General features: G+C 46.3%; 2 protein-coding genes across 13 annotated transcripts; one reads left to right on the top strand and one right to left on the bottom strand.

Moving 5' to 3' along the window:
* Nucleotides 1-4,960: 4,960 nt before the first annotated feature.
* On the top strand, nt 4,961-46,385 carry NPRL3 (NPR3 like, GATOR1 complex subunit). 9 transcript variants are annotated; one of them, XM_041462320.1, is made up of 14 exons: nt 4,963-5,158; nt 6,419-6,488; nt 11,365-11,403; nt 14,777-14,906; nt 18,065-18,139; nt 20,208-20,361; nt 21,184-21,265; nt 27,371-27,508; nt 28,220-28,376; nt 30,261-30,367; nt 31,553-31,682; nt 39,304-39,493; nt 40,629-40,821; nt 45,680-46,385. In XM_041462320.1, the coding sequence occupies exons 1-14, from the start codon at nt 5,041-5,043 to the stop codon at nt 45,843-45,845; spliced, it is 1,749 nt and encodes a 582-aa protein (XP_041318254.1). In that variant the 5' UTR covers nt 4,963-5,040; the 3' UTR covers nt 45,846-46,385. The 9 variants fall into 9 exon arrangements, with proteins under 9 accessions (XP_041318257.1, XP_041318254.1, XP_041318255.1 ...); XM_041462321.1 differs by lacking the exon at nt 11,365-11,403 and having other exon boundaries at nt 4,964-5,158; XM_041462324.1 differs by lacking the exon at nt 6,419-6,488 and having other exon boundaries at nt 5,035-5,158.
* Nucleotides 46,386-47,950: 1,565 nt separating this feature from the next.
* Nucleotides 47,951-61,545, bottom strand: MPG (N-methylpurine DNA glycosylase). 4 transcript variants are annotated; one of them, XM_041462330.1, is made up of 6 exons: nt 61,457-61,545; nt 61,032-61,134; nt 57,407-57,557; nt 56,588-56,813; nt 53,396-53,600; nt 47,951-48,471 (listed from the first exon to the last, which is right to left on the bottom strand). In XM_041462330.1, the coding sequence occupies exons 4-6, from the start codon at nt 56,807-56,809 to the stop codon at nt 48,077-48,079; spliced, it is 822 nt and encodes a 273-aa protein (XP_041318264.1). In that variant the 5' UTR covers nt 56,810-56,813; nt 57,407-57,557; nt 61,032-61,134; nt 61,457-61,545; the 3' UTR covers nt 47,951-48,076. The 4 variants fall into 4 exon arrangements, with proteins under 4 accessions (XP_041318264.1, XP_041318265.1, XP_041318266.1 ...); XM_041462331.1 differs by having other exon boundaries at nt 57,407-57,554; XM_041462332.1 differs by lacking the exon at nt 61,032-61,134 and having other exon boundaries at nt 57,407-57,554; nt 61,457-61,525.
* Between the last annotated feature and the right edge of the window lie 215 nt (nt 61,546-61,760).

The raw sequence follows: 61,760 nt of genomic DNA, 5'->3' as shown, positions 1-61,760 counted from the left end.
ATACCCTACTGGAGATGGTTGCTGGAGAACCTCTGGCAGTAAATATCCTGCCAGCACGTAAAGCAGAGGTAAATCTCTTTGCCACGCTGATAAACTCCAGCAGCCTCAGACATCAGACACTGCTGAGAGCTGGCAGCTGTGCAAAGAGCACTGGCTGGTACAGTCAGAGGGGTCAGATAACGTTCTCTGCCCAAGCAGCCCTGCACACTTGTGTGGAGAAGGTTGGTGTGTCTCAGCCAGAGATGTGTCTGCATTTGACAGCACTACCCTCTGCCACAGAGGGTGTTCGCCAGCCATGGTCATCCTGCTGAAGGGAAAGCCCTTCTAGGGATAATGATCCCTGGGTAGTGCATGGACTGGGGCACCTGTGCCAAAGCACAGGTGTCACACAGGAGCGTGCACTGGAGCCCCTCAGGAGCCACGGGGAGCTGTGCTGTGCTGCTGGAAAGGTGTGAGGTGGCACCTGTGTGTGTGTGTGTATGGCAGGGATCTCTTCTGTGCTGTCACATGGGCATAGGTCTCTCCTCTCTGGATAGCCTCCATAGCCTGGAGGAGTTGATCCATGTGCTACAAAGAGACACCACTCTCCTGGGGCTGTGCCTCTGCCACTGCATCCTGGGCTCAGGTGGGAATGAACCAGCGGTAGGGTCAGAACAAGGGATGGGCTCAGACAGCAACTTCTGTATCCTCTGGTGCCCCCACTTTGCTGGGGCAAGTGGCACTTGCAGAAGGACTCTGACCCACCCCTTGTACTCTGCACTGGGCTCTAATTTAAGCTTCTCTGAATGCCATCTGTCACAAATTAGAATAAACCTTGGGCTTTCCCAAAAGGCAGGCACAAAGCACTTGGGGCCTCTGAGTCTGCAAGGCTGGCTGCATTTGGGGATCTTGAATTATCATTCCCTTCATGGAGGCCAACAACTCCTCTGGGATTTAATTTCAGATTGTGTTCAGTGCCACAGCTCCTCCTCAGTCCTTCTGACCATGGGCTGGGTAATTCACTCACTTTAAGAGGGAATATAAAAGTGGACTCATCTGAGACACAATGAGGACAACTGTTTTACCACAGGGAATATTATCAGAGGACTCTTTGTGTATCTTCCCTTTGATAGTGCCATACACATCCCCTGAAAACCCAGAGCTCACTCTGGCTACACAGGTGCACAGCAGTGCAGTCTCCAGGTCAAAGTGCCACTGACAGCACAGGCAGAGCCAGGCAAGGACAGCATGGTATTCCGTTTATACAACTTCAATGCATGGCAGTACCAAGAGAGGCTGTATTCATCATCCCTTGCTACACACATTTCCAAAACCTGCAGTCTTCCCATAGAAAATTTACTTTGAAAATATAGATGCTGTTGTGAAATATCCATTTACATAATGTTTTTGTCTCCTCCCCAAAGTGCTGCCTCTTATATGTTACATGGCAGTGCTCCAAGCTCTCCTCAGTGAGAGCGCTTTTAATCAGGGGTTACTCAACCAAGCTGTGACCCAGATAAACACAGGGATAAGGCACAAAGCATCAGGACTCCTTCCTATTCTGTGTAACCTGGGAATTGCTCCTCTGTTTGGATTAAGGTTTGTGTGCACACAGAGTGATGTCTGCACAGGAGGATTCATCATCACTGAAATCATTATGGAATTTGAATTATTTTTCTGAGAGTTATTCCTGCACTATCTCAAGTGCCAGAGCAGCCAAAATGAGACAGTGGTTTGTTAGAAGGACTCATTGCTCACTCAGGATCAGGGCTGTGCTGGGGATTGCTGTGGGAACAAGCCTGGTGGGAGAAATCTGCTCCTCAACACAACGTGACATGGAAAATGACCCAGCTTTGCATGAACCTCTCAGCCAAATTCCTCATTCCAGTGCTCCAGCTACCAGCTGCTCCAGCTATGGGGTCCTGGCCTCAGGAGTGCAAAGAACTGGACAACATGATTGCTGCTGTTCCTCTGTCACAGGGCCACTAGTGAAGACATGTCCTCTGGGAAACCCCACCAAACCTGCCTTCCTCTCTTGCTGCTGCTTCTCATGATGATCCACAGCTCCACTGCAGAATGTCAACCTTTGGGCAGGTCATGAATCTTTGTCAGGAAATCACCAAAGGGGATTAAAAAAAAATAAATTAATGTAGGTCTTTTTAAATCCAAAATCTGTTCCAAAAGCCAGTTACCAGAGTTTCTAATTTTAAACAGCAGAAGCAAGCAACAGACTTATTAGCTAATTGTAAAAGTGGGATTCTAATTTCCAACAGCCCTGATTGTAAATCCAATTGAATGGCATCACTGTGAGATCAGGGATAACTTTCCCCATGGGCCTGTATTATCCACAGGAATTGCCTTCCCCTCAAGGAGAATGCTGTGGATAAGCGGGGGGACATATATCTGCTCTAACTCTGAAATATTTGAGGCATATTACATTTTGAAAGTCTGGAAAGTGGAGCCTAAATCCTGGCTTTACTCTTTAATTTCCTACCAGGGCTTGAAGAACTTGCAATCATTGCTTTAAATGACAAGGCGAACTACAAGTAAATGTCTAAGAGCTGGAAATGACAGATAGGCCTACAATTTATTATTTGAGAAAGTGAAATTATATTTTGAAGCAGACACACTGAAATTTTAACATGACAGCCCAGTGCTGGTGTACAAGGAGTGCTCTGCTGTGATAACACGACTGGTCTTTAATCACCCCAGGACAACTCTCTCCCCTCAGCATTGCCTTCTCTTGCTCAATTGTTATCGCTGGCCTTGTGCAGAATGGCCCTGCAGATTATACCCTGCTGGGCTGCTCACCTCCCTCTTCAGCCACCCATCTCTGTCCTGTGTCCCTGGGGCGACTGCAGAGCAAAACCCAGAGTGGGGATATCTCAGAGTGTCCGAGCATCTAAGTAATGCAATGAAACACAGAAGAATTTGCATAAAACCCCAGGGCATCCTCACATATAATTGCTGATAACTTCTGATTTTGGTTAAACACAAAAACAAAAAAAAATGAAGGCACCAAGACTGCTGCCAGGGGAGTAATGTCACCCTTCCTAATGCAGAGGCAGGAGTAAAAGCAGAGGAGCCATGAGGCAGGGTGTATCAGAGCTGTGAACATGAGCAACAAGCCCAAGCCAGCCTTTCCATGAGCACGGGGAGCCCACAGGTCTGACTTCCACCGCTGCCCCCCTGCAGGCACCCTGGTGTCGTTAAGGTTGGAAAAGCCCTCTGCAACCATTCATCTGCAATATTGACACACTGGATTTGGCAGCTCTGATGGAGGCAATCTACTGCCAGACAGTGGAAGAATGGAGAGGGACTGGAAGGGAAAACAGAGGGATTCTCCACCTGCAAATCCACCCTCAGTGGCACCCAGACTGGCACAGGGAGGGTGGAGATGAACACTCAGCTCCTGCATCCCATCTTTTCTCTGTGGCAAACCCAGGAGACATCATCAGTTCCTCTCCCATTAGGGAAAAAGCATTCATGGCCTCATTCTAACCCACAACAAATTACCTTTGTTCTCCCAATTAATTTACCCTTCTACTAAGTGTGCAGCACATGTGCAATTAGCTCCAGAAAGGCAGAAATGTTATTTCAAAAAGCTGTTTTAAATGTCCCAAAGAGGCATTGCAGCAGGCTTTAGCCAGTGTTCCTTTATTTCCACTCCCACTCTAATTACCAATGAGCCTCCTTATTTAACACTGTCTTATGGAGCTCTTCTTTTCTTCCCAGTTGCTACTAGAAAGTCGCTGATGTGGAAAAAAAAAAAAAAAAAAAAAGAGGGAAAGTGTCACGAGAAGAGTCATGGCAGAGTGAGTGCACTTTGAAAAATCCCTATTCACACACACTCTCCAAGGTGTTAGGTTAAACCAGCACTGTCAAACCACCACTAAACCATGTCCCAAAGTGCCACACCCACGTGTTCTTTGAAGACTTCCAGGGGCTGTGATTCCACCATTGCCCTGGGCAGTGCCAGTGCATGCCCACTCTGCCATGAGGATGATAACCCGGGGGGCTCTGGGCATGGGGGACATGATGAGCCCTCACTGCTTTTTGTTACCAGCTCTCAGGAAAGTTCTGGAGTTAATGACTGAACCGTGTGAAAGCCCACAAATGACCCAAAGTGGCCAAATAACAGCATTGTGTGGTCCAGGATCCAGCAGCCCCTGTGGAGGGATCTGGGGCTGGGGCCACCATGCACTGTCTGGGTACGGGGCTGAACTGGGGGTGCTGGGCCATGCTGGGGCCACTGGGCTGAGCTGGAAGGTGCTGGCTGCAGGCATGTGAAGCACTGGAATAAACTGGGAGTGTGTGGAACAGGGAGTGGTGTCCATGGCACACTGGGATGGTTGAGACAAAGTGTCAGGTGCTGGCCTGAGCTGGGGGCACTGGGCTGTACTGGGAACAGGGCTGTGTGTGAATTGGTGCTCTGAGCTGGGGGCACTGGGCTGTACCGGGAACAGGGCTGTGTGTGAATTGGTGCTCTGAGCTGGGGGCACTGGGCTGTACCGGGAACAGGGCTGTGTGTGAATTGGTGCTCTGAGCTGGGGGCACTGGGCTGTACTGGGAACAGGGCTGTGTGTGAGGTGCTGTCATAACTGGGGATGTGGCTGCGGGTATGAACCTGCAGAGGTGCTGGTATGAACTGGGAGCAACTGGGCTGTACTGGGAACGAGCTGTGTGGCCGTGAGATGCTGGTCAGAAGTGAGGGTACTTGCCTGTATTGGGGATGGGGCTGTGTGTGATGTGCTGGTCGGAACTGGGAATACTGGGCTGTACTGGGAACGGGCCATGGACCTATGAGATGCTGGTCAGAACTGGGGGCGTTGGGCAGCACTGGCCACGGGCCGTGAGGCGCAGGGCCCGGGCACAGGCGGGCCCCGGGCACAGGCGGGCCCCGGACAGGCGGCCCCGGTACAGGCGGGCCCCGGGCACAGGCCGGCACAGGCGGCCGCGGCCGCGCTGTCCCGCCGGTGCCGGTAGCGGCGGCCGCACCGTGCGCCGGCGGAAGCGGAAGGCGCAGCGGCCGGGCCCTTCCTGCGGGAAGCCCGAGCCGGCATGGGCGAGAGCACCAGCCCCATCAGCGTGATCCTGGTGAGCTCGGGCAGCCGCGGCAACAAGCTGCTGTTCCGCTTCCCGTTCCAGCGCGGCGCCGAGCACCCCGCCGCGCAGGACAGTAAGTGCCGACGCCGGGAGCTGCGGCTGCCCCGCGCCCCCAGCAGCCTCCGCCGGGGCCTGGCATCCTCCCGTGGGGGGCTGGTACCACACACGGACCCCTCACACCCCCCATGGGGGCCCGGAACCCCCTCTCACATCCTTCACTTTGTCCATGGGGGCCTGGCACCTCTCACCTGGCACTCTGCACCCCTCACACTGTCTGTGGGTACCTGTCATCCCCCACAGACCTCTCACACTGTCTGTGGGTACCTGTCATCCCCCACACACCCCTCATACCCTCTGTGGGTACCTGGCTCCCCTGACTCCCCCTGTCCATGAGGACCTGGCACCCCTCACAGCTCCCCATGGGACTCTGCACCTCTCAGCCCTTGCCCTGCAATGCCCTCACTCCCCCCAGGTGCCCTGGGACCCCTCTCATCCATCAGTTGAACCATATTAGTGCCAGGTGTCACTATCCACCTGGTACCTTACCTCTGTCCCCAGGACAGGTGAATTCCATGGGTTTTGGGAGCTGCAGGGGAAGCAGGAGGCAGGAGGACAAGAAAAGCACTGATTTGGAAGTGATTCAGTAAACACTCTAAGCTTTAACCAGTAATGGATAGGAATTACAAAATTTTAGTCTGTGGCCTTGAATTAGTGTGCTGGAAGAGGTTTAGTTTCTGCTGGAAAACAGGAGCATGGGACTGTTCAGGTGCTGGCACCTCCTTGAGGCATGCGATTTGGGACAGTGCCTGTGGCTGGACTGGACCAGTATCAGTGCAGGGCCTAAAGGTGCTGCGGGGTGATGGAGCTGTGTGATCTGGGTTGTGTGCTAGTGGCTGTGTGTCGGGAGAAGTTTAACTCCTCTGCTTAGGTTGTGAGTCAGTTTATGAAGAGAGATTCATCTCTAATTCCCTTTCCACTTTTATAGGCGAAATATGAAAAGTTGTTTATTTTGCTGTTTCCCTGCCATCCCCCCTCCTGCTTTTTGTTGATAAAGAATTTCCCTTCCTATGACTGTGGGAGCATTGTAATTGTCCCAAAACCTGAGCAATAAGGAGGGAAATTGCATTGGTCAGACTTTTACTTTTCACTCTTGAACTGCAAACTGTTACCTGAGTCAGTTTCTGTGAGTGTTTCACTTCCTCCTCTTCATCCCCTGAAGGATAAAAATTTTCTCCTATTTTTTTAATGTTCTTCTGAGTGAGAATAGAAAAACATACAAACACCCATTAAACAGATTGTTCCTGGGTAAATTTATCTTTGTTCTTTGCTTCAGACAAACCAAGGAGTCGATATGCTGTGAATGGCTCTGGTGACACCACAGAAGATCAAGATGGGGACTCCAGGTAGGAGGGAAAACATTTCTTCTGCCTGAGAGTTTGAAATGGAGGAGAGACAGCCTCCTGCTCTCTTGCCTCCTAGTCCCTAGGCACATTCTCTTGGACTCTGTAGAAGACAACCTGGCAAAAAATGCTTTAATATCAAGTTATGAGCAACTTAGTGCTTAGTAAAGAGGCCTGTCTCACCAGGGAATGCTGCTGAATCTGTTGTTTCCTGGGCAAGGTCAGCTATTCTATGCTCATTAGAAAGGCAGTATTACCCTTTCAAAACTAGGAGTATTAATCTTCTGGAAAAATCCCACTTTTCTTTACCTGCCTACTCCTAACTGGATATATTTTTCGGTTGCCTCAACTTCTTCCTAGCTCATGTAATGGCCTATTGGAATTGCTGTGCACTAATGAATAACTAATTTTTTTTCTCCAGACAGAGCTGCTGTTGTGTCAGTGGAGTGACACAGTGGCTCAAAAGGAAACTGAGACTTCAAGAGAGTTTTTTAAGTACAGGAAATCAGAGGGTAACAAATGCACTGAAAATAGGCAGTGTGGTGTTCAGCATGTGTGTATGTGTGAATGGACCCTCTAATTAGTTTTGTTGAACATTTGAAATCTGCTGCATAATTCTAAATTTATCACTACTAGATAGGAGAGAAATCTGGGAGAGAAAAAGTTTGTCTGTTGGCCCATAATTCACTTGCAGATCTTTTTTCTGATATGTATTTTAATCTCCAATATTAATAAAAAAGAGGTAGCTGCTGCTCTTCTCTTTTATAAGAGTACTAAGGAAGTAATCATCACTTTGTAAATGTAAGATTGTTGTTGACTTTATGACAGAGAATGGTTTAGCTGAAATTAAAATCACCCACATGACTGTAAACATCATCAGTTAATTTTGTTTTCCAGGACTGGGATCTTATGAAAACACATGTTGCTTGCGGTAATTTGTATCTCCTGCCTCTTCTGATGCCTTTGAAACCTTCAAACACAACCTTTGGTTGTGTGTCCAGTGAGTGCAGTATGGACAGGGCACAGCTGCAGGGGGAGCAAAGCATTTGTGTGTTTGGGAACTGGTGACTGGCTTTTCAGGCTGGGCTGTGGATGGCAGGAGAGCCCAGGGTTTTGTTGGTGGCTGTTCAAACCCCTGGCTCTAGAATTTCCCTAGGTAGGTTAAGAAGGTGTTGGAATGATACCAGCTTCTGTCTGACACTGATTCTTATTGCCTCTGCTGTTTAGGCAGGTTGGACAAAGCACTTAATGTGTGGCTGTGTTTACTGTGTGTTGCCTGTGTTGCTAAATTAGTGTGAGACAATATGTGGTTACTGCAGTGATGTAGGAAAAGCTTTTATCATTTCAAATGATGGTCAGGTGAGAAAACTGCTGGTGTTTTCCAGAAACAGATTTTTAAAATGAATGTTCTGGCATATAACCCTCACTAAACAAATATTTATATTGCTGCATTGTAGTGATGTCCAGAACAGTGAGCATGAAAGTTCATGCTTAATCTCCTGGTCAGGTATTTCTTTCTAATAAAATATTTTTTTCAGATCTGTCTGTATCTCCCATGCATATAAAAAGGGAAATAGAAGAGCAGCAGCATTTCTGTTGCTCTGAAAGTTTATTTCTTCTAGATGCTCGATATTGGAGTCTAGCACACTGCTGGTTCTGCTTATATGGCTGGGCATCTTCTTTCTGAAATTCAAAGGCCCTTTCAAAATTGTGTTTGTTTCCAGTTTGATTACAGAAAGCTTTTTCCCAGCAGCAGTGTAATCAACGCTTTTAAGTCCCCTGCATCCCACACAACTGATGTAGCAGTTAAATGTGTCCTCTTCAGTGGTACCTGCTAGTAGAAGAACGTGCTGATGCATTTATGTACTGAGTGCTGTTAATTTAAATTAGACAAGAGGAGCTTTTTTGGCAAAGTTTGTATTTTTCACTGACTGATGAGGTGGAAAAAATATGCAAGTTTTAAGTACACAGATGCTTCTTCCAGCAGAAGACAAAAAGGCATCTTCAAAACTGTGCAATGGATTGGTCCAACTTTGATTTGTAACAGGCAATTTTAGGAGTAACAGAGGTTGGTGCCTTGGAATAGAAGAGATTCCAAGGGGAGAGGGAAGGCAGAAAAGTGCAGATCCCCTGGAGGGAGGGAGGGAGATGCACCTGCTTTGTAAGCTGGGAAAGGAAAGAAGTTTTACTTTCATATGCCATGAAACCAACATCATCATTGATTTTTTTCCTCACCAACATTATGAATTTTTGCTTCAGTTTGTGTGTTTCCATTGAAGATCAGGTTGTAGAGACCAGGAATGGGGCAACTGGTATTGTGAGAGCCATTCCTTCAGTGGCAGCTCCAGCCCTGTAAGATCTTTCTTCTGCAGTGCAGCAGTTCCCTTCCTGGGAGAGAGTTCATCAGCATGAAGTCCACTCTGTTTTCTGGTGGTGATAATTTTCTGCCTGAAATTGTCCACAATAAAAGTAATTTATGAGGTGGTTTTGTATTATTTTTGGAAGACTTCATCAAGGAAGAGTTGGAAAAAGTTCCTTTCAATCCCTGCATGTCAGGAACACCCATGGTTGTTTTTAGTGGCACGAAGCAAGGCTGTGGAGTGGGCAGACTGCTAGGTTGAGTTGGTGGTGTATGGCAAGTTTGATAATGTTGTAGGGTTGGGGTTTTCCCACTGTGTGCTCAGTATAAAGGCTATTTCAGATTTATCTTGTAGCTGCAATAGTTCCTAAGAGGGTTGAAGTCATCCTTTTTTATACTGGATGGCTGTCTTTAATTTATTAGTAATCTAGCACCAGTTGTGTCCTAGGTAAGATTTACTGTTGATTTTTCCCCATAGTTATTGGAACCCAGATCAATTACTTTGGAACTGACCTTTCCTAGAGTAGTTGAGGTGCATGTATTTCTTAATGCTCTCAGGAGGGACAAAATTAGATCAGTTTGGGTGCCTTAACTCCATTTCCATGTAGTATATTGGTATAGATAATTGGATTTCTTTTAGCCTCAAGGCTCAATTTCCTGATCATTGTTATGCTTTTTGGTTTTTTTATAGACAATGGCAGCCTATTCATGATAATCCTTCCTCCAGGTTACTGGGGTGTGTTTGCTTGTATTAATTTCTGCTTCATGGAGCTGTGTTTGGGTCTTCAGAATACATATTTTATTTCCTGCTGAAAGCAGGTTGAGCAGCAAAAGTGTTTGAGGTGTGTTGATGGTGGCCATGCAACAAAAAGGTATTCAGAAGACTGTCACTGTCAAAACAAATTGCTTGTCAAGTGTCTCTCTTTGTTGGCTTCTTCTCAGCCTTTCATCATTTGCACTTTTCAAAAACATCCTTCAGTTTTTGAGTGTTTTACCAGGAATACACCCCCTCCCAATGTTTATGGAGATGCCTGCCAGTCTTCGTTCTTTCCCCTGAAAAAATATGAGGCAATTACTCCTCTGAAGCCATAAAATAATGCTATGTTAAATTGGTTTGAAATAGGTTTTTTTTTGTGGTTTTTCTGAAGGTGGTATAGCCAGCAAGCAAATATTCTAATGAGGAGGCACGTATAGTAACATATGTTACAGCAGACTTTGCATTTTTAGTAGCAGAGCTAACTGAAGGAGTTTTAGCAAATTTAGCAAACACTTCTGTTATAAAACCCCAAGTTACTGACAAACAAGGGTTTGAATGTCCCTTTCTAACAAACAGTAGCTCTCCTGTGATAACATTTGTTTCCTCTGTCCCTCTTTCACTGGACTCCAGTGTTCTTCCTTGTATTTGTTCTGAAAAGCTTCCTTTCTGTAAGCCTGTGCTTTTCCATTCATCCACCCATTCCTTGAAACACCCTTCCTGTAATGTCACCCCATTGTGTAGTTTGTCATTTAGGCTCTCTAGGTTCTCTTTTCGTCGTCACTGACAGAAATCTGCTGTTTTGTATTAGGTAATTGTTGGAGGTTTTCAGTTTGCCTCCCCTTTCTCATGTGGGTTAGTAGAAAGCTTTTATCAGATTCATTTTTCAGTACATTTATGAAGTTGTTTCAGGAAAGAAGTCCTTTTTTAATCTTAACTGGGGGGAAAAGTGGCAGTTGGATGTTAAAATGGAAACAGGTGTATCTGATGTAAAAGAGAGTACAGGTGCTAACTCAGTCCTGCTCTGTACACCTGTTGTAAAGAAGGGTTTAGGATTCTTTGCCTTGAAAGCTTTTTCAGTCTCCTATTCCTAAGTTGTGCATATTGCCTGGGCACAGAGAGGGGCAGAGAAGGATTTCAGTGTGCTGTGAGTCTGGCCAGCCTTGTGCCTGCTGTGAGGATCCCTGCAGGAGCAGTGGTGGCTGTGTGTGCCAGGCCCTTCACAGAATCCTGCAACAAACACTTGGCATCCTCTTTTCCTAAGTCTTGTGGGTATGGAAGCACTAGAACCAGCTGGGAAGAGCTGTGGGTTGTTTGGGGCTGCATGGGAGGTTCTTTGGTGGAAATGATAGCAACAGTCTAGGGAAGAAACTGAGGTTTAGAATCTGTCTAAATCAGGCTGCAACCTCTTCTGTTTCTCTTAAGGTAAGCATGAATTAAAAGGTGCCATGGAAATCAGCTCCATAAATGCTGTGTACTGTGGGAAAACACATGGCAGCAGCCACTGCTAGTGCAAGGACTAAATTACCTTAGCCTGTTTTCTCCATGTTGTCAAACAGCCTGCAATATGTCCCTGGAATTCACCTTCCATTAACTTTAGACTCTCCTCAACAGTTATATTTCCTTTACAGGAGTTTAACCCTTAATAGTTCATCCTTGTTTTTAATATTATCTCTTTTTTTTCTCTTTTGTATTTTGTGTACTTGCCTCGTTTATTTTCTTTTGTTGTGTTTTGTTTTGTGTTTATGGCCATGTTCCCATTTCAGAGACCAATGTCCTCTAACTGATGAGCAATTGGTTTCAGGGTAAGACCAAACATTCTAAACAATCACCTTTGTCTAGAATGGCTTTCTTTTCTCACCATCCTTTTAATTGTGCTTTTGTTTCTGGTTTCTGTTTTACACTGAATGATGAGAAAATCATATGCTAAATCACAGTGTCTGTAGGATATGTATTGCTAAAGGTTTGTGCCAGGATAATTACCATGGTCATACTAACATTTCTGTGCTTCCTGTAGGGAATCCAGAATGGGTGTGGCACTGTCCCTTCTGTGAATTGGGAAAAGCTGGGAGGCTCTGGGAATGGAGCAAGTATAGCCTTGGCATTGTAGTTATTCCAACAAGGAGCCCTAAATCAAATTGTTTTCTGAGGGGAAATGGCTTGAAAGTACAGATCAGTGAGTAATCTATTTAATCCCAGGGTAATGATGGAGAGCTCTTTAGAAGACCACGTTTGAACAGCTGTGTTGTTTGCTTGTCCTTGGTGCCCCACTCAGCTGAATGGGATGGTTACAAACAGAGGGAAAAGTGCTTAACTCAGGGCCCCAGAAGGAAAAAAAAAAATATTGCATCCGTAGTCCCTGCTTAACATAAACCTCACCTACATACTCAGATCCTGTTCTGAACTACTTCAAAGAAAAATTCTTAATAAAAACCTTGCTCTGAATTTCTGTGGCATATAAAAAGTTACAATCCATTCTTGGGGGGAAAATGAATTAATGTTTGAATCTTCCCCCCTTCTTTTCAATGTGCTGTTGCTATGTTGTGCTCTGGAGAGGAGTGGTAGAATATTTTGGACAAATCAAAGCTTTTGTTTATTGTATATTCTTTCTGCCTGCTGAATTCCTTAGTACAGAAGAGGTTTGCTTCCCCCTGGAATTCACAATGCTCAGACTAATCTCATAAAAGGAGAAGGGTTACTGCCCAACTGCAAAACCTAATCTGCTTCTAACAAACTCTTGGGCTCTGAGAAGTCAGTGTTTTTAGGTCATCTTAACATACCCCAAAGATGGGAAAATGTGTTTTGAAATAAAGTAAAAGTGTTATTTTCTAAGATGAGGTGACTAATTGAAGTAATGGGAATAACACATGTGCTGTTTCTCAATTTCCCTATTGTCCTGAGGCCTAAGAAATGTCAAAATTATGTAGAGCACTGGGGGTTAAAAAAACGCAGACAGCAAAACTATAAATCCAGGCTGTCAGAGGAGGAGAATGGGGCTGGAGTCCAGGTGACTCTTGGGAGAGCCTGTGGTGATAGGAGGTTCACCTGTGTGGGTATTCTGTCCCTGAGCATGTCCTCTGGCTGCAACTCAGTACTTTCCCAGACACAGAAGACCCTGGTACTGAGAAGATCCTGAGGATTTTCCAAAATGAGCCTTTTTATCTCTTCCTCCCCAAAGAGCCACATGCGAGGTAGGGCAGACAGGGCTGTTGGTATCAAGAGCTCCCCTAGGAAACTGCTGAATTCCTTCCTTTAGCACCACATTTATCTGTTAAAGGATCTGCTGGTGTAATTCCTTGTGGAAGTTATCAGAATGATCAGTTTATCAGCTCCCAGGTATCCTTTGCCAAGGCTGGAGGAGGGAAGGGTAACTAATTTCTTACCAGGAAGCCGACATTTTCTAATTTGCCCTCCTTCTCTCTTCACCCCCCAAAACATATGCTCCTTTTGGATCCATTGCTGTTCCCATCTTCCTGGCTCCATGATGAGCCTATTAATGAGCTGCTGAACAGGGCAAAAAGAGGAGGAGAAGCTCACTGCTGTCACAGTGACTTTTTTTTCTATTTTGAATGTGATCTCCAGGGACTGTCAGTCCAGGTCCTCTTCCAGCACTTTACCCTTTCCTCCCAGACTTCCCAAGTTGTGCAGCCCAGTGGCTGAGGAGCATGGGCTCTGTGGCCCCAGGAATCTCTGGCTAGTCTCTGCTTGCCCTTAGCTTGGAGTTTGGAGCAGAGCAGCCGGGAATTTAGAAGTTTGTACACAGCTGCTCCTTCCATAAACCAAACATAAGCAGTGTGCTGTGGTCAGAGTGACCTGTTTGTACAAGCACCAGGGGCTTTGGCAGTTTGGACCTGTGTGGTCCTTCATCTCCAGTATTTGTAAATAAAAGGAATTCCCCCCTGTCTTCTTGAGTGCATTTGTCTTAATTTCTGTAGTACTCCATGACTCAGAGGGAAACAGGACTAAAGTACATTAATTGCTTCTCTGGGCATGGAGGGCTCACTTGTGGCCAAGAGATAAGGTGAGCACAGCACACACCCGTGCCTGCCCTCCTCTCTGAGTGATACTGGGTTATCTGGGATACCTGCCTGCTCTAGGGGGATGGTCTGGCAGGGACACATATCCCTGGGTGTCAATACACAAAATGAAATAAACATTTTCATTCTTAAAAACCAACTCTCATCAGAAAGTGGTCTGAAATTCATTTGGTCAAGTAGGAGCTTCTGTAAAACAGATGAGGAGAGAACTTGCTAATAACAAGCCTTGCACTGCTCCTATTTTAGAGCAACAAGTTTACTCTAGCAGCTGAGGTCCTCTTCCCTGTGGGTTTGGGCTCCACTGTCCTAGGGAACACCTTGAGGAAAACAAGTGTTGGTAGAGACCAGACCAATGCTACAAGGCCATTGGAGAGAGCAGTTCCTTGTCACATGGGATTTTTAGCTGGTTTTGCAGCAGTGGCTGTGTTTCATGGGGCAGACTCCTTGTGGATACTTGCCCTCCTGTCTCAGAGCTGCTGCCTTGCCCTCACCTATCTAGAGCAATTCAGTAACCCCATGGCTGGGCATTGGGAAGGGCCTGGCCTGTCATGAATGTGGTTTATCAAATGAGAAAGCCCAGGTGAGGCCAGGCAGCTCTTGGAAGATACCAGTGGTCTGCTGAGCACAGGCTGAGATCTGTTAAATGAGGAATGTCACTGATGAAGGACAAGCATTGGCTGTGTTTCTTTTAATTGAATCAGCTCTTTCTTGCCTTCCCCTCTGCCATACTGGGTGGCTTAAAGATCTCTGTTGTGCTTGAGTGACAGGCTGTGTCAATATGTAGTTGCTTAGTAAGTTTATTAACCTGCAGCTCAATCCAGGCAATGGCTAACTCCAGCTCTTTTTATATTTAAGCAAACTGCATCTAATCTTTTCAATGTATTTTGCTGAGCATGTAATTAAATGAGCATGACCCTGCAGTCTTTGTTGTGAACGCTTCCTGTTTTATAATTATGATGATCTGAGGGATGTAATTTAGGGGTCCTTAATTTTACATAATTGGTGGTACTCCAGGTACAGCAATCTAGTCACAATTTACAATGCCTTAAAAACTTTGGAGTTAAATATGTCTGTATTTGGAGGAATATTTTGGGGATGTGCTTTTTGAAAACTGTAATAACTTGTGTTTCTGCTCTTCAAGGTTTTCAGATGTCATCCTGGCAACAATTTTGGCTACCAAGTCAGATATGTGTGGCAAAAAGTTTGAATTGAAGATTGATAATGTTCGCTTTGTTGGCCATCCCACCTTGCTCCAGCATGCCCTCGGGCAGGTAGGTATGAGATCCCCTCTGGGGACCTGCCTTCTTCACAAACTGCCTGCTTTACTGAGGAAACCTGCAATTCAGAATGGGCATGTTGGCTTTTGATCCTGGTTTTACTTGCTGATGCTCCAAGCTGTCTTTACTTACTTCTGGGTCAGTGGAGTGAGTGGCAAACTGAGGGAGCTGTCAGTGATCACTGAAACTCTTCTGGTTACTGTAGAGAAGCAGTGTGAGTAAAGAGAAGTAAAACTGGGCACTCCAACTCAAAAAGCTGTTTCTCACTGTTTTAGTTACTGCAAGTTAGCTTTTAGCACCTCTAATTAGTGTGGCAGTTAAAAAAACACCACCAAAAACCTTCACAAATGCTAAAAGCTGCATCAGCCTTGTTTGGCTTTTAACTTTCCCTGAGGCTGAAGATGATCCACAAGACTTAGATGGAATATGTAGAATGTTGAAAGAGATCTAGAATTTTCTTGTGGACTGTCAGGCTGCTGTTTGCTTTGAGACCTTCCTCCATGGCCTCTGTTTCAGGTGCTTAGAATGAGAGCAGTTTACCTGGGCTATGTAAAAGGCCCTGCTTAAATCCAGGAAAGAATTCACCTGCTTCTGTGTTTCTAATATTCCCTGTCCTGTTCCTTCTTCCTGCTCAGCTGTAGGAATGAACTAAAGGTTTTGGTAATTTCTGAATCCAACACTGATCCCTGACACTGAACTGCTTTGGTCTCATTTTTCATCAAATTTGCTAAGTCATTCCTTTTTTTGGGGGAAAAAGAAGTCTGCTTGCCAATTCTATCCTGCTTTCTAGCTATAATTAGAGGTGGAAACAGCTTGTTGGCTGCATGATATTTAGAGGACCAGACTGCTTTAATCCCAGCAAGGAGCTGGTCTAAAACATGAAAAAATGCTACTTTGGGAACTCAGTTGTGAGTCTGCAGGAAATGTCCTGGAGGATCACCAAGACTCAGTCCTGAAAGGTTAAACTCTCTTGGAAGACAGAATTCAAGTGTGCCCAAGCTGTGCAGATCCATCAGCAGCCCCAGGCAAGGCAAGTGGGGAACGAGGCCCAGGGTCTGTATTGGGACCCCAGCCAGGAGCAGAAGGGGACAGGACAAGGGTGGGATGTGCCTAAGCAAGGGTCTGTCCAGGAGACAGGCACAGATCCAAGGTCTATCCTGGACACAGGCACAGCTCCAGGCCCTGGGCTGAGCTTAAACGGGGCTCCCAGGTCATGGACTCTGGAGGGGGGTTGTGTGTGTGGGAACAGGTCATGGCCAGGGCCATTAAGACCTTTTGGTGCCCTCAAGGCTCTGACAGCAGTGGCCTGTTCTCCCTCAGATCATTTTTCTTTCTTATATTTATCTCATCTGAAAGGTTTAGCTTCCTAAATGTGCTGTAAGCGAGGCTGAAAATTTGTATTTGATTGTATTTGCATTTTTTTTCACCACCTATTATTGTACATTGTTTCCAATCAGTTTAATCCTAATTGCATTAAATGTTACTTCATTTCAGTTTGTCTAAATAAAATTGTATCTGGGCAAATAAATAAAGTTATAAAGAGCTGTAAACACTTTTTTGTTACTTCTGAAGGAACTTCTTTTTGGGTGTGTCTTATCACCCTAGGAGGCACCCCAGAACTTTCTAGAGTCCAGAATCTTCTAGATGTGGCAGCCATCTCTGCTGGCTTGTGTCAGTCTAAATCTGGGACCCTCCTGCAGTTAGGAGGAAGCCAGATGGAGCTGCTTTTCCATGGAGCTCAGGCAGTGTTTGGAGTAACCCAACAGCCTCTGCTTTGAGTTTCCTCAGAATTCATACTGCAGTAAATTAATCCACAGGACAGCTCAGCAAATTCTTACTCCAATGAGATTCAGGAGTTGCAAGAGCACAAACATTTAATCCTGTGTGCCACATTGCTTTTTATGTAGCAGTGTTCTGCATTCTTCAAATTCCTTCAGCATTTTCTTTCCCAGCTCAGTGTTCTTTTTTTCTGGACATGAGTTGATATGAAATCTAGCCTGCATCCCAGCTGATGTTAGTTTCTCTGATGTGAAGGAAGGAACAGGATCAGTCCTTACACTTGGAAATTCACAAGATGTCCTGGAACCTGTAACTCCAGAACAGATAAATACAGTAAACTGCCTTTACCACTCTCCCATCACTGCCTTTCTGACAGAATACAATTTTCCCTTTAGGACAAAAAAGCCCCCAAAATATGTATCACCTCTTAGTTTTCTAAATGTTGAGACTCCTGAGTGAAAGCAGACAGATTTTGGAATTCAGTCCTGAGCAGTTCACTGCTGGTGCTTGGAACCTGTGGGGAAGGGCAGATGCTGCTCTGTGTTTGCCCTGGCTCAGGTGCTGCACATACTTTGGGTAGAGAGCAGCTATTGTTTGGCCTGCAGGTTGGGACTGGGTGGGTGTTGAGCAGGGAGCTGCAGGGGAGCTGGGAATGTCCTCTGCATTTTGTGCTCCATCTTGTGGCGACACGTGCTCCCTTCCGTGTTGGTCTGGCTGTGCAAATTCCATTTGCTTGTGTCAGCTCCAGCTGTTTCTTCTCACTGGAAAGTTTGAATCTGCCTTAGGAATGGAGCTCTCTGCTACAAAGAGAATAGAGGGGCTGGATAATGTGTTTGAAATCGTGCAGGAAGGGAAAAATCAAACCTTTTATTTTAGTACTGCTGTTCTAGAGCATATTTTATCTGATAAAAGCAGTAGCTTGTAACAGGATGAAATTTATATGGGGATTTTAGGAAAGGAAGGAATAGGTGTGGCCTGAGATCTGTAAAATTCTTTTGACAGTACACCTGACAGTTGTGCTAAAGAATTTAAACCTAAGGTCCCTAATGATGCTAAATGTAATGACAGAGACACTAAGTAAGAGTGCTGTCTTAACTGACACTCATTTCCATGCTTGTGACTTAAAGGCTTTGGTTAAGCCTTCACAGTTGCTCAGCAAAGGCAGTGTTATAGAGTAACTGTGACACTCCAATTAAAAACAAAAGCATAGTTCTATTTTTTGCCAGTCGTATTTGATATTATATATTGAATTGTCTGCTGTCTTTTCTCAGCTTGTTATTTAACTATTTTTAAATTTTTTTTTTATTCCTGTCGTTCTGTTAATGTCTCCAGCTGACACTAGCCGATGGGATTTTCTAAAAAATATTTTTCAGGTATCCAAAACTGACCCCTCACCAAAGAGAGAGATGCCCACCATGATTCTGTTCAACGTGGTGTTTGCACTAAGGGTAAGGACTGTCTCCATTCCATCTGACAGTGAGATGTGCTTTGGATGCATGAGACAATGCAGTAGCTCACACTCCAGGCTTGTTTTATGATTAATGGCCAGTGTTAGAAAGCTGCCTCCTCTCAGCAGTGAGGTCACTGGAAAGGGAGAGTGCCAGGGAGCAGCAGCTGAGCAGCTAAATGAGAAGAAGGTACAAGTGAAGAATAAAGAGGTTTCAATGCTCAGCAAAAACCTGGAACAAATACTTAGTTTCTGCCTGGAATTTTTTTCAGGCTTCCTCTATTAACTAGATGCTGGTATTAAGGGATCCTGGCTTGGCTAATTAGGTGTATAAAGCCCTAGAAATTTCATTATATTCAAGCATTACTTGATTTCTGAGCTCTGGCTTTCTTTTCCCAGTCCACAGGTTGTTTAAAAATAAAAGAGGGAGCTGGAATAATCGTCTTTGTGGAAATGGTTGATTTGTGCTTGACTGGATGTAATGTCATGATTTAAAAACCTCCAGCTCCCTGCTTGTGAAGGAAATTTTTTTTTTCTTTTAGCACTAGTACTTTTCTTACCACTGGCTTTGCAGTGGTGACATGGACATGGCCCCAGCCTGCATGGCTTGTCCTCAGATGAGGAGCAAGGTTTCACACAGGACCAGTACCTGAATCAAGCCAGAAATTGTTTACAGAGCTCTGCTGGGAATCCTATGTTCCTGTGCTTTAGGACACTCCTGGGTCAGGGAGTGCTGAATTTGCAATGGAGGAGTTGATTTTAGATTTCACATGTTAAGAGATGTTGTTTTGGTGATCTGTTAAAGCCCTGTGCTTTGCTTGCAGGGCGGTGTGTGTAGATGCACCTTCAAACAGACACATTGATGCACACTGAGCCTTGTGGTAGCAGAAGTGTTGAAACCAATGAATTCATTCACAGTGAAGACTAGCCCGCATTTTTCTGGAATTTAATTTCTAGTTCTTCTAGGAAAACTTGCTTTCTTTGCCCTTCAACCCTGTGATGATACTGATGTAATTGTGTGTGTGACACAGCACAAAACCCATTTGCCAAATGAGACACTCTTAGTTCACAGGAAGCAGTCAGCTTTCTGAAAAGTGTTGGGCAAGAAGCAAGTGGAAATTTTTTCCTGGGATGGAGCAGTGCAGTGCAGGAGCTGGGTGGAGGCCCTCAGAGATAAAGATGAGTGTCCATCTGCAGTGGGCAGACAGAGCAGGCAAAGGCCCAAGTGAGATAATCAGCACTGATCCTGCTGTGTTTGAGCTTCAGGGCTACCAACGTGGCGTGACTCAGCAAGAACAGCAGAGTCAAGAAATGATGAGTCACGGTTTGCTGGTTTCTGTGCCAAGTGGTCAGTTGCCAGAACTTTAAATTCCTTTAAAAGTCTTAACAAACATGAAGCAGCTGCTGACTCATGCTGGAGCTAGTGAATTCCCCCTCACCCCCCTTGGCAGCTGTACTGATGTGATAGATTTTTCCAGCACTTTCTTTCTGGGACTTTCATAAATGCAGTGTTAGTAATAAGCTATATTTGTGATTTTTTGGGAGCATAGATCCAAATTAATTCAGATTTGGGATGAAAATATTGGTCATGAGCTGGTAATTGTTACCTAGTTACTGCCTTGTCTGGATGTGGGACAAACACCAGTGTGGCAACATGGAGTTAGTGGGACATGTTAAAGGCACTGCAGCCCTTGTGCTGCCAGTGAGTTTAACCTGAACATTGGGATATTCTGCCTTTTCAAAAAGCTTGACACTTTCTTGTCTCACTGTGTGAAGTTGAGGTCTTTGCTCTCTGCTGGTAGAAGGCCTGTTAACAACTGGAAAAACAAACCAGATAGGGCTATCCCTCCCCAGGTGTAGTGTTCCTTTCATGCACTTAGACGAGCTTAGAAATCCAAATTACGTTTAGACACCTCTGAGCTTCTGCTTGGCTACGGGTAGAGAAAATTCTGTTCTTTATCCAGTCAAGAGGCTGATTCTCGGTCTGAATGGAAAACCATTTGCCTGTTCCCCATCGTGCCTATGGTTGCATGTGCCCGTGGCTCAGTGGCTGCTCGTGCTCCCCGCAGGCCAACGCGGACCCGTCCGTGATCAGCTGCCTGCACAACCTGTCGCGCAGGATCGCCATCGTCCTGCAGCACGAGGAGCGCCGCTGCCAGTACCTCACCCGCGAGGCCAAGCTCATCCTGGCCATCCAGGACGAGGTGTCTGCCATGTCAGAGGGTGAGTGCTTTCAGCAGCAGGGGCTCTGAACTGGGACTCTCTTCCAGAGAGGTGCTGGTCGTGCCTTCGTGCTTCTCTTGTGCCTGGGATCACTGTGGACAAGTTTTGGTGCTTTGTAGCATTCTGACAGCTTTTGACAGCTTTTCCCTGCATTTTGCCTCAGCCAAGTTCACTATCCCTGTGCAGAGGTGTGAGTTTTAGAGGTGAAGTAGTTTCTTTGCAGTCTTTGCTAGTTAAGTTCAGCACAATCCCTGGAGACTGTGCACTGATCCATCATGTTTGCCTCTCCCTGTCAGGCTGACATGGAAGAGCTCCTGTGTGGTCTAGAGCAAGTTTTGCATGCTTTAATGCTGTCTGCTGAGTCACCAGACTCCTTATGTGGAAGCTCCACTCTTTTGTGCTGTTACCTGACTAGCAAACAGTTACAGAGCATTTTTATAGAGTGTACTTGGAAAATGCTGTGTAACTGTAATGCTCTTAACAATATGTACTATTTAAGGTGAACTCTGACAGTGATGCATATCTTGCTGCAAGCATTAAAAATTAAAGCTAGCATCTAGAAAAACAAAGCATTTAAAGTCATCATTTGTCAAATTTGGTTACATGTGCTTAACTGAGTTGAGGTTTAGCAGAAGTTGGCAGTAATTCACTATTATCATCTTAACATGTAACTTGAGTTATTGTAAAAGATTTGAAAGATAATTGTAGATTAAAATGATACAAATTCTGTCCCTAAGATACAGGTTGATACCCAGTGGGGGAAGAGGAAACTCTTTGATTTGAAGTCAGTTATTTGCTTTCTTGTTTTGAATCTTTCTGTAGCCACAGAAGGGCCCCAGTCACCTTTTCATCACATCCTACCCAAGTGCAAACTGGCCAGAGATCTCAAAGAGACATATGACAGGTAAGCTGGATTTTAGTCTTAGCTCATAGTATGCTGTTTTTCATTGAAATCTCTTGGCTTTGTTCCTAAGGATATTATCCACTTCCTCGTGCTGTTAATCAATGGGATTTGGGTTTTAAACGAGGCAGAGCAATGTGGAGCCTGGAAGTCAGATGAAATGTTTGCAGAATTGCTATCCTAATCATTACCTTAGTCTGTCTTTGGTGTCTTGTTCTTAAAAGCTGATGATGTCTGCACAGCTTTAAGAATTATTATTATTTTCTTCCTTAGCACAGGGCCATCTATTGACAAGTGAAATGTAGAACTGACAAGTGTCATAACAGGGGCATCACAGCACTGGGGAAGTGCTCTAAACCTGCAGCTAAGGGGAAAGTGCTGCAGGAGCACTGATGGCAAGTCAGGTACTGCTCTGGCCCCATTTGTGCATGTCTGGACAGCAAATTTGGATGAGATGCTGAGACTTCCAGCAGAATGGAAGGTGTAACATGCTGTTTCTTGACTGGATTAGAAGTTCTGGCAAAGTTCAAAGCAGTGTGGGGTTCTTGTTGAACTTTAGCAGGAGCCTGTGCCTGTCAGTGCTGCCTCCAGGGACCCAGAGGCTCCTGCAGCCGGGATTGTGCTTGGGGAAGGGCCTGGACAGACGGACACAGAACCTCTCTATGGGGGGGAAGATGCTGTGGCCCTTGCTTGGGGTGTTTGTCAGGGATTCAGGGAATCAGGCTGGAGTTCCTCAGGGAACCCTTTATCTTCCCTGGGTTGTGGCTTCTCATGTACAAAGGGGATCAGAGCCCTGTAAGGAAGGCACTGGGAGCCTAAATAATATAATGGTTGCAAAGAGCATCAGAAAACTTCTACTAAGCTGCTCTTTATGTTCCAGAGCTGTGAATTTCATCTTGTTTGAAGAGATGTGGTATGTGGTTCCACAGACCTTGCACAAAACCTAAGTACTAAAGTTTAAGTACTAAACTTTTAAGTAAGGAAGTTTTTATGCAGCCTGTAATTCTAATATTCCAATTATATTTATCTGTTCCTCTATGGCTATGTATTTATGACTGAGCAAACCCTAATCGTGTTTCCAGATATTTTAGGGACACAGTGACATCTTGTGGCATTTAGCTGTGACTGTAGCAACACAGAGCCCGAGCTGATGGACTGTGCTGATGTGAGCCTTCCCAGAGATAAGGAGGAGTAGACAGACCATGGAGAAATACACTTTGGTGCTGCCCCCAGCTGTAAAACAAGGCAGTTTCTCCCTCATTGTGAGTGGGGAAGAAGTGGTGCAAGTTGGATTTTGACACTTTTGTATGACACTGTCAAAAGCAAATGTAAGACCTTACTGGTGTTGGTAAAAATCTGAAGTGCCTGTGTGCTTGATTGGAAAGTTGTACTTGAAAAGGAGCTGACAGTGCTGTTGGGTGATAAGGAGATGTTCTGCAGGGTTTTTCTATTAATACTTCATATGAGAGCACAGGAAATATGCTTGTTATACCTGCAGTCAGATCAGCTGGGAGGAACTGCAGCACCTTGCCAGGCAGGCATAAATTTAAAATTATTTTTTAGTAAGATAGAAAAAGGGTTTTAGAAATAAAATTTTCTCCAAGATGAATTAATTATTCCTGTGTGGCAGCAGCTCTGGAGTGAAGCCTGTGTGGTCTTCTGTGAAGTGAGGGTTAGTCATAAGTGACACGGGGTTACAAAAAAAAACAGATAGACAAGAATGCATAAAATAAGTCTTGTCTGTAAGATAGGCACCAATCCTGCTCACAGTTGTAAAACTCCTACTGTAATGACTATTTAATCTAGTTTGGACACCACATTTCAAGAGGGATTTAGGCCACCTAGAGAGTGTGGAGGAGTGTGAATGACCTCAGAGGGAAGATGGAAAGATTTGCTCTGTGGCTTTTAAAGGAGAAGGGAGTGCTGGGAAGGGCAAACCTTCGGATGCATGCAGTGACAATGTGCTGTTCTGAATTTACAGAGACTTCTGGCATAGCCTTTGGCTGTAGGAGAACAGCCAGTGGAGTGGAGAGAGCACTTTGAATTGCAGATGGAGCCCAGCTCTCCGTTTGAGATTTGCTCCAACCAGCATTTCCAAGTGCCTGCTGATTTCTGCAATTGCAGCCCAATTTCCAGGGTTGCTCCAGAGGTGCTGTCGAGCCCTTGGCTTCCTGTAGATGGTGCTGAGGTATTTCAGGCAAGACCCAGCATGTCCCTGAGCAAGTTGGTTTGTGCAAAACCACAAGTAGAGGAATATTTCTGTTCTTCAAAGTGTTCCTTGGTTTTGAATGAGATGCTTGTGTTCCATAAGGCAGGATCAGTACCCAGGACATCTTGACTAGCAATGGAGTGGTGTTAACACTGACAGCTCAGAGCCTTTCAGCTTCTACTCCCTGGCACATTTTGTCTCTAATGGAGAGAACTAGAATATTTCTTTTTGATTAATTCAGAAAGTTGAGTCTTCATCTCCTCCCCAAACTGAAGCATTGGTGTGGAACAGAAAGAAATGGTTTTTAGGCCCAGGAAAGTTTTCAGGACTTCCAGTGCTGAAAATCTTACTGGTATTACGTTATGTGTTTCTTTTGAGGAGCTTTCACATAGTTTTATCTGCAACTGTAGATAATGTGTGAGTTTGATAGTTACTAACTGCCTGTCTGGTTCTAGCAAATTTCTTTTAGCTTTGCATTGGAATAAAAGTGAAAGTATGGAGAGGTTTTGGGGGAGGTTTGGGTTGTTTGTATTTTCTTTTTAGTACAGAAAGAGCCTTTATAAATTTTTAGCCTAGTGGGACTCAACTGTGTGGTAGATGTAGCCCATCTCAGTTCAGGGAATAATTCTATAAGACTTAATGTTTTTTCTTTGGCTGTGCTGTAAAATACAATTCAACTACAGTTATTTATCAAAGGACAGCCTTTTGTCCTTTATAAGGAAATGTGAAATCATTTCAAAGCTCTGAGTAGTCACAACCTCTAGGAAAAAACAAACTCCAAAGCTACACACTCATCTCCACCACACTCAAAAACATGGGGCTAATTTCTGATATAAACAGGATAGATGTGATATGAGGTGTGTATATGTAGGAATTCATAACGCTTTTATAAATGTGAAGGGGGATTTCTTTGTTTTGCCAATAGTTATGGAAAAGGCTGCAGTTCTGAGAGATGCTGGCAAACGTTCATGTTCTCATTTTGGGGCAGTAGCTCACAGTTCAGGACACAGCAGAATAGAGCAAAAGAGCAGTGATAATCCCTAAAATATTCCCCAGCTTCCTGCAGCTCTGGAGCGGTTTCTGTACATTCAGCAGCTTTCAGCTGATCTCACTTCCCGGAATTAGCCCACAGTCCTGTGAGCCAGAGCAAATATTGAACAACCACAGCATCCTCTGATAAGGAGGTCCATGGCTTTAACTACTTTTTGTGTTTCTTTCTATTTCTTCTGAACTTTGCTCCTTCTTGTATCATGAGATGTCTCATGGGCCTTATGATGGAGAGACATTAAACAGCTTTTTCCTGTTTGCCTCTCCCTGTCTCAATTTTAAGCTCTGTTATCTGATCATCCTGATCCTTGGCCATGTATCCCTCAGATCGCTCATCAGGTCTTACCAACCAGAGATTAAAAAAATGTGTTGAAACAAAGTTTTTATGGAATAAAATGTCTTGGAAGGTTTAATACCCTCTTGCCTGAATGTTTGTGTCTATGCTGGGGCCATTATTTAACTCTGCTGGCTGGCCAAGGGCAGTTGCAAGTGTTGCTGCTGGAGGGTGTAGCTTGTTCCTTGTCAAATTACAGACACTTAATTATTTTCCATCCAAGGAGGGGCAGGTGAAGGAGAAATTGTGTTCATAAAGCTATAATGAAGGCTGGAAATTGTACAGCTGAATGCAAATGCAGAAGAATAAAATTAAGATCCAGATCAGAACTGAAAATCTGGTTTTCTTGTTGTCTTTAATTCTAGGCTCTTGTTGTACAGTGCACTGTAGACAAAATTATGCTGTGGAGAGTGTAATTATGTAATTAAAGCTTTTGCCTTTAGTGCACTTGGACCAAACAGTGAAAGGAACCAACTGGATCTTTGTCTAAATGTCAAACTCTGCAGGGAAAATGACCCTGCAAGTGTTTCATGCTTTCATGTATCTCTGCTGCTCTTGGGTAACCTGTTTTTACAACCCCAAGAGCTTTCAGGTGGTCTCTGAACTCGCTTGTCCCATTCCTTTATTGCCATGTTTCCCCTTGTGAGGATTTGGCCTGGGAGATGGTGTGGATACCCACAGCTTCAGCCCTTTTCCCTGATGTATTTTGAGGGAATCCAGATTCATCTGTCAGTTGTTTGTGGTGGGATAGGCAGTGTTACTGGAGCTGCAGCATTTAATGAACTAAACCAGAGGTGTTTGTGCTTTGCATGTTCCTTTAGGGCTGGGAGCCTCTGAGCAGATCAGAGCTGGTGGGGCCAGAGAGACACTGGATTCACCCTCTCAGTGCCTTCTAAAAAAAGAGGAAAAGACACGGTATCTGCTCCATCTGCAGCTTGAAAAATCAGCATTTTCCAGAGTTCCATGCAAGATTTGAGAACAAAACCTTTTGAAAAGTGTTGTGTGCAGTGAGATGTTCCCCATGAGTCTGGTCATGTGCGAGGTGGGAGGGGATGCTGTTTGCTCTCTCACCACTCTGTTGTGGTTTGGTGAGTAGTTGCACCAGCAGCCAAAGCTACCCAGTGTTTTTGTTTAAAGCTGAAATTTCTGCTCTCTCCAAACTCTCTACACAGCCAGATAAGCTTGAATAAGTACATGTTAGTTTGTGACCTGCAGTTGAATGCTGGTTATAAATGGTTAAATCACCACATAAAGACTTTTCCAGATGTGTATTTGCTCCTGGCCTGTTCCTGGAATGTTTTTAAATCTGTTTTGTGTATAGGGGGAAATTCATGGCAGTTATTGACACAAAAGTCAAATTGCAAGTCTCAACACACTTTGAATTTAAAATTAAGGCTGGAATTTTCAGAATGCAAACTTTGAAATTTGATTTTAAGCCAAAAAGCATTCTTTGGAAAGAAAGTTTAAAACTGAAGGGCATTGACAAATTCAGTTCTCAGGTGTAGAGCTTGAGATTGATTAGTTTATGTATTCCTAACTCATGAAAAGGTGTGGTGGGCCTTGCTGCTTCCTCCCAGCACAGCTGTTCCCAGGCCAGCATTCCCTGCCTGTGGAATGGGAATATTGTGAGGGTTTGCAGGGTGATGCTGCCTTAGCTCCTTATGGTACATTCCCCATTTTAAGTAAATATAGTTCCCTCCTGAGGTGTATTCCACCTCTTGTCTAGATTTGCAGACTTCTGTAAAAGCACCTGAATGATGATCCTGGCTCTAATCTCCAGCTTTTTGGATTTTTTTTTTCAGTAGAAGAGGCTTATTGTTGCTTTCAGGCTGAGCTCCAGGGTCTGACTTTATTGTCTTTATTATTCCTGGGACATCCATTGCTTCCACTCCAGTCCTGTTGTCTGGAGTCAGCTGGAGGGTTTAGCTCAGTCCCTGTGGTTTCCTAGAATGAAGAAACCATGTAACAGGCACGTTTGTGATTTCATGTGACAAGCAGGAAGAGGTTAGTAAGGAAACAAACAACCTAAGCAGAGCACAAGGAGGCTGTTATTGTGGAAATGTGCTGCTTGGAACAGCCCTTGCCCAGTACAGACATCCTCTTTTCCTTTTGCTTGGAGGGGAAGATGGAAATTGGAGGTGAAAACATTGTGCCCAGTTCATCTTTGCCCTTTGCAGCTTTGACCTAGAGAATTTTCCTTTGCCTTGCAGTGGATTTTGAATAAACTTTTTTAACTTAAGACACTGCTGCAGTGTTAAGGGCAGAGGGAGCAGAAGGTCAGTGGTGAAGTCTTTCAGATCTCCCTCAAAATGCTCTAGGGGATGGTGCTCTGTGTGTCCAGCTGTGGGGGCCCTTGCAGTTAGGAGTCAGCTGGTCCTCAGCCAGCCTGGGGACAGATAGGGTGCATTCAGTCTTTTCCTGTCCTGATCTGATTTCTGTGCAGGGGTGACCCTGGACCACTGTTCTCATTTGTTATTCAGGGTAAATGCTGTATGGATTGATTGCCTTCCTATTTTAGTCTCTGCACGACAGGGGTGGTTCGTTTACACATCAACAACTGGCTGGAAGTGAGTTTCTGCCTTCCTCACAAAATCCACTATGTTGCCACCAACTTCATACCCCCAGAAGCAATCGAGAGAAGTCTGAAATCCATCAGGTAAGAACGAGCTCTGCCCCTCAGAGTGTGGCCAGTCCTTGCTCCTGTTCCAAGGGTGATGCTGCAGATGCCTGAGGTGGCTCAGGCAGCGGGATGGTGTGACTGGGTTGTGGAGCAGACAGAGCTCCCTGGAGCTGCTGCTGTGGCTCTGTGGTGCTGCTGGATTCATGGTGGTTGGAAGCCACAGCCTTGGTGTTCACTTTAGGTGCTTGTACTGAGGGGATGCTGCAAGAGTGGCCTGCACTGTTTGCAGCCAGGAATTGTGTGTTCATTTTAATCTGTTGGTCCAGAAGTAATTCTGCTTTTGGAAGAAAGAGAGCCCTGGTCCTGTGATACCTTATTTCCTGTGTTTGTTTACCTGCAAAAGTAATTAACTTCTGCTTTCTTCCTTTCTTCTACTGCATTCTGTATTTCAGTAATGCAGATGAGCAGTTTTCAGACTTGTTCTCAATTGTGTGCCAGTGCAGTGCAGTCTTTTTTCCTTGTCACTGGGGTATCCAGTTACCATATAACCCTCTGTCTCCTTTTCACAGGGAGCCTCTTATGCTGTAACATTAAAATAAGCTAATTTGAACCCAGTTAGAGCAAAAGGATGATATTAGAAATTCTTTTTTTACCATTACATTGACCCCAGGTATCGTGGTGTGGGAATAACAAAGCCTTCAGGAAAAGCTGCAGTTTACTGTGCAAATGTATTCTATTTTTCTGCAGGCCTTACCATGCCTTATTACTTTTAAATGATGAGAAGTCATTGCTTAATGAGCTCCCGTTGGACTGCTCTCCTGCCCTGGTGAGAGTAATTAAAACTACCTCTGCTGTGAAGAATTTGCAGCAACTGGCTCAAGATGCTGACTTGGCATTGCTGCAGGTACGGGGAGCTGTCAGCAGCTGCTGAGAGCTCTTTAAATCACGAGGTGCTTTCTCCTGTGTGCCCATGGGCTTGTGTGGGGCAGGAGCATGGCAGCTCCCTCGGTGTGAGCACAGAGCAGGGAGAAGGTACCTGCCCTGGAGCCTGGGGAAAGGCTGGAGAAACAAAGGGCAGGGGTGCAGGGACAGTGCTGGGCAGCCCTGCAGCCACAGTCTTGGATGAGAATCCCCATCCTGGGAGTCTCTAGTCCCCATCCCAGGTGTTTCTAGTCCCCATCCTGGGGCTCTCTACTCCCCATCCTGGGGGTCTCTACTCCTCACCACTGCTCAGGACAAGTCCATTAAACCAGGCTGATGAAAACTTGTGAGCACCTCCAGGGCTGCCTTCCACAGCCTCTCTGGTCCAGCACCTGACCAGCACAGAGTGAAACCTTTCCCCTTATCTAACAGGAATTTCCCATTGTTCTCCTTGTGTTTGTTGCCTCAGGACTGTCCCTGTGTCCCTCTGAGGAGAGTGGCTCTGTCTGCTCTGTGCCTCCTGTTTGGTAGTTAAAACCACAGCAGGTTGTACTCCTGACAGACACCACAGTGGCCTGTCTTGGTCCTGCCACGTTGATGTTTACATGCAAATGAAGCACCCAAAATGCAAGTGCAGGTTTACAGCTGCCATGGCCAAATATGTTGCTTCCCCTGGAGCTGCCAAGATCTTTTTTACTGAAGACTTGTGAATGCCTGTACAAACCTTCCCATCCATTTCCCTTAGTCCATTAGTGCACAGACTTGGCAGTCATGGGAAGAAGATTTATTTTAGGCTTGGGCAAAGACTTTGAGCCAGTGTCCCCAAGCCAGCAGCTCTTTCCAAATGCCCTTCCAGTAGTGACAACCATCTCTCAAATCTGAATTGCTGGAGGTGATGTGATGAGCCCTTGGAAAGGGAAGTTTGGAAGTTTGAGCCAGTGGAAGTTTGAGCCAGAACTCATGAGACTCACATGAGTTGTGAGGTCACTGAGAGACCCCTGTGGATGACTGTGATCATTTGGGATGATTGCATGAGCTGATCCCAGAGAGGGAAGGGCTGCTCCGTGCTCCTAAGGGTCCATCCAGACCCAGGGACACAACCTGTGCTCTGTGTGACAGGGGAAGCACAGCTCATCATCACATGCTCTCCTGGTTGTAGGTCAGTGCCTTCTCCTGTTCCAAGGGAAAGGTCCTGCTTTGTAATAAAACTCCAGGTCTGCCTGCAGTGGTCTGTGGTGTTACTTGGCTGTGGGATGAACTCTGGAAATTCCCTACTGCTTCTGTAGTTTCGTTCTCCACAAAAAAGCACAGTTAAGTGCATCTAATGATATAGGCTGGATTTTATGTCTTGTAGACACTATTTATGTGGCTTTTCCAGAGCCATTAGCAACCACTGACTTGTTTAACACATTAAAATACTTTATGTAGTTCATTACTGAAATACCTCCATGCAGTAAAAAGGCAGTATTGGTTTCCTTTATGTTTCTGTCATAGTAGAAGCTGATTCTTTTGTTTTATTTTTCATGTATAACACAATGCATTTTGTGCATCAAACAATATAGTTTTGAGGTGCATGAAAAGAAACTAAACTTCTATTGATACAGTTTGAAGGAATTCCTTTGAGGCAGGAAATACTAAGTTGCTTAGAAATGTGAAGCGAATCTCTGGAAATTCATAACCTTGTCAAATGCTTTTTGATCTGCCACATGTTATATTAAACCATGAATTTATTCTGAAGGCAGAGTGAAAGGATGGAACATTTTTCTTTCAACTCAAACGAGACTTTTTTGTTGTTGTATGCAACGCTTGCTGAGAGTTTGTCTATTGATTTTTGCTCCCCTAATTTTTCCCTGTTTTCTCAATACAGGTTTTCCAGCTTGCAGCACATCTTGTTTACTGGGGCAAAGCAATTATTATTTATCCTCTTTGTGAAAACAATGTCTACATGCTTTCTCCAAATGCCAGTGTCTGCCTGTAAGTAGAAGGAAAATGTGTTGGTGGCAGCACAGTGCTGAGGAGTGCAGATGCACTTTCCTTCCCTGACTGGATACAGAGTGGGATCTTTCTTCATGAATTTGTTGAGACTGTGCAAAGCATAAACCATTACATGAGCCTGAACTTGCACAGCCAGCGTGGGCAGGGAGGAGCAGCAGAGCAGGTCAATATTCCTCCGTGCTGTTGCGGGCCCTGAAAGCAATATTTACCATGTGGAGCTGCTGTCAGTATTTTTACTAGTCCTGCTCACTAAATATCCAATATGGGAACATTTACAAACTGAAATACTTTATGATTAAGTTAAAGGCGTGGTTTATAGGGCTCTCTGTGTAGCTGACATGAATCAAAAGTAGCAAAAGTTGCCATTGTGTTGTTTCACGTGCTGCCATTCCATACTGTGTGCCTTGTCACAGACAGAAGGCACCACGGCCATTTGGAGAGCAGGCAGAGCCACTGCAAGGAAGGTGTGGAGGCAGGGGAGGGTATTTTTGCTCGGCTGAAGATAGGCAACCCTTCCTCTGTTGGATTTTGAGATGCTTTTAGAGTCTGTTTGGAACTCAGTTATAGGAAAATAGTTTTAAATCAAAACTTTGATGATGGAAGTATAAAAATAGTGCTGGAAGGGACCTTGAGGTCATTCAGCAGCAACTGTGCCTGTGTCAAATACGGCAGTGCTGTTCCTAAAAACCTTTGGAGATGGAAATGCTAAGACAGACAGTTTTCCTGATATTTAACTTGACTATCTTTTACTTTGTTCAGTCATATTTCTTGACCTGTCAGCATGGGGAGGGGGCACAGCCACATCTGCAGCTGCAGTTGGCACATTCAGCGGTCGTGTGTGTGTCCTGCCCAGCCCTGCCCAAGCTCTGTCCCTTTCACCAGAGGCTGCACAGGTCTGGACTTTTTATCACTTTCACTTTTCTCCTCTGGATCCCCTCCAGCCTTGAATGAAGTGCTGGAGCTGAATGTAAGGCTGAGGTGGAAGTGCATGAGCTCCTGGCTGGCTTCTGCAGGACACAACATGCCATCAGCTATGCTTAGGGGTTTTCTAGATCACAGGGAATGTTACATTTGGGAATTGGCCCTTCTGCAGTGCTTAACTGGATCACAGTTACCCTGAGCAGCACTACAGAGCTGATCTGTGCCTTTGCCTCTCTGCTGCAGGTACTCTCCCCTGGCAGATGCCTTCTCCTGTCAGTTCCGGGGTCACAACCTGCCCTCCATGCTGGCCAAGTTCTCCCTCCCCGTGTCCCTCTCCGAGTTCAAGAACCCGCTGGCGCCGCCCGTGCAGGAGGTGAGCTGGCCCTGCCCAGAGCTCCTTGTTCTGCTGCTCACAAGGGAGGGTGCTGCTCCTGGAGCATTCGCTCAGGAACTGCTGTTGCACATTTACAAGTTCCCAGTTACTGTGTTTGCAGCCTTATGATTTATTGTTTCGTGTCCTTGTGCCAAAAAGCTGTGGGGATGTTCAAGGTGAGAGGATGCTCTGTGCTGGAAAAGCACAGTCCTAAAAGAAGTATTAGAATGTTTCTTTTCATGGTGTGATGTAGTAGGCAAAACTGAAACTCCATTTGGTCTGTTCCGAGCTGTTACCAATTGGTAGGGCTGAATCAAGTTTGTGGATTCCTCACAATCACATTTGATTTTATTCTATTCCATCTGCTCCAAGCTCACAATCTGTTTTTAAAAGCAATCTGTCTGTTCACTTGGTTTTGCTGTAAAACTGGAATTGTTAAAAGGCTTTTGGAGGAAGCAGGCTCAGCATGGGGTCAGCAGAAGTCCATGTGTCACTGCATTAGCTTCTGAGAGTAAAGAACTGTGTTAATAAAATATGGATTTGGGATTTGTGAGCTGTTTCGCTTGTGCATCGATCATGGCTTGTGGCATTTCTGGGAACTGGTGGAACACAGGAAGGAGCTCAATAACGTGAGGTCTCCTGGCTGACTCTGCTCTGTTCCCAGATGGAGGAGCCTGGACCTCTGGCTGTGCTCAGTGTGGCAAAGGAAGCACAGGCAGAATTCTTTGGCTGGCTTCTTGTGGTGTTTGTTTCTGGCCTTCAGACTTGAGTGCCTTGGTGGCTCCATGGCTTCAGCCCCTGCTCAGATACAGAGAAGATTACCATCACCTGTGCACTCCAGCACAGCTGTGAGGGAAGAATTGGCTGTAATTATAGGTTCACAGAGATGATGATCGGAGATAAAAATAAGTAATGATGTAGGTCTAATTCCAGTAGCATGTACTGGTCAGCTGCAACCTTGGGAGGCAGGGGAAGAGCAGGACTCCACTCCAGTTACAGACAAATAAGTATCCTGAAAATTGAAGCTGAAGTCATAGCATTAATTTCATTATAGCTGCAGTAGCTTCAGGAGACATTCTCAGTAATCCTTTTAAAATTAATTACTTGCCTTAATAATTCTCCTTCAATAGTTCTGGTTGTTCTCAGATGTCCTACTTTTGTTTAAAATACATAAATAAGTGTCTGTCACTTACTGCTGCAGTTATGCCTTGAAACAAGGGTGCAATAAATGCTCACCAGAGCTGATGGAGTGCTCAAGTGTTTTTTAGAGTGTGTACCTTCCCCCTGCTGCTCCCCTCTCTGTGGTGGGGTCCTAAGGATCACCAGCACAGCTTGCTTTCTTCCTCCTTTCAGCCTTATGGGAAGGATGGAGGATGATGCTGGGAAAAGCTGTGGCTTTTTTGGTAAAGCAAAGTGTGACAGTTCTTAGGGAAGTTTAGATTAGAGCGAGTTTTTATGTATTTTTGTATCAGTACATTTTCTTCTACTTTGATTTACCTATGTTGGACTTCTTGTATTATTTTTTTTCAGTCTTTTAAGAGATGTGACTCCAATCCCTGCCCTGAAGTGGTCAGGCTTTGTAATTACAAAAGATCTAATCAATAGAGCAATTAATCTAATGAAATGTGGGTGGGCTTTTGTTCCCCTGTGCTGTGATAAAAGATGTTGTACTCTGAACTGTAAATATTGTCAAAATGTATTCACTTTGCCTTTAAAAAAAAAAAAGTAGCAAAGGTGGGACTTCTCTCTGTAGTTTTGTTCTTTGTGTGCACAGGAGGGGATGTGAGTTTTTTTAGCTTTAAAGATTTCCAGTGGTTTTCTGTTATCTTGTGCTTTTCATCAGGCTGAGGGCACTGTTTGTGCTCCTGAAGGTCACTGTGCTGAGGGTCAGTAGTGTGGGACGGGTGTATCTTCTGCAGAAACTGTTGTGGCCTCATGGCATCCATGGCATCCATCCCATTTGATTCTTCTCTTAAGCTTGGGATTGGCTCCCTGCTTTTGGCACGTGCTTCTGGATGGGTAAAAAATACAGAAGGCATTAATAAAGCCCACCATAGGAAATAGGAGAGCTCTCAGAGCCCTTCCTGTTTTTATACAAAAATATTGCTTGATTTGAAAGGGGACAACGTTGTTTTTGTTCAATTACCATTACATGAGTGGAATTCCTCTATCCCTTTGGGTAGATGAAAAAAAAAGTGACACTCATTTTTCTACTTGGTGTGCTGTGGTATTTTTTGGCTGGTAGGAGATATGAACAACCTGATCAAGGACAGGACTGCCTTGGGAGTGCATGGCTGAGTTCTGCTTTTGCTGTCTGCCTGTCAAGTAGCTGGGAGGTGTCAGGTGAGTGGTGTGTGCCAGGCCTGCCAGTGCTCTCAGCTGTGCCCTGTGCCAAGGCTGAAAGTCTTCATTGTGTCATCTTGATCTCTTTTCCTGCCTGAGGTGAGGAGCAGTGTATTGCAGTGGAAGCCTGGTCAGTGTGTATCTGTTACTTGAGAAGATTTTGGTATCCTTGCAGTGCTCCATGCTGCTTCCCTTTCTCTGTGTTTCCCTGGGGTTCCCTGGGACAGCAGCAGGGTGAGGATGAGCCCATGCCCCCAGCTCAGCTGACCTCAAGAGATCTCAGTGCTGTTGAGCTGGGGCCCTGCTTTTCCTTCCCCCTCCCAGGTGTGTGCACACACGAGCCTTCCTCCCTTCCCTCTTCCCTTTCCTAGAGCTCTGGCTCCTGTCCAGCCTGCCTCTGTTCATTTAACCTGTTTCAGCTGCAGAAGTGTTCTGCCAGGTTAGCAGGTGGAATTCACTCAGGGAGATCCAGTGAGCTCCAGGGCTGGCACAGAGGGAGGGAGGTGATTTCTGCAGAGCTGGTGCAGCTCAGGGGTGAGGGAAGCAGAAGCTGTTCTCCCCATCTCACAGTGAGTTGTCCCTTAGCTCCATTGTGACTTGTCACCTCACCAGGACTTGCTGCAGTGCCTGGGTTTGTCCTGGATCTCACCAGGGTGCAGCCACGGTGTGGGGAGATCCTGTGAGCACACACCAAAGGGAACTCACCTTGCCTTTTGGTGTTTTTGCTGGAAGAGAAGCAGTTTGCATCTGCTCTACCCCGAGCCCAAAGCAGCTGTCCTTGTTCTGCTGCCTGTGGCTGTTGGCTCGTGCCCCTGTGCTCTCCTCCTCTGAGTGGCACAGCCTTGCTGTGAGTGCAGGGCACGCTGGGCTGGAGCTCTGGGGCTGCTCAGCAGGGTGTGCACCCCTTCCAAACCTCCTGGGAAAGCACAGGAGCACCTGGTGACCCAAAGCCTTCAGGTCAGCACATGCTAACTGGCAGGATCTGTAGCAGGCACTGCTGCTGGTGCAGGGGGAGGCTTTGGCCTGCTGTTCAGGATAAGGATTTCTTTGTCCAGCATCAAATTTCTTCACCCAGCTACTCTGCATGAAGGTGCTTTGCAAACCAAGAGTTAGGGATGATGATTGTAGCTTCCTCCCCTCTGCACAGTAACCTCAGCCAATTTATCTGCTTCAGAAGCTGTAACACCTCTCTGCCCTGCCTTGAACAAACATGGACTAGCAGGAGGGATCTTCTCACCTGTAAGGAGTGTTCCTAGGTGAATTAGGCACCCCATTTCCTTCCTGCATCCCCTTTATCATAATGCACGTTGTCATTATTATTGTGGTTCTTTCATTCTCCCTTGATGGGATGTGGATAACTGCAGAAAAAAAAAAAACCAACAGATGGGAAAGCAAAGACAGCTGCTGCTGAACAAAATCTGTTTAACTTTTCACTTTTGTTTCAGTCAGTCTGGGCCATCCTGCTGGGAGCCAGGCACAGGGAGATGAGGCCTCTTCCTTGTGCCTGCTGAAAACATGTCGAGCTTTGTGCAGGGCTGATGGAAAATGAGGCAGGAAAATGTGTCAGGGGATGGAGTGGGAGGGGAGCTGAGCTGCCTGCACACCCTGAATGGGCAGCTGTGTCTTCAGGGAACCACACTGCACGTGGGGCTGCTCTGCTGCAAGGCATTAGGGAGCTTTTGTTGGCAGAATAAGGGAAGTGGGATTAAGATGCATTTATATTCAGTTGGACTGGGTATAAAATCAGGGCTTTAGCACAGTAAGTTAAAAGAACATGTCATGCTAGGCATGAATGGAGGGAATGGTTAAGCTGAGAATTCACAGCTGTTAACTAATGATTAAAATGGCAATATTAGACAGTAAATGTTTCATCCTACATCAGGAGGAGTTTGCAGAGTCTGTTTCCTGTAAAACAGGGAGAAGTTTTCATAGCTTATGTGTTTTCCACGAAACAGCATGGTTTGAATGCTAAAGAAAGGTAATACATTTTGGCAAACATCCCTGCACCCCAGTGGCTTTGAAGGTTTCATCATCCTGAGCCAAGGCAGCCCTCAGTTCTCCAGTCAGACCTTGAAGAGGATTTGTATGACATAACTGGATAATCCAGGCTGGAGAAGGGGGGCTTGTGTGCTTCAGTAGGCAAAACAAGCTCTATTTTCACTGTCTCCTCACATGGTGAGAAACAAATTGGGGTTGAGTGCGTCTAGGCTGCTGTTTTCCTTCCCTTTCCTGAACCTGTTGCTGCTCCCAGTTATCCTTAACTTTTTAGGCCTGGAAAAGAAAACAACCTTAAAAAATCCTTGCAGGAAATTTAACACATTTCTCAAGAGTTTTACAAATGGCCCCAGAAAATAAGGAATGCTGGATCTTGTCCCTCCAGGACTCGGGGCTGAGCTTTCCTCTGACCATCCTGAAGTGCCCAGCTGGGCTGATGTGCAGTGCTGTGTTTTTGGAAGCCAGTGCAGCGTCTCTGCTTGTGCCACTGAGCACAGAGCAGGGCATTGTACCAGTGCCTTGCATGACAACAGTCTGCCACTGCTCTGGGAATGGCCCTGGGCTGCTCTGTGCCAGCAGGAACAAGCCAGATGTGGCTGCTGTAGCAGACAGGACCCCCTCTGAGCGGGCTGGAAAGAGGCAGCATGGGCAGACAGGAAGCATGAAAGGAACATGGGTAAAATTTAGATTGAATTGGTAGTTAAATTAAGCAACAGAAAATGTTTCACTTTATATTTCCATCACAGACCTGGTGTTTCAGCCAAAAAAGGCTGGCTCTGGATTCCTGCTGTGCCAGAGCATGATTGAGGCAAGCAGTCCTGGGATGAAGTATGTCCCTGCCTGGAAAGCTGCTCCCAGCCCATGTGGCTTCAGCAAGGAACCCAGCTCTAATGAAGTGCCTTGAGAACAGGCACAGGGAAAACCCTGCACCTCTGGGCAAGAGCAGCATTTCCAGCCAGCATAGCACAGATGGTGCAGGGAAACCTCTGACCCTGCAGCCCTGGGTGAGCTCCATGGCAGCTTGGGAGGAGCAGAGGGAGAATGGATGGAAATGCAGTGCTGGTGTGCAGAAGCACAGGCAGCAGAATGTGTCAACAAAGCCTCTGCTAGAGCTGATCTGTGAAAACACTTCTGCCTTTGGTAAGAAATGGGCCTAAACCCATTTAGAGGAAGTGGGAAGGTGTGAGGCACTTGCAGTGGTGGCAGAAAGCTCATCACATGGGCAGGGGCCAGTGCAGGATGCTGCAGCACTTGGGCTTTTTCTAGGACTGGGATTTAAGAGGTAACAAATTCCTACTGGAGTTTGGATTGTACAGAAAAATGTCAGGGATCATCAGTCTCTGGTCTAGGGATGATTGTTCAAGTTTACTTCAGGATGGAAGAAGAGTTTCCTCTAGTTCTCAGAGTAGTCCCAGATCTCCTGCTCTCCCACCCAGAGATGGCACAGAAGTGTTTGGTAGGGGTTGTTTGCACAAGGTTCTGGCTGTAAAGCTGTAACACCACTGCTGCCTGGCTTCTTGTTCCACTGGGCCACAGCTGCTGGCTCAGGGTGCCTTTCTAGGTATTTCCACAAGGGTGTGGAGGTAGAGGTGATGGTGCACATGCAGGATTAAACTCTCCATGGAGCTGCAACAAAAGAAACTGGCTATTTTTATAATTAATGGAACCACCAGAGTGCCCAGGGGAGGCTGGTCTGGGTCAGGCCCTACCCACTGCTTCTGTAGGTCTGGTAGAGCCTGTCTTCCTGTCTCCTTGGATTTTTCCAGGCTTGTTTTGTGCTCTGAAACGTGCAGACCTCTTTCATTTGCTAATCAGACGTCGCTGCGTGCCAACAGGTTGGAAATTTAAGTAAAATAAATGAGCCATCTTTCCATCCAGGCCTGCATCTGGAAGGAAGGATTTCAGCAACATAATTGCTGGAGTGAACCTCACTCTTCCAGGCTGGCTTCAGATGTTAGCAAAGCATTATGTCTTTAGTGTCTTTTGCCAATCTTCCTCTTCTGTACACTTTCTGTTAAACATGTAAAATGAATTATGGCTTTTCCAAAAAATAGATGTTTGAAGGCGATCCCAGATAAAAAGTTTTAAGATTAAAATCCACTGAGCCCCCAGAAGTGGTAATTGCTGAAAAGACAGGGTGTGGGTCTGTCTGCAAACAGAGAGGTTTCTTTTGTGATTTGATAGCAGAGGAGGAGCTGAGAATTACCAGATTTATGGAAAAAGGAAAATTATGTGGGCTGATGAACTTGGGTTTGGGGCTTTTATTGCGATTTGGCGGGTTACCCTGATGATTAATGCAGCAGAGTGAGCTTCCTTCTGAGCCTGAGCTCATGCTGCATGTGTTTGTCTCACCAAAACAGTGGTGGTTGCTATGAAATCCCCAAGCAGCCTTGTCAGTGATTGTGTTCTGAGTCCTTTGCTACGAGAGTTGCCTGCAGTGATATGAAAAGGCTGTTTATGCAGAAATCAAGACACAATGATGCATTTTGAAGGCTTCTCCCAGATTTCTGAAAGCAGACCCTACAAACACTTGCCCCTTGCTCTGCCCTTGGTGCAGGTATCCAGCAGGTGTTGGGCAATGTTTAATACATCTCATTGCTTTTGAGTCTCCTGCCTGAAAACCCAGGTGCCTTTATTAGCTTGGCCCTACGTAGCAGAGGGAGGTGAAATGAGGGATGGTGACTCTGCATGGAGAGGGGACTCCTTGGCAGCTCAGGCTGCTGTCCTCTGCCAGGCCTTGTGCTGCTGCTTCTGTTCCTGTATTGCCCAGTCCTGTCTGCTCTGATCTCCAGAGGCTCTTCCATGGCTAATCAGCAGTTTCCCACCTGACAGCAAAGGGCTCCTGGCCACATCCACTGGTTGCTTCAGCTCTGCCCCATCACCTTGCCCTCTCTCTGGCTTTCTAGAGGAGCCTGCACTTCAGTCTGACTATGTGGGATTAACCCTTTGGTGATTTATTTTAGCGGCCCTTGTGTAGAACCAGCAAAATGGTCTGGAGATGAGGCAGGGGCAGGGCAGGTTCCTTCAGGCTGTGCTGGTCAGTGTTGCATAAAGATGTGGAACATGAAGGGCTCCACTGCAGCCTAAGCACCCACAGAGGCTCTGGGTGTGAAGAAGGTTTGTGTCTGGTCACCCTTTTGTGACGGGAAAAGAGATAAACTCTTGTGTGGGGCTAGAAGCATTTTCCATGTGACTCATTACTCACCAAGTGTACCCTTTGTGTGTTGTTTTCCTGCTGTATCTCATTTCCCAGATGTTTAACCCCTCGTGTCTCCCCCTGCAGACCCAGCTCATCCAGATGGTGATCTGGATGCTCCAGCACCGGCTCCTGATCCAGCTCCACACCTACGTGTGCCTGATGGTGCCCCCGAACGAGGAGGAGTTCCGAGCCCAGGATGAGGACATGCCCTTCACTGCCAGGGTTGGGGGACGAAGTTTGAGCACCCCCAACGCTCTCAGCTTTGGCTCTCCAAGTATGAGCACACTTTTCTCTGCTGTTCAAACTCCACCTCACTTCTAGAGCTGCCTTAGTGCTGCCAAGGGCCATCAGGCCTTGGTAGTGAGACATCTCCTCTTGCTGCAGTACTTGCTAATGAGGTCCAGCCTTTCCTAAATTTAGAGCTGGGCACTGGTGAAAGTCCTAGGGGCTATTAGACTTCTTTTTAGAAAGAAGTAATGCTTTGTAATTTGCCAAATTCTTATATGGTCGTGTAAAAGATTTTTATGAGAGGTACTTCTTCGTTTTTAAAAGTAGCTTTGTCCTCCCTTGCTGCACTCAGAAGTATCCCCTGTGTTCCTCTGGCAGATTCTGGTTTTCAGGACAGAAAGAAAATGAGAGAATTTGTTCAAGCAGCATTGGTTTCTGTGGGCTGTAGAGCCATTAGAGCCACCTGAGGAGACACAGAGCTGGCTTTGTTCTCACACATGATTGATTTCTGTTTGTGTCCTTGATTTCTTTAATCTCCCCAGTGCCATTCTTTAGAGTGATTCCAGGAAAGCATTCTTTCAAGAGGATGAGTAGGATATAATGCTGAAATTACCAAATTTTCCTGCTTGGGCTGTTCTGAGCAGTCTTCTCAGAACACTGCTGGGCTTGGATATGGGGAGAGATCCTCTGTACAACTTTGAGCTTTACGGAGTCATGAATTAGGGCAGAAATCTTGGAATGTGAGTCAGATGAGTCTGTGATCTGCTTTTTCTGGCTCCCTCACAAGAGGATATTGCTTCTTGGCCTCTCTGCCTGCTCCCACCTTCTGTGCTGTTAGGCTTTTCATGTTACCACTTCATGGTATTCCAGCACAGCTGTCTGGGAATTCTCTTTTCAAATGTTTTTTATGGACTGTTTATGGTCTCCAGAAGTACAGTTTTCCACACAAATTGATGACTCTGTTGAAACATTTGAATTTCCCATTGAGAAAATTGCTGTGTTGTCATATGACTAATTGCAGATTCATGGAGCACTTGGAGAGCCACTTTCTCTGCTCTCCAGAGAAGATGGATTAGTTGGAAAGGCTGTACAAAACCAGCCTGAATTGATAAACTTTACATCCTTATGATGAGGAATACAAACATTTAGTGTATATGTATGTGTCTCTCTTGTCCTGATAGCCAGTAGTGATGACATGACTCTGACAAGCCCTAGCATGGATAATTCCAGTGCTGAGCTGATACCTGGTGGGGACTCACCCCTAAATAAGAGGATGACAGAGAATCTCCTGGCAAGCCTGCTGGAACACGAGCGGGAAGCCATCCTGAACGTCCCAGCTGCCCAGAATCCGGAGGATCTCCGCATGTTTGCAAGGTGAGCAGGGCAGGATGCAATCATTGTTCCTTATCCTCCCTGCTTTATGGAAGGATTGCTGTGGAGTCTGAGCAAATCCTGTTAGCCTGGGGATTTGGAGGCGAAATTCTTTTGGGTTTGCTCCTGTATTTCATCTGTAATACAAACTGATATTTGTGGCACAAGAACACTTGGTAACAAAGAGTCCTGGGTGTGTGAAGGAGCATCAGGGAGTATGGGTGGGCTTCACTGTCCTGCCAGTTTTCCTTGTCCACGCATGGCAGACACAAAACTGCACAGCCTAAAACACCCATCTAAGCAGGCAAGGCAGAGACACAGTGATGCTGATGCTGCCATTTTGTATCCATTGGTATTTCCAAGCCAGCTCTCCTTAATTTTATGGTTTGTAAACTCCATGGAACCATGAGACACAGAGCCGGCCTGAATACTTTTACAGAGTGTCCCAAGGTGTGTTTAGCAGTGATGAGAGCTCACTGCTTAGCTTAGTTAAGCTAAAGGCATTAGGATGTGTGATCAGTAGCACACATTTTGTTGTTACACATTTGCACTCAACAAAACCAGGCACTAGGTGGTTCTGCACGTGGTAAAAGCAACATGACTTCCTAAGCACCCATCTGGGAAGCAGGGAGGTGGGGGAAATACTTTTTCTTCCAAAGGATTTCAAAACTCAGTGGCATCACTGGAATGCAACTTCCACTGATTTTCATACTTGTGGAGCAGAAAACCACCTGAGGCAAGGACTGCAGCTGTTCCATATTTTGGATTCAGTTGGTGAGACCCTGAAAACCTGGTTCTTGCCCTAGGATGGATACAGGCATGTAGCCCAGGGAAATTGTAATAACAGGAAAATGCTTTTCTTGTCTGTGGCAGAGTACAGCTGAGGGACTTTGACAGAGCTCTCAGAACTTGTGGGTAGTTACTGCTCTCTGAATTATTCGTCTCCTTCATCTTCTGCAACTCTTGAGAGAATATGCTCTGACTGGGAGGCAACACTGGCCACTTGAGAACTCTGAAGTGTTTCTCTCTTTATTACCAGCTAAGTCATTACAAAACCACTGAGGAAGGAAAGTAACAACAAAATCATAATATCTTAAGACAGAATTTGTGGGGGACTCCTTGGACCAGTTCAGTGTCAATGCAGATTCTTAGTTCTCCTAGTGAGAGGAAAGGATGTTGTGATTGCTCCCCTCTCATACCCTCAGCTGGGTAAAAGAGCCATTTGGAACTTTGGAATTGCAGATGCAAGAAATGACTCTGATTTCTTTGTGAAACCAGCTGAGTGATGTTTATTGTGCTTTTGCTCCTGCCCCAGGTTCTTCTGCAGATCCCCGGGCCTTACCAGGTTAGAATTTCCAGTCTACTACAGATTGAATTGACAAGTGCAGAGTGCTCTGAGGCAACAGTGAGGAACAAACAGATTAAACAATAAATAAACAGATGGGTCCTGTGGGCAGATGCTGCAATGCACATGTAGGAATGTTCATGCCAGACCCTCTTGGTTACTGCTGGTTTTATACACCACAACTTGTAGGTGTATTTTCTCTCTTTTTGTGTTGTAACCATCAGAGATGAGTGAGTAAATCTGTTGCTCTCAATGAAAGAGAAAAAGCCATGGTGAAGCTGCCTGAAGGAGCTGATCTCCCTCATTACCCTCACGCAGGGACTGCTCCAGCCCTGGCCAACAGCTCTGCTCTCACAGCTGCCTCCAGAGCAAAGTGCTATAAATGCACAACTGCTGCCCCAAATATCCTGTGGTATTTGCCCTTCCCAGGATGCTGTGTGTGCACACAGAGGGATGGGCTATTTCCAGCACTGCAATAAAGCTCAGCCTGGCACATTTTCCTGTACTGGTGCCTCTGAGTGCCTGTCCCTTGTTACACAGGCAGCCCAGAGTGCTGGTGCCTGTCCAGGGCAGTGCACAGCCCGTGTTTGAAGGCAGAAACCTTAAGGGGAAGTAAGGAATTACTAAAGCTTGGCTCCAGCATTGGGTGTATTAACCCTCCTAACATTGAATGGGAATTTAAATCCAAGTTCTTTTCTAAGGTGCAATTATAGGAGGGTTGGCATGTCCATCCAGGAGGAAGCTTAAGAAGAAGACAAGTTCTTTTTGAGCTTGATCCTCAGTAATATACACTAAGCCTTCCTCTCTGCACATTAAGCAGTGTTTTTGAAGCCTGAAGAAGCTGGGGGCTTCTCTCCCAAGCCATGGGTGTAGAGTTGCTTTCAGGGCTTATTTGTCTTGCTCTGAGATTGGGAGGTGAGATCCTTCCCTCCACTGAGGAATGCTCATTGGCAGCACTGAGCTGTGGACACTTCTGCTCTGTTTCAAGCAGTGCTGTGGCAGGGACATGTCCTTGGGCAGAAACCAGCTAATTCTGTTAGCTACTCTGAGAGCTAATTCTAATTGCTACTCTGACAGAATTCTTTTCTTTTTAGTGTGTAGGAACACTCCAGTGCTGTTAGAGGGGCAGCTCTTGCAACTTGAGGCAGAGAAAACAATGATGAGCAATGGAAGGCAATAATCTTCCATCACTGCATCTGGATGTGCAAGCAGATACACCTGTGCACCTTCAGAGGGACTCAGACACAGTGCTAGTGCCCCAAGAAGTGCCATCCCGTGCTGACTGTGTCCCACAAATGTTCATTGCCCAAAAAGGTGAAGGCAGTGCCCACCTTCTCTGGAGCTCTGTGAGCCCCAAGGACAGCCTTGTAGATTCTAGTTGGACTTTTGGGAAAACCTCCTCCCTGGGAGTGTGGTGCAGCCCAGGACTGACTGCCCAAGCATGTGGAGGGATCTCCATCTTGGAAGGGTTTGGAAAAGCTCCACTGTATTAGCAATAGTCCTCCTGGAGCAGGATGCTGGGCTAGGCTTTGGGGGTTTCTTCCAGCTGGCATTTTTGTGATATTCTTTAATATCCTCTCTAGCTTTTATTGGAGTGGAAAGTATTTAGTCTTGACCAGTTACAAATCCAGACTCTTTCTGAATAGAAGAAGGATTTATTTATTGGCAAACTGCTGTGCTGCTGTGGAAAGCCAGGTCATACCATTTGCATGGGAGAGAGCTGAGCCAGGGTATGAGCACATGGGCACAAGAGCCTGGCATAGGGAATCCCCAAAATCACTTTGTGAACTGTGAAATTAGTTGTAAAATGCAAATGTTTCTGTTCACACCTGCGGGAACAGTCTGGCTTTGACACAGCCAGAACTGACACTTCTCAGTGCACACAGTGGCCGCTGGCCCAGGGGAGGTGGCCAGCGAGCCTCATGTCAGTACCCAGCGGGAGACAGTGCAAAGGGCAGATGCACAGCCCAGATATGGGAAGGGCTGGAGCTTGTCTCTGTTTGCTTGTGCTCCAGGTACAGAGAGGCAGCAGTGACCTTCTCCATACTGGTGCCAGCTTGAGAGCTGGCAGGGGAACAGCAGGAGGAGCTGGCAGCGAGCTGGGGCTGCCGTGCCCCAGGCTGCCAGTGAGGATCCTGCTCTGAGCCCACAGACAGCTCGTGGGGGACAGCAGGGATGTGGCAAGTTGGGAAGCAGAAAAACACAAGTGGCACTGGGCTAGAGGTGAAAACTCTGCAGTGGGGCATGTGATGGAGGGACACTTTCTGCACGGTGACTCCTTTCCAGTCACCTGTGAGGGTGGTGGGTGACAGGAGTGCCCAGCCTGAGCAGCAGGAGGCAGCCAGGCAAGTGTTGGTCCTGCAGGGAAAGCAGGAGCCACTCCATCCAAAACAGGCTGGAGTGCTCCAGTGGATATGGGGTATACTTTGAGGGCTGTTCCTGCATGGGGGCTGTATGAACAGATTGCAAAACAGATCATGTCATCTCCACTCATTTTACAGTCAGTTGGCATGAAGCTGCAGATGGGTAATGGAACATGAGCAAAGGCTGCTGGAGCAGAGTGTGATGTGGAACACATGTGCAGGCACAGCTGGCTGTGGAGCTGGGAAGGGACTCTGGCCTTTGGGCCCTCAGGGGTGGGGAGTATTTGAGTCACAGCACGGCTGTGACATTTGGGAGGGTGTTGAGACAAGAGACTGAGCAGCAAATTCAGGCTTCATGTGAGGGGCTGCCTTGGTGTTATGGCTGAGAGGGAACTCTGGGGAGGAGTCCTCAGCCACTGGGAATTTCTGCTGTCCGTCGTGGACCCTGCTGTGACAGACTATGCAGGGCCAAGGTTTTCTGATGGCTGTAGCATGTCAGTGGCCAGCAAAGGGGTATCTCTGCTTTGTTTAAAGAGAATAGGGAATTTAAGAAGCCAGCATGGTTTGAGTTTGGGCTTCAGGGGATTTGTAACTCGCACAGCTTCTCTGTGGTGCCTAACACCAAAATTTCCATCTCCCTTTTGTGGAACAACCCAAGCTGCCCAAACCCTGAGTGCAGGACCTGTTACAAAGCCCCTTGGGCTGCTGTGAGGGAAAACAGCTCTTAATTCTAAAAGGCAATGCAGGTACTCAGGCCCCTGATGCAGAACTGTGACAAAGGGCAGTTGTAGGCTTAGCTAAGAGAGCACAGAATAAATCTGCCATGTCCTGACTTCTCAAGGCTCATTGGCACTCGTGTTTGTTCACTTTCTGGAATTATAACTAAGTTGAAAATTGACAGTCTTGGGAAATGCCCCAGACCGAGAAACCTCTTGATCCAAGGAGGACCTTGGCAAAGCCCCACAGCGGGCAAGTCCCATCCTTTTCCAGGGGATTTCTGTGCTAGGCATGATTTAATTCCCTTTTCATGCAAATGAGGGACATAACCCAAACAACCTTGTGATTTGCATCCCGTGGGAGAGGAGACCTTGGGGGTGCAGTATGAGTTTGAGCTGCTTTTGGCCCACGTGCTCCCCTGCTCTGCTCCCTGCAGGCTGCTGCACTACTTCCGAGGCCGGCACCACTTGGAGGAGATCATGTACAACGAGAACATGCGGCGCTCGCAGCTGCTGATGCTGTTCGACAAGTTCCGCAGCGTGCTGGTGGTCACCAGCCACGAGGACCCCGTCATCTCCGTGTTCCAGTCGCTCCTCAAGTGACTCTGCTGGCACAGAGGGAGGAGCCTGCCATGCTCTCCATGCTGGGAGTCTAAAGGATGCCTAAAACTGCAGGGGGTGGTTTCAGTTCCTGCTCGCCATGTGACACACAGCACGCTGTCCCCATCCTGCCTCGATGTCCCAGCTGCTCCCGTGGTGCCAGGGGCTGCTGCAGGACAGCATGTCCTTGCTCAGCCTGGATTCCTATCCTGCCACACTCACAGCCCTTCCCTGGCCCTGCTGCTCCCCAGGGATCCTCAGAGTGGGACAAGAGGGTTCTGCTGTGATGCTGCTGGCAGAACTTTGGGGGGACACTGGGAGTGCTTCCTGTGCTCTCCAGCATGGCTGCTGGGACACTCAGCCATGAGAGCCTGTCCCCATGGCACAGCACGCATGGCCTTGCTCCAGGGCACAGGGGAGCTGGCCTGGCTCCTAGGGAAATGACCCTTGGCACCCAGGAATTCTGTTTGATCTCACAGTAGTGAGGACAGGTGGGAAGGCAAAGTATCACAAGTAAACATGAAATCATGAATGAGTGACTCAGTCACTGTGTCACAGCTCATTCTTTCCTCACCCCAACAGCCTTATTCCCAAGTGTCTGTTGGAGCAGGGCTGTCACCAAGCAGCCTCTGTGTTCCTGGGTTTCCATGTTTCCCAGTTGGTGCCTGGGGGGTGTTGAACCAGGACTGAAAGGTGCTGGCCAGGCTGCAAGTTCAGGGACCTGTTCCACCCAGAGGCTGGTGCTGAGGGCACTCAGGCTTGTCCCCCAGGGCTTGTTTTGTCCCACCAGTGCCTCTCCCACAAGTATGGCTGTGGCTGCAGGGAACCAGACTGGGATCCTGGCCTGGGTGAAAGCCATCCAGCAGGAAAGTGAGATACAGGGCTGCGTTTCCTGCTCTGGTTTGGGACTGCTCCTCCAGCCATGCCAGGGCCAGAACAAGAGCTCAGAGCCCTGGGACGTGCCAGGGCCTGGGGACAGCAGGAGCTTGTGTCAGCTTTTCCCAGAGCTGCAGCCTCTCAGGAGCAGCTGCACTTGCCCACACCAGCTGGGTGAAACTGGGAGCTTTAGCTGACTTTCCTTCCAGCAGCCACTGGGGAGCTTCTTCGGGATCCCTTCAGTGAGTCTGGCCCTGCAGCTGCAACAGGGATGGTACAGAGGAGCAAAAAACCATATCTGACCTAAAAATCAGATCAACACCACTGTAGGCCCTGTCTAAACCAGGCCAGCACCTGAGCATCAAGGTGAGCTACTGCAATCAGAAAAAAAGGCCGCCCAGAAGGAGCCAACCCCAGTTCTTATATGGGATGGGGACAAGAATACTTAAAAATAAACTTGAACATTTTTATTATATGTAAACCTTAAGGTGGGGGTGAAAGTGGGGGGGGTGTGTCCCTGTCATGCATCCAGTGTGGCTGCAGTCCTGCCCTGAATCATGGAGCTTTTTCCTCTCTGTACCTCAAGCCAGTACCAGTGCTTTCTCTGTGTGGGGACTCACACAGTGCTAAGTTCTGAACTGGTTTCAAAAGCAGCTGGGAAAATGAACAAAACCCATTCTTGTTCTCCAGGCTGGACATAAGAGAGAGGTAGAGGTTGGAAGGGGTCTCTGCTCAGAGGAAAGGTGTTAGGTCAGGTCACTCAGGACCCTGCCTGTGGAGGTGTGAATGGCCCACAGCTTCTCTGGGCCCCTGTTCCAGTGTTTGACCACCCTCATGGGGAAATTTTTTTCCACAGAGCTAATGAGAACTTCCTGTTTTCCAGCTGGTGGCCTCTCATCCTGTCTGAGAGCAGCCTGGCTGTCTTCTCTATCCCCTCCCCTGAGGTAGCTGCACACAACAGTAAGATCCTCCCTTTAGATTCTTCTCTCCCAGCTCCCATCCTTTCACTCTGCTCTGCTGCCACCCAATTTTTAAACTATTTCCCTGCAGCAACCAAGCACTGGCCTCTGCTGAGGGCTGAAGTGATGGGAGCAGCCCAGAGCTGTGACCCTTCTCCTTTCACCCACCTTAATTAAGCCTGGATCCACTGGCAAGGGAGAAAGTGGCCTTCAGTGTCCAAGGCGTCCAAAACCCATACCAGTCTCCTGCAAATAAAGCTCCACCTTGCCCCATTCCTTGTGACAAAGTACATTTATTGTTAAAAACCCCCCCAGCCCCTCTGTCTGCCATGATGCAGCTTGAAGCCATTATACAGAGCACAGCTCAAGTCCTGGTCCCCGGGACACTTGCAAGACTTGTCAGCTGCTAGGGGAATGTCCCCTTGCTGCCATCTCTCTCTCTATTTTCTTGTCTACAACACTCACAAATCTGTTTCCTCGTAAATAAAACCTGAGTGGTTTCTGTGCCCACTCTCCCCTGTTGCCAATGCCAATCCTGGTGGTGGCCACCACGTCCTGCTCCCCCGGCGGGTCCTGTCCTGGCACCATCCAGATGGCAGCATCCTGAGTCAGGTCCCTTTGGTCAAAAGCCTTGTCGATGCCAAACGCCTGGCAGAGCTTGGAGGGCCCGTTGCAGAGCTGCCAGTCCTTGAGCAGCCTGCTGGGTGCTTTCCTGGAGGCCCTGCGCAGCTCCCTCATGGCATCCAAGCCCTGCAGAGGCTCCAAGGAACGCAGCAGCACTGCAGCCCCTTCTCCTGTGCAGAACAAGAGCTGGGGGTTAGTATGGGGCTGTTTTTTGGGAATGCCTCACCTTTCAGCTCACTGCCAGCAGCACTTCAACTCTGAGCCCGTGGCTCAGCCTGATGGAAGAGGGAATGGCCTGGTGCACCCAACCATGGGGCCGTCCTTTGCTCCAAGGGCACTCCCTTCCTCCTCCAAATCTCCAGTGTCCTGTAGCTCTGTGCCCTTCATTCTGCAGTGCTGACTTGCTCTTCCCAGCTCCACCTGATGTTGCTAAGTCTGGCTGCTGCTCCAAGGCTTGCCAGAGGGCAAGAGCTTTTTCTTATGTCAGCACAATGTTGAGGAATAAATATACATCTGGTTCAGTTTTGGCAGAGATATCCAAAGCTCTGCTCCCAAACCCAGTGGATGTCTAATAAACTCTGATTACAAGAACTCCAGCTAACAAAGGCAAGGAGGAATGAGTCTGGTTGCTGCCAGCAGAAAGAGGCAGCTTGCAGAGTGAGGCTGCACAAAGAGAGACCTGGGAAGGAGCTGCAGGCAGTGGGAGCAGACACTGCTGAGGGAGCTTGGGCTGGTACCAATCCAAACTCCCTCTGGAGGTGTAACAGCTGGGATGAGCATGGCCTTGGGTCACTGCACAGCTCCAGCAGAGTGTGATCTGGACACATGTGCCAGGGAAGCTCTCCCAAGGCAGGGACCTGGGGCAGGACAGGGCTGCACAGTCTGGCTGTAGGATGCACAGCCCTGGGAGCAGCACTTAGCAGAGGAGACCTTTCTATGACAAAAACTGAACAAAACTGACAAATTCTTTTCTAAAATGTGATTTGCCACCCTGTCAGAAGCCTTGGGTCTCCTGCCCTCCCAGCTGTTGCAGCAAGGTGACAGCAAAGCAAAGATGCAGCTCTGAGCACACATTCCCTGTCAGACAAGGATCTCCAGCCTAAGTGGGACAGAAACGTTTCCCTGGTGTTTTCCAAGGGCCAGCAGGGGCCCAGGTCTCCTCCTGCCCCTGAGTGGGTGAGGAGAGCACTGGCACAGGGCCTGTGTGCAGCCACACAGCTCCCCCTGTGCTGGCCACCCACAGCTTTCCTCCCACCAGCATCTGCACGGCGCTGCTCCCCAGAGTCCCTCTCCAGCCTCGAACATCTGGAGCCACGCTCGTGCCTGGCACAGGCTTTTTTTGTAGGCACTGGCAGATCCCTAAGGACCTGTGATTTCCCAAAATAGAATCCCTCTCATACTTTGTACAAATCCCACACTAAATTACCCCTCTGGGCTCCCAGTGAGGTCCTGGTTCCTGGCTCTCTGAGGTGTGCCTGCTGCCCTGAACCATCTCAGAACCCCTGCTGCCCTGACTACAGCTCGGTGAAGTCAACAGCCTGAATTCCAACAGCTGTCAGCAATCTGTTCCCAGGCACTCCCTTCTCCAAGGAGGGGGATTGATGCTAATCTGGCAGCCAAAAGCTGCTTCCCTGGCCTAACAGTGATTTAGAGTTCAAAGGTCATTTCAGATTTTTAAGAACATGTTCCATGTCCTAATTCTGCTTTTTATCAATGCGCAAAGAAACATCCTTCCCATCATGTTGCTGCCTCCCTTGCCAGGAATAACTGGGGGTTCTGAGCAATCTCTCATTACACTGCTTGCTTTCACCCATTCAACTGCAAGTGGAAACTGTGGTTACACTTGAACTGAACCAAGTCCTTGGGAGTTCACATGAAGAGAGATGAGCACTTTGGAAAACTGCAGGTGCTCCCAGAGCAGCACAGAGCCCAGCCAGGGAGTACTGGCAATTTTTGTCCCTGGCTGCTCTTTCTGCATTTCCAGCTGGAAGTTTCCAGGTTCTTTCTAGCTGTGTGCAACACACACCCCACTCTGCCCAGAGAGTAGCCTTGGGAAGAGGTGGAGACAGCAGGCAGGACACGAGTGCAGGGTTACCACAATGAGCAACTGCCGTCTTCCCCTCACGCCTCTGGTTCCTCCTGAGCAAACCTCCGCATTAGAAATTTAATTTCAATTCCCAAAGAGTGGCTGAGTCAACTCCAGAGTGCTTCAGCCTGGCTTCTTCCCCGTCTCAGCCTGCAGCATTTCACTCTCAAGGGTCACCTGAGTTCAGCATCTGCCCAATGTGCACACACCAGCAGCAGCAGGGCCAGCTGCGGATGCTGAGTATTTATCTCTCCTGTTAAGAGTCACTCCATATAATGAGCAGCATTCAGGGCTAAAAGCTGGGATCTAACAACACTGCAGAGGCCAATTCTCTCCCGGAGCAGCTAGAAATCATAACATGACAGTGGAGTCCTACACCCCCACAGCGCCGCTTCCTGCTCCCTCCCCAAAACAGCTCCAGCTCCCAGGCTTGGAAACAGCTCTTGGCCAATGGAGAGAAGAGAATTTTCTCCTCCATTCACCCACCTGCCTCAGTGCTCCCCAATACTTCCTCCAAAACCCTAGTCTAGGAGCTGAAAGTTAGGGAGAAGTCCCTGCAGTGTGACCCTGGGCTGAGCATCACCAGGCTCTTGATTTTACAAGCTATTCTTTCAGATCTGGCAGCAAAATACAGACCTTGGCAAATTCCAGAGAAACAGATCACAGCTAAGTCAAAAAGAGGCATGACTGGCATTTATCCTCTGCCTGAGGCAAGGGAAGCCCCACATCTCTCTTAACTCTAGGGAAAGCTCTTAGCACTGAGATTATTGTGCAGCTCAGGATATACTGTAGGATTCATGCACAGTAAAAGATGTTGGCTGTATGTTTTCTCCTCTACCACCCATGATTTCTCCAAATGTAGTGATGCCTGCTGTGGCTTCAGTCAGTTGCAGTATTTCACTCAGGGATGGGAGGACCTCTCACAGTAAAATTCCCCATGATGTAGCTTTATCTCAGTGATGTGCATGAAGACTTCCCCTTCCTCACAGACAAAGAATACTGGATCCCCCTCCCCATCTCATTATGGTTTTATGAACACAGGGCTGTGGGTGACACACTCTTCCCATCCCTGAATGATACTGGAACCTGAACCTCAGCATAAACCAATAAACAGAGAAGGTTTATTCCACCTGGAGTCAGAGGCTGTGAGGTTGTATATCAAAACAAGTGATCCCTAAAGAGTCAGAGCTCCACTGCTTCAGAGGATACACTTGGCTCTTGGAGCTGGTTGCCTTCAGAGCATGCTATGAAGAAGGATCAGGCTTTGCCACAAGAGTTTTTTGGGGTTTTTTTTGCCAGGGTTTCTTTGTGTTTTTTCACAGCCAGAGTCAAAACAAAGTTTTGAAGATCTATCCCATATCCAGAGAATGAAATGCTTTTGCCCTCTACTCAGGTGCCACTGTGAAGATGACTCCCTCAATTCTTCCCTCAGACTAAACCACAGCACAATAAACAACTCCTCCTCCCTCTAACTGGAGAAAAACATCTCAGGTGTGATTCCTCCCCACATTCTCTCTTTCAACACTTCTGCATGTGAGCAAATAGACAGAAGGGGCAGCCCCAGTTTGTGTAGCTGCATCAGTGGTGCACAACGTGCACAGCCATGGTACTGACTGCAGTGCTCTGACAAAGCTGGCAGTGACAGCTCTGCCTGGTGTCACTCCTGTGGGACAGGATGATGGGAAGGAAGTTTGCAACAAAAAATGCAATGAATTCCATCACCACAGGGAGCCCTTTAACTGCTTTGCTACAAAACTAGTAATAGTAATAAGGAAAAATTTCCCAAAGTGTGTATTTCAAAGAAATCTTTCTATAATTCAAAGGCTAAACATATATATATATATAATAAAAAATATATTATTCTTAGTATTTTAATCACCAAGAATCCCATCCTGACAAATGAACCATGTCCTTTCATAATTTGAACAGATGTGGCAGAGCCCATGTAATGAAGTTCACATGTGTTCATCCACCAGACTCCACACCCTCAGCTGGAAAGTCAGGCTCTTCCCCCACACTATAACGTGGCACTATTTTTCTGCTTGGCTTGTGTCCAAAGGCAAAAACCTGAGCATTAATGGTCACAGTTACGTTTGCTTTCCACTTAGGAATACACAAGCTTTTTAACCTTTATCATTGAAATAGTGAAAAAGAAAGTAAATTGGGTTTGAGATTTTTCCTAACAGTGAGTAGTTACCTAGGAAACACTTGCTGCCTTTTCAAGGTGTCTAATTAAACAAGAGATCCATTGCAAGGCCAATACTGTCATTCTTACAGGACAGGAAAAAGAAGGAACTTTTCAGTAACGCTCGTTAAGAGTCTTGAAATATGAAGGAGAGTTTCAGTAAATTACAGAATAATTTAATTAGAGCTTGATTATTTTTTTCTTGAGAATAATAAAAGAAGATTGAAGATTCTGTAACAGTCTCAGTATTTTGATTTGGGTGGGGTTTTTTTGGCTTTTAGATACAGCTAGACAGCTAAATTGCTTCTACTGACTCCTTGCTTAAGCTTAAGACATCTCAGACTTTTTGTTTTCCCCAACATCTCATTCTGCCTCTGAAGATAAAGGAAGGAGACAGAGGCATTTCCTGCCATGGCAACAGACACCAAGATTTAGGCTGTCATTAATGACTCTGAATTTTTCTCTACATCACCACTTTTGAGGAACAAGGTTCACTGAATCATATGACTGAGGCAGCAGCCCAGGTCATCAAAACTGAAAGCTCCATCCCATCTGGATTCTCCCTCATTTCTCAATCTTTGTGTGCCTGAACAGCCCCCAGAAGGGACAAACAGGGCAGCTGGAGATGGGCCCTGCCTGCTGTGCTGCCTGTCCACAGGTACACTGATCACAGTGGCGAAGCCCAGGTCCCAGTGGAGGATGGTGAGAGCAAGTCACTGACATGAGAGCCCACAGAGAGCTCACAAGTGACTTGCAGCAGCACCGTAGCTTGAAATGTCAGCCCCATCCTGCTGGCATTCCATCTCTTTCAGCCTCAGCTTACCTTGGCTGGAAACATTCATGCAGAAATAAATCCCATAGATCTGATACACGTACAGAGTTCCTGGTTTCATGAACATTGCTGCGTTCCGTTGTGTTTGCTTCCCACCTTTCGAGTGGGAAGCTTCATCTTCCCCACCCAGATAAGCTTCTGTTTCAACAATCCTGCCCCAGAGCTCTCTGCCATCAGGAAGTTTGCGAACTAAAATCTGAAAGAGAGGTCAGAGTGCATCAGTTACCAGCCCTCAGTACAAAATAACCACAGCAAGAGCTGTGGAAACAGAGAAGTTGGAAAGAAAGGACCTGATGGTACTAAATCCTCTCCAGTGAGCAGTCTATAAGCTAACACCAACTTTTTCAGCTTCCACAGCCCAGTACAAGGAGTTCCCACCTGTCCCTCACCCCACAAAATGCCTGGAGTGTCTAGATGAGGCAGTACGAAACCCTACATGTACTAAAGCCCACAGAGGTGCTTTTGTGGTTATCTTCTGTATTCTCCACTCCAATCCATCAGGTTTAAGGCAAAAATCACTGCTGATATCAACCTTGAAGCAACATGAATCCTTATATCAGAAGAAATATGACAGTGGCACAATTAAATAACTGCTATGATTAGACAGTTTCCCTTCCCATAGATGTTTCAAACAAGTCCCAGTCCCAAATCACAGAGATAATCAGCTCTAGAGAGGGCATCAATGCTATTTCAGTATTTTCTGCACCACAGAAAAGGGCAGTGCAGGAGAGATGGGAATTGGCTTCAGGCAGACAACAACAGATCTTTGTTATTACAGTGTGTTCTTGCTGCTGGTACCTCCTTAAATAAAACAAAGCAGATGCAGGGGAAACAAAACATGACAGTCAAAAGATTCTCTTTAAAAATAAAACAACCACTAAACTCTGTACAAAGGAATTTGTGGTTTGACCTGATTTCTAAACTTTATGCTTTACTTAACGTGTATGAAATACTGCAGCACAGTCTCGTCTGGGCACCAGCAATCAGTTTAATTATAACATTTTAATTATACAGCCATTCAAAAATGACCTTCAGAAAACAAAGCTTGATTCCTAACAGATGTTTGTGCTGGATTGCTAATGCAGATATTGATCTGATCCGTAACGGATGCTCCAGGAGTTGGTTTCCAAAGCTACAGCTCCAGTACACCAGTTTCCCTACAGCACTTGTCAAATTGTTGAAAAGAATCTGTTTATTATTTTTCATGAAATAAAAAGCACTGGAGTTCAGCAAGTGCCTGGGAACACCCCAAAATCAGACCCATGTGACCACACTTCTCACTCAGTATGATGAAATGCAAGGTTACGTTATGGGTTTAAAAGCATCTGGGCATTTCCCTGCCTTCAGGCACACCAAATATTCTGTTGAATAAAAAAGTTTAAAAATGGTGATAATTCCCAACACCTCACAGTAAGCCATCTCATAAAGGTTATTTTTCTCATTGAGGATGTATCTTGATGTTATGGCAGTTCCCTGTGAAAGGCCATTCACTGCATGTAACTTTTTTGTTTCCAAGAACTCAGGTATTATGAAGGTAAACAAAAGATGCTGCCAAAATTTGGTAGAATGAAGGTAATGAAGGAAACACTAAATTACCTTTATGAGAGAATAGGCTGGTCATGGGAGACTGGGGGTTACACTTTGAAGGAAGTGTAAAATTAAGATAGAAATAATGTAGTTTGGAATACTAGGCCTAAATAGGAAAAATACAGAACCAGGATTCAAAAATCATCTGCCCGGAGTAACTGAATGCATGAGGGTGATGGAGCCATTAAGACATCAAAAACGTATCAGTAATGGGAGACTACAGGCATCCTCAGATAGAACAGGACATGGGCAACGTTTGCTTAGACACCATCAATTGTTGTGCAGAGCAAGGAATCAGGAACATCATGAGAAAAGACTCAGTTCTCAGATCTGGAGCAAAACAAAAGGCTTTTCCAAAGACTTACTCCTGAAAAACAACTCAGTATCATGACCATGAAGGATAAAGTTCAGTGTCTTTTCACATGTATTAAAGTCCAAAAATAATCTACCAGAGTCCTGCCTACCCGCAAAAAGAGGAAACTACGTAAAGAGAGGGAGCTTGTTGGGAAGAGCTTTAGAGGCAGCCAAAGGTTAAGGCCTGAAAGGCAAGCCTCTAGCAGGATGTCTGCAAAGATAGCAACACATGTGGAGTATCACAAAGAGGTGAAGGCAGACCAGAAAGAAACCCAGCAGGGCTAAAAGGCAGAGCAAAGGCGTCACTTAGAAGCAAGATATCCTTAGAAAATAAAAAAAAAAAGGCTGGATGCAGCAAAACAGGCCAAAACCAACAGTTTGTGGAACAAATTCCTGGAGTTATCTAAAGCCATGAGAACCCAGAGAGTCTGCTCACCCTGCAGACAATAAAGGTATAAAAAAGACTCAGAGAAGATAAGACATAGCAGTGAAACTGAACACACATTTTGCAGCTGAGTTTAGAAGGTCCAGGACTGGAATTTTTATAGGGAAAATACTAAGGGAACTCCCTCCCCTGGAAACAGCCAGAGAGTTTTCTGAAGGACTCTTCTGCTTAGTGAGTCCATCTCCAACACTCTGATTTCCAAAGGCTTTCAGTAAGGTGCAAAGACTCCTCAAAGTTCATGCAATGGGGTAAGGGAGAAGTCCTTGCATGAACAGGTAATGACTGGGAAGCTCAGAAACAAAAGACAGGAACAGCAATATTTGGAGTGAAAAGAGCTTAAGTGTGGGACTGTGCAATCCTTAGCACAAGACAGTAAAAAGGAGGCAAAGAAGGTGTTACTGACTGCAGAGCACTGCTTTCCACTGGGCTAAGCAAGAAACAAAAACAAGTAATGCAATTGCTGAAAGGAAGATAATGGGCCTGGCACAGCCCTCAAACCACAAGTAGCTAAGCACATTTCAGTAAACAGAAAAAAGGAAGGAAAACTGCACCAAAGAAACCCCAATTAAAAATGTGACAGACTAAATCTGAAAAATGACTCCTCTGACTTCATCTAGAATAGATTCAGCTACTGGTCTTTAAATTCCACTGCACTTAGCAAGAGAAGGAATGAGAGCTGTATTCCTAAAACAGCCAAGCCTGGGAGCCAAATGGCAAAAAAAGATTTTCATCCTTTTACACTAAGTTATTAGCCAGCACATAATACAAGTACAAGAATCTCAGTGCTCATGTCTTACCTGTCCCAGAAAGGACTTGGCCAGACTAACACAGGGCTGGTTGAAAAAATCTTCTTGTAGCTGAGGAGAATTTTTTTTCTCTATCATAAAATATTTGCTGCTTTTTGGAGAAGGATCTGCTCCAGGTGTAGTGTTCAGCTGCTCCACGGCATTGATCTGAGGGAAGCTGCTGGTGTTTTGAAGAGTACTTAATTGAGCCAACAGCTTTCTTTTTCTTGGCATAGTTCTAGAAAATGGATATAAGTATCTTTAGCATTATAAAGCTTATTTAAAAGCAACTAATTTCCACAAACTTCTGTTTTTACACACCTCTCCACACAATGAATCTGAAAGCTATGACTACATGGACAACCTATGCAAACTGCAGCAGCAGGTGACAGATTTAGCTCTGTTTGCACCAGGCTGGGCAAATATTGGGCTCCACTGATGAGCAAACAGAAAACAGCAGTTTGAGTATTCATCTTTTAAGGACTGCAGATAAAAGCAACTCTGCTCCACTAAGCATTGGAAGTAAGTTTGCTGTTAGGCTAGAAAATTCAGAAAGTAAAAGCAAAGATGAAACAGTACTCTGTACTTTTTACCTAAAGCTAACATAATCTTTTAAGTAGAAAGAAAAAACAGAAAACAAGCACTTCAAAAATTGTGCTGCCTCAGAAAGCCCACAGAAGCTGTGTATCAATCATTTTCAAAGGTAATGTAACTGGATCAGAATCTGAACCTCCACAGGAAATTTAGAGATGCCCTATTCACAGTCACAAACTTGTTTATCGTGCTGTAGAAGTGTCTGTGTTAGAATCTTCCCAAAATGATCCAACTTACCAGAAAGATTCAACCTACTGTTCTAGCCAACAGCAGGGACCTGAGGCAGCTACATCACAACTGTGCAATTGTTCTTCTGGTCTGTCACCACTTTCCATGTGAGCTCCACAAAGCTGGTGTTTCCTTTTCAGTGCTGCAGTCCTTACACCTGCTGGACAGGCACAAGCATTTATTCACTGGATAAAGTGCTTTGAAACAGGCCAAGAGATTCTGGAGATCTGATGGAGATGTGATACCCAACAGATCAAACTCCAGAATAATTTGCAGTTTTCTGTTGGTCCAGTAAAGGCCCATCTCCCAGATGGGCAGTGCTGGAGATGCTCTTAAGCCTTTGTTATTCAGTGGGGAATACACTTTTCCTGTACTCAATACACAGAAAGCTGAAACCAAACTTTTAAAATGCCCCCACTGGCACTGAATTTGTAAAGTGTCAGCCTCAAAAACAGGACTTTTACAAGAGATTGCAAAGACACCAATTCCAAATTGAACCCCATGTAGATGTAAGGGTCCAACATCATGCAGATTTAGAAATGGAGATAGAATCCTATAGCTGAACCTGCAAGCAAGTGTATACATAAGTAATTAGCTGTTGCCACTCATTTTTCACCACATCATCAGCATTTAAAAATTACTACAAAAACTTTCAACATCAAAACCAATCTTTATCTTGGTCTGATGATTCTCAAAATGAAGTTCCACCAGCAACAGTTTATTTTCACTACAGTGAAGTTCAGCATTGCTACAATCTGAATCACCAGTGCCAATTCCCCAACAGTGTTATGTTTCACTTCAGAAGAATCCAGACACAAACATATAAAAATAGGTAGGAAAAAAAAATCAAATCATATTGGCAAGACTGGCAGAGAGGTAGGATGGTTTTATTTTTTTCTGAACACTTAATTCTTTATTGCAATAATTCAGTGGTGTCAGAGACTTGCCACAGAACCACAGCTCCATGCCAGGTACTCTGCTCTGAACTGTGGCTTTTAGATGGCGGGAATTCCTAAAAAATTTGTTAGAACTCAGCAGCCTGCCTCTGACAGAACTGTCTGGTGACCTGGCAAATGAGTCCTGTCTAGGAGAACGAGCTGCAGGAAGGAAGGGGCAGAGGAGGAACACCTCACCATTTCAGACTGACCCCCTGAAACACTCCGTCAAGGCAGTACTTCCCACTGAAGACATTATCTCCAGACTTCTCTGACAGTATTAACTGGAACTTCCAGCTCATCAGCCACACATAATGACATGCTGCAAACATGGCTGACTCGAGTGGAGCATTAACTCATTTGGTAATTTGTGCTCTTATGGAATGCGACATCAGAAACAGGATCTGAGCTGCCTGGCACCTACTGCACTTCCAATTAAATCATTCCTAAAGCTGCAAGTGCTCTTACTGACACGTTATAGCAGCAGCCCCAGGGCACTTGTAGCTTCATTGCCACGGGCTGATCCTTGACACATCCAGCATCTTCAATAGAAACAACAGCAGGAAATTGCCTTCTAGCCAGGAAAAATGGGTCAGAACAGAAATATGAGTGTAGAGTGAGGGGCTGCAACACCAGCTTAGAAACCCAGAAAAAAACCCAAAACATTCTGTGCTCTGTCCCCCTGCCTGCTCATAGCAAGATCTGAAACCCAAAGCTCTGTGCCTCAAAGCCTATCTACACTTTCTGGAAAGGATGTTGCTTGTAAATACAAATCTCTTCTTGCCCAACAAAAATCACAAATCACACTGTAGAAGGCAACACAAACCATGGATCCAAGTCCTGTGTATTTGGGAAGCAAGAGGCTCAACCTCTTCTGTAAATCCACACACAAATACTGCAGCTCTTCATTTCGATCTAGAGTTTCCTGCTTGTATAATAAACAAATCCTACTCCTGGGCCTCAAATAATAAGCCATGGGTTTAATAATTTTTTACTAATCCTGTTGCAACCAAATTAACTACAAGTTGTTAAACACATCTGGTAAAAACATATCAAAAAAAAAAAAAAAAGAAAAGGTATGGAAGTCAGAAAAAGAAGATCAAGAGCTGAATCAGCACGAGTGCCTGGAGTGTTCAGGGCTGCTGGGCTAATCTCAGGCAAGTGGTTCAGAAGCCTGCACGCCAGAATTGGAGAGACACTGCGAATCCGTGCAAAACCCAGCTCAGCAGCAGATACACCCCGTACTCAAGGCACAAGAGTCTACAGAGGATTCTTTAGTTCTTCTAACAAGACTGCATTTGCAGGCATTTCCTTAGGCAGTTAATGAGTTTTCATGGAAAAAAAATATATATCTATATCCCACAGCAATTTGCACGCACTTTCGGCTCCCAGGTCCAGATACCTGCACAACCTTCCTCAGGTACATCAATTTTTCTGACAGAATAATGAAGAGTACATAAAACACTGCCAGTTCTGGAAATCATTCCTCACAACAATTCCCAGTTGTACAGATTTTAAGTGGGAACAGATGCTAGGTCAGACCAAAGGATACCTCTCCCTGGATCCTGCTCTCCAGCCCAGGTCAAGAGCAGGAGCCTGGGGAAGAACAGAATAAACATCCAGTGCTCCTCCATGTCTCGGGACTAGAACCTTCTCACCCAGGCACAGTCTTCCCTGAACCTCTGTAACACCAGCCAAAGGGAGACTTGACCAAGAAGGAAAACTTCACAGAATTAGTTATTACTGCCCCAAAAACTCCCTCATTTTGTGTGGGGAATTTGCACTTGCTCCCCACCCATATGAATCAGTTTATACCTGCACTTCAGCACCCTCAGCCCTCTTTACCACCTTCAATAAGACAAAGCCAGCTGGAAACACTGATCTTCCATGTCATCTACAAACCATCCCTGCAGCACCCCAATGGTGACAACCAGCCACCAGGAGAGCTGCCCATTTACTCACATCCTCTTTACTATCTTTGCAACAACTGTATTTATGACAGGGGAACTCCCTTATTGTGTCCAGGTAAAGGGCTCCTGCTTAAAACCTCCCTGAAATCTGAGTACAGACTGTGAGCTAGCCCTCAACACGCTCGTTTAGACCTGCAGAAAATTCCAGCATTTTTAAAGGCATGACTTTTAAGTCACATTGATTTTTTGCGTAAGTATCAATCATTGATTTGATTGATACTTATGCAGCTCTCCAATAATCCTACTTTGCTACATTTGCTATTAATTCACTTGTTGGTGGTCAAACTCCCAGGTCTGCAGTCCTTAGATTTCCCCTAGAATCCTCTTTAAAAATTAGTGACACATTTGCTGCTGAAACCATCACTAGCAACACTGTCCTTTCTGGTTTGGTAGTTTATTCCTGCCTGTTTCTGCCAGTTTAGCAACTTATTCCTGCCTTTTTTGTTCCATAACTTCTTAAACAGACACTTTAAGGCAGATCCTTCAATGAGTTCTCAGCATGAATGATGTCTCTCTGCCTTTCCTGTCTAGTCTACCCTATTAGTAACCAGAAGATAACAATGTATAGTTTTCTGGACAACAGTGTGAGAAGCAAGAAAAAAAACAATTGAAAAAGAGTGCAGGCATGAGCTAATACAACCACAGAGTCACTTTCTCCACAGACAGATTCTGACAGCACGTGCAATCCTAATACCGCAAAAATAAACCAAAAGGGATGTTTTTATTCACCTTACTAAGTGCTGCGGATCTTATTTCCTTGCAATTCAAGTCCTCGCTCCTACTCCCTACCGGGCATCTTGAGCTTTTTTGGGATGAAACCTAGCTCATCCTTCTGTAAAGAACAAAGAAGGTAACAACAAGCAATGACGAAAAACCAAAACAAAAACAAACAAAAAAAAAAAAAGAAGAAAAAAAAAGAAAGGGCCTTCGCATCAGAATTACATTTTGGTTGAGGACACTCGTGATTTGGAGCGGAACCCAGGGCTGCAGCGGGGGGCGCGCCCGGCAGCGCTGGGCAAGGCCGGCCGGGCCCGTTTGGGCGCTGCCGGCGCCGCGGCCGAGCCCCAGGAACCCGAGCTCCCTCCTCCGCCCGCCCCGGCCGTTCCCGGCCATTCCCGGTCACTCCGGCCATTCCCGGGCTCCCCCTCACGCACCTGCCGGGCCCGTTCCCGCCACGGGCGGGGCGCGCGCAGCCCCTGCCGCGGCCCCGCGGAAGCCCCGCGCTGCCGTGAGGGGCGGGCCGGGGCGGGGGCAGGGGCGCGGCCGTGAGGGGAGGAGCCGCTGGCGGCGCGGGGAGCGCTGCGGCCGCGGTTTAGGGGTGCTTCTGCCTCTGGGGTGTCTCGTCGTGGGTGTAGCTTTCTGGAGCGCAGGTCCTCTGTAAAACAGCGTTTGAACTCTCGCTGGTTTTCAGCATCCACTCCTCGGTTTTTCATGTTAATCATTAATTCATCAGTACAA

The sequence above is a fragment of the Pyrgilauda ruficollis genome, unplaced genomic scaffold, assembly GCF_017590135.1.
Source record: "Pyrgilauda ruficollis isolate IOZ18807 unplaced genomic scaffold, ASM1759013v1 scaffold16, whole genome shotgun sequence".
Lineage (NCBI taxonomy): Eukaryota > Metazoa > Chordata > Aves > Passeriformes > Passeridae > Pyrgilauda > Pyrgilauda ruficollis.
The sequence above is the reverse complement of the archived record's forward strand: the minus strand, read 5'-3'. Positions and strand labels throughout refer to the sequence as shown.

Excerpts from the sequence above, each read along its gene's own strand:
- NPRL3 (XM_041462320.1), top strand. The coding sequence starts at position 5,041 with ATGGGCGAGAGCACCAGCCCCATCAGCGTGATCCTGGTGAGCTCGGGC. Across the intron at positions 18,140-20,207 it reads ACGTGGTGTTTGCACTAAGG|GCCAACGCGGACCCGTCCGT; the intron begins GTAAGGACTGTC and ends TGCTCCCCGCAG. Across the intron at positions 27,509-28,219 it reads AGAAGTCTGAAATCCATCAG|GCCTTACCATGCCTTATTAC; the intron begins GTAAGAACGAGC and ends ATTTTTCTGCAG.
- MPG (XM_041462330.1), bottom strand. The coding sequence starts at position 56,809 with ATGCCAAGAAAAAGAAAGCTGTTGGCTCAATTAAGTACTCTTCAAAAC. Across the intron at positions 53,601-56,587 it reads CCAAGTCCTTTCTGGGACAG|ATTTTAGTTCGCAAACTTCC; the intron begins GTAAGACATGAG and ends CCTCTCTTTCAG. Across the intron at positions 48,472-53,395 it reads CATGAATGTTTCCAGCCAAG|GAGAAGGGGCTGCAGTGCTG; the intron begins GTAAGCTGAGGC and ends TGTTCTGCACAG.